Raw genomic sequence first — 72089 nt, 5'->3', positions numbered from 1 at the left:
AGTAGAGAGTAAACAAATGTCTGGATAACTGCAGGCTTGGTTCCCAACAGGACTGGTGATGGAAGTCATCAAACTGTAATCCTGTGGGAAAGTTGGCTCAGTAGTCCATCAACCAGTAGCTCATTATATTGATTAAGTGCAATATAGGAACTGCTACAATAATGATAAATAAAAAAAAACAACAAACCACAACTAAACAAGAAATTAGGAACCCCTATAGGACTTCTTTGCATTTGCTTGAATACCACCTCTGAGCATCATGCAAGTTGGCTGCTCTCTGAGGGATTTTTTCCCTTGAACAGGAGTGGTGAATAACCCCAATGTTCTCTACAGGTCTGAGCATAACTGGCCTCCTGCAGAATCCACATCTGAAAACCTGAAGCCAGACTTAGTAAGAAACACAAATGTAAAACCAAGAGTGTTTCCTTTCTCTTTACAGGGATGATCTCTGAAGGGTGTTCAAGCGGAAATGGACAACTTACTATTTTCTGCTTGCAGTAGCTTGTGGTTTCCTTACACAGTAGATTGGGTTCTGGTTACATATATAGAGCTGTCATGATGTAGATTCCATGGGAAAAGCTGCCTTTCTTTCAGTGTATTGGTAACCACTTTCAGAGTACTCATTTTCATGAGTTTCATTTGTATGATTTAGTTTGCCTCCTGATCCTAGAAAGAAGTGAATAATCTTGATCAAAGTAAAGAACCAGAATCTCTGATTCCTAGATCAGCTTTCTGTGCTTTTCTGCTGTTTTGTTTTTTTTCCCCTAAATAAGCAGTAAAATCTAAATAAAAATTTAAAATATTAGTTATGAAACATTTTGACATTAGAAAATCTGAAAAAAAAATCTTCAGGGGAAGCTCAAGACTTTATCTTTTCATTGAAATTCATAATGTAAGTTGTTTTTCCTCCCACAGTCAGATTTTTCCACAGAATTGAAATTCCTGTACTCTGTCTCTAGTAGATAGAAATGTGTAGAATAACAGCATGAATGATTGATAAGTCTGGGGTTGGAAAGGTGTTTTAAACTCAAGAAAAGTATGAGTCTGTTAAATGATTAAGATGAAAATTTCGTTTGAGTGTTTGGAAGTGTTCCACAGTGCCTTTGGAGAAGGACAAACAAGGAACAAAAGTGCAGAGCTGTTGAACAGAGGGATGGCTGTGCTCCTCGCCTTTGATACTTGGAGAGATTTCAGAACAAGGCTGATGTCACTTGAGACTGAGTTGTTTTAACATAAATTACATTTTAAGGGAAACCTCTTAATGCAGAAATGTAGTGTTTGGCTTATCTGCAGTATGTGAGTTAATATAAGTACTTTTATTTTTTTTTTAATGATTTACTTATCAGCTTATGAGAGCATCCACTTGTAAGTTAAATAGGATTTTATCTGTCCCTGCTTTTGGCCTCAATGACATCTTGTAGCAGTGAGTTCTGCAGGTTAATTTTTCTTTGTAAAGTATTTCTTTCCATCAGTGTTAAATTTTGTCACCTTTTTAGTTTCACTAAATTAATTATCATCTAATTAAAGGGCAGCTCTGCTTCAGGTTGAAACAAGGAGCAGTTGATTGAAATTTAGGTGCTGCTGTCACTGTAATTCCATGCATTCTGATGCTTGACCTCTGATCCTCTGAACTCTGGCAGCAGCACACACTCTAGCAGAGCACACAGTGGTTTTTGCTTGTTCTGTTTTTAATGTTTAGTTGCTTTACAGGGAGTTAAAGGTAACTGTAGTTAGTGGGCCCCGAAGCTGCAGAAAAATCAAATTTTTAAACCTTTTTTTCCTCTTAGATTCTCGCTTGCTTCAAACTCATGTGGCAATCTTATAACTCAGCCTCAAACCCATTTACATGATGATTCACAGGGAGAGGATGGAGAAGAAGTAAAGTCAAAACGTCAGTTTGATCTGGGGGAGGGATAGAGCACGATATCGTTGAAATGGAGACAACTATGCTGGGTCTAGATGGGTAGATATTATCTGCTATTTCAGAAAGTAAATCCATATTATTCTTTCCCTTGACTCCTCTTCTGCCCACGTATTTCTCTCATCAGAGCTGGAACTGAATAATATATAACCTGGGGAAAGATAGGTAATAAAAAATGCAATAGAGTAAGGCCACGTAGAACTTTAGAATGTTGGATCCCTGCACAATCTGGGTACTGCAAATTACGGCTCTGAACACAATCCTTGTAAACTGGGTTTGGACACTGTACATATACTGTGTGTGCTTAATATACAGTTTGGTTTTTTTTCTGCATTTGCCTCTCCCTCTTCTCTGGCTTTAGGTAATGTCCAGCACAGCAGTATGGCAGGGAAAGGAAGGAACCTCTCTGAAGCTTACCCAGCTGTACTGCAGCCTTTCCTGGGACAGAAAGGAAAGAAAGGCCTGGCTCATCCCAGCCTTCCTGCCCACGTGAGGAACGCCGTGCTTGCAGCTGCCCTTTTCCCAGAGTTCCTGAAGGAGTTGGCAGCTCTAGCCCAAGAACATTCCATTTTATGTTACAAAGTACTGGGGGATTTTGAAGATTATTATTAGTAGACTTTTTAAACGTGTTTTAAAAAAGCTTTTGGAATTTAAACAGATTTTTAATGCAAAGCTGCTTACAAAAGAAGGTTGTACTTCAATATTTCCTGAAAATACTTGATTTAGAGGGGGAAGAAGGAGGCAAAATATTATTCCAGTTAGGCCTTATAATTTCCCTCTGTGCTACATAACTTATTTGAGAGATTTCTGATGCTGCTCTGACTGCAGCTTCCTTCTTCATCCCTTCCTCTTTACACAGCCACTCTTCTTTAGTGTTACTAATTCCTGTTGAATTTCTGCAATAGACACTTGTAGGCTGGCTAAGAGAGGCAAACGTGTTAGCTTTTTCTGTTCCAGATATACACTTCTGGATAACTTGTTAGAAGACAGTTTGTTTGAAAAAACATTGCCCCGTGGGGCAAGTTCACAGTATAAAAAGACATGCACAGTCTGCGCAAAACCCCTTTATGTGAAGGACTGTGCTTCTTGGTGTCATTTTCCTCTTCCCTTCCTTTTCCCTGAAACCAGGTTCTTACTAATCCACATCTGAAGCCATCTTTTTAACTAGTGGGTCAGGTTTTTGAATTCAAGTGATCTTATGTGTATTAAACCCCCGAATAGCTGAAAGCAGGTGCTAGACCCTACACATACCATATTGCCTTATGGTGCAGACAGATCTGCAGCTATCAGCTGTTGGGCTTTGAAGTCAAATGAACTGTGTAAGTGGATGTGGATTGCAGACTGCCTGGAATTTTCCTTGCAGTTTCTCAGCATTCTTGGGTAACTACTGCATTGCTACCTACACTCTGCAAGCATGCCTTATTTAGTAAGATTTGCACAAAGTACAAAACAAAATGTTTCTATGCAAGCTGTTATAAGTATGTAGTTTATTTTTATGCTTATTTTAATAAGCTAAAGGAAGATATTCAGTATCTTTCTGTAGTGTTAAATGGACAGCAGGCTGTTTTTGTCTGTTTTTTCTTTTTTATTAAATGAAAAAGGTTTGCTTGCTCCTGAAAGGTGTTCTGTTTTACTGTTAATTTTTTTTTGCTTAAGGGAAAGTTAAACACTGTTTGTTTACTTTTAATGTAGGTGTCGACTTTTCCTAATATTGCACTTTTGGGATGGTGAGGGGAAGACCAGACTATTCACCAGCTGCAGAAAAGGAAGGAGTAATGGGGAAAGCTGTCTGCTGGTGACTAACTGCTTGAGAAAATGCTCTGCTGTGAGTAATGGGCTTCATTAGAAGAACCCAAACATGATGAATTGGTGCATCACCACTGCATTTTGTCTTATCTTAGTCACATAATTGTGCTTCCAGTGTGCTGTAGTTGGCTGCACAAAGAGTGGCTTAGTTCAAGAAAGCCTTAAACCCATATCTCCAGGATAGAAACTAACAGTGGCTCCAAAAAACGTGAAGAAACGGAAATCAGAAATAACACTTGCATACATTAGTTCTCCTGGTTATTGTAATTCCATAATGTGGGATGTTCCAGTTAATCACATCCTGATGTTGAAACACACTTTCTCAGAGATTGCAAGGAAAAAAACCACTTTTAAAACAAAAAACAAAGACACTCCAGAAGAGTCTAATTAATTACAGGTCAAATTCCTCTGGAATTTGCAGTGCAATTTAAGCTTCTAAATCCTTTAGATGGTTCAGAAAGTTCTGCCTTTAATCTACAAGCTATAGATTAAAGCATCTGCATTCATTGTGTCAGACTGCTGTAGGCTGTTCCCAGGGAAAAAAAAAATCCCAAAGTCTACCTCTAAAAAAATCACCTCAAGAACTTCTCTGGGTCCATGTTCACTTGTTTGCTTCACATTCTTCACTTCCAGGATGGCTGGGGGTCATGTTGCTCCCTAGCTGAGTCTCTCTGGTTTGCTTTCATTTCAAACAAAATAAGTTGTTTATTTTTTTAGGTGCCATTGCATCCATCCTGTAAATCACCTAGTGACCTCCACATGGCCCTCTTTCACCTCACAAGCTTTCTTGGAAGCTGAAGACAAGGCTGTGAGATTTTTTTTAAATCTTAGTTGTCCAGAATGAAGAGAGCTCTTTCTTTTTCTTTTTTTTAAACCCTGCATTGTTGTTTTAAATAGGTAATAAGATTTATTGATTTTTTTTTTCTTTTAAAATTTGTCCTAGGGCATGGTGGGTTCTTTCCCCACTTCCCCCACTATTACCAGCAATGTTGCCTTTCATGCTGTACTCACAGGCCTGGCCTCAGAGGGGTCAGTAATGTGTGCTGAAAGTGTTTTAGCATTATGGATGTAGGGTCAGTGCTTCTCACCTCTTGTGCTAGGAACTCCACATGAGCAAAAGAAAAGTGTGATCAGCTGACTTCTAGTGGTTCAGAAACAAGTGCTAAATTGCAGAAGCAATCTAATCCTTTTTCTGAAGGACTTTTAAAAAAGGAATTGTAAAGAATTATTTTACTTTTTTTTAAAATAAAGAACTCTGCAGACCAGTGCTCAAGGCAATAAGGTTACTACATGAACATTCCCTTCCCTTGTTTGTATTCTAAAATAAGAATCTTTATTTGGTGAGTAGAAGGGATTTCTTTAGAGGTTGTTAATTTTAACTGGTGTTTTCAACAAATGTACAAAGTCATGGCAGTTTTATCCCAGCAAGTCTATTAAGCTACATGGGGATTTTAAAATGTGGACTGCTCAAAAAAGCATCTGTAAATTTGAGGATGGAGAAGATTTGCCTCATAAGCTGTAGTAGAGCTTATGCTCTACATCCAGCAGGATAAAGTCAGCCTTTGAAATCTGGAGTAGTGTGGAAGACTTCTTGCTGAAAGATCAGAACTGTGTTTGTGCAGTGTCCCCTCGCAAATGGAAAATCTGTCTGTCAGCTCCCCAAAAGGAAGAGGTGGACGAGTGCAGTGACCCTGGCTCAGGGCTGTAAAAATGGAGATCATGCATGTACCTTTGCGTGTAACCCTACCACTTGGTTCCTCAGTGGGGTCAGACTTGCAGCCATGTCTTAGTTGTGATAGCAGCATAGTGTCTGGCACCCAGCACAAAAACTATTGGCAGGAATTGCCTCTTCCTGTCTTCAAAATGCAGGACCTGTGATTTACCTTGAAAATGTTGATCTTTTGAGATTAATCACATCTGCATGTGTAAGTTCTTCAGCCAAATGCTTGTTTAATAACCTTCTTCCCTCCAGTTGGATAATGTGTGATCCCATCTCTCACCAATCATACATTCTTTTCCCAAAAAACCCTGTGCCTGTGGTCCAGCCTGGACCCTGGAGGGCAACATTGTTATTCTGGAAGAGTCGGCAAGTGCTCTGTGGTCTGGTTTTCCCCACACTTATGGGGTGTGTGACTAGAGCAGTCCCTCTTTGGCACATTGGCTCAGCATCAGTCACAAAGAAGCGTCTTGGCCTTGGCAGATCTATTCCAAAGACTGCAGGTGGTGGCTCAGTGATACCAAAGTTAATTTCCAGTCTCCTGCTAGATGTTTCATACTGTGAATGTCACATTTCTAGTCATGTAGCCTTGGAGTGTGTTTTTAAGCTGTTCTTCTATAGCAAGGAATCCTACCGGCACCCTACCTAAAAAGTGAACACTGTCTTAAAACAGTTGTGGTCATTCTCTTTTACCTTTGGCCATTTTTGGATGCCACGTGGGTTAGTCTCAGCACATGTACACCTGGTTTGTATTAATTGGACTAAAGCACTCAGCAACTTTCATTCAGAACAGCATCCCCTTTGCATGTGCTTCTCTTTGGACAGCTGCAATTCATGTGCTGTACTTACTATCTTTATTATTGTATTCTAGGTATTTTTCTTAAATTTTATTTTTTCCATTTGTGCCCTAAAGAATATTACAGTATTTCAAATGAGATCAAGTTGTTAGTGTTGCAGTTCTGGGTGTGAAAGATGCACTGTCTTTTTTGTCCTGGTACCTTTGTCCTAGTAACTTCTGACCTTAGTTTGGAAGAACAGAAACGAGAACTACTGTTTTCAGCTGTATTGTGTGGGGATGAGAAAATTCCCAGTAGCAGGCATGGGCTGTCCTTCCCACCAGCACACCCAGATACATCCTTCCAAGCATCCAGTTCATAAATTACTTGTTTTCTCTTTCATTGGGGTTTCAAAGGGGTTTTTCACTTTGTAAAAGGGCTGATGAATTCAGCAGTGTCCTGCTGCAGTACCCACTTAGTGCATTTGCCTTTTAGTAAGATGGGTAAACTTCCTAGAATGGGAGAAAACACAGCAGGATTGGGGTGGACCTTGGGCATCGGCAGGGGCGCTGTGCTTTGCAATGGGAGCGGGACTGGACAGACATTAAACCTGAACAGCATTTCTGCCACCAACGCCATTCCAATTGCTCTTTGGCCTGTGCACACAATGCCCAAGTGGTCTGTTCAGTCCTGCAGAGAAAAACATTTGCAAACAAAGTTGTGGCATCCCGCAGAGTCCAAGGGTTTAAGTTCAAGAGGTTAAGTTCTGTTTACCAAGAGAAGTTCACCACTCAGTACAGAGTGTACGCACTTCCTACCCTTTTGTGAACTCTGCTTAAGCCTCACAGAAGGTTTTGTGCTTCATGAAGGGTTTTTGAGGTCCCCTAAGACACACTAAAATCTCAGGGTTGGAAAGAAAAGGATGGGAGTGGTGTGATTTGTTGCAGTTAAATTATGTCATTGTATCATCTGAATTTGTAGCCACAGCTCCTGTTTGAGGGCAGCTTGATTTAATAAGCTATTTACTGTGCTGTGTTTACTGAAATTGCTATGTCATGCCTGGAGTTTTTATGACTGCTCCTATTACATTTGTAACATTTAAATTGCATCTGTGGTTAGGAGTAGAATACTGGGATTTTCCTTTCTTTTCTTTTAACTCAGATACCTCTGGCCCTGTACAGTAATGATGCTGCTGTGTCCAGATCTGATTTAGATAATTACGGTATATTCTTCCTTACACCTTTTTAGCATTATCAGCACAGTACATGACACTTGGGCCGCTCTCGTTAATGAGCAAACCAAAGGTAAAACACTGCAGATTAGCAGGGGGCACCTGCCTCTATGTGAAATGCAGTAAGAATTTACATTTGTGTTTCTCTGATTTACCGGAGACCAGAAAGAAAAAGCTCTTGGTAAACTTGAAAAATTAGTATCACCATTTCCTATGGTACCTGTCCAAGTGGAGAGCACTGCCATGTGATGGTTTGGGCCAGAACTGCGTAAAGGGGGGTAAAAATTGCTCCTTGTGAAGGTGGTGTCAGACTTGCTTAAATAGTATTTGGGTAATATGACAGTGGTGCCAGCTGTCCGACCGCAGACAGCCACAGAGTGCAACGCTATTTCAGTGACTTTGTTGGCGGTGAAAGCCCAACTCTGACTAAATGCACTTTATTTTTTAGGGGCCTCCAGCTTTTCTAAACATGTTGTGGCCCAGCATCAATGTACTTCATTTGTTATATGCTCAGTTGGAAGCCTCTTATTTATGAATAGGAGCATTACTTGGATTCTCAAATATGTAGGTACTTAAAGTGGCATTTTGTTGCTGACTGTGCAAATCTTCTTTTTGTTCATTGATTATAATGGTTCTTGTGTGGCAGCTGGATTAAATTAAGACTGAAGTCTCTGGGCTAGAAGCCCTGATGGAACTTTTGTGCAAAGGCTGCATTTCTCAACCAAATAACTTTGGCACTTCGGCAGACTGCCTGCATACAATTACGTATTGTGGACTAAATACCTGCAAACTTACATTTCTGATGAAGCCAGTTCCACAGCAGCTGTGTTTTATTGCAGTGTAGTTTAAAAATAACTAGCTTGGATTTAGACAAAAAAGGTGGATGAGTCAAGTCCAAGACAACTAAACTGTCTCCAGTTCAGTGCTGCTGTGTCAGTTTGGCCAGAGCTCAGACAAAATGCCATCTCCACCTCAAAGGATAGGGAGTGGCTCTGGGTCTCAGTATCCCTTGCTGCAGCCTGAGGCAACAACTGGTGTCTCTTGGTGTCCAAGTGCAGCTTGGTGTAGGAAACTCTAACCAATGTCTGTCATAAAACTCCAGGGTTGTAACACTGGGGTTTGAGCTCCAGTGAGAAAGAAATCTAGCAGCCTCTCAGACCAGCCTGAATATGTGGCCTCTTAAGCTTCAGAAATGAGAAGGTAAAATATAACTTATTGATGGCTATGCCTGCTTAGTGGGTGTAAATGCTTTAGATAATTAAAGCTGTGGCTGATGCAACCATATGGCAGGAGAACTTTTGCTTTGCTTACACAAAATGGCTGTGCATGGAGGGAACAGTGAAGCTGTTGGCCTTCAAGCGCTCTTGTGAGCATCATGGTGGTACTGAGCTCAGATGCAGGCCTTTCTCCAACAGCTGCCATGACAAGGCAGTGGATGTTGCATGAAGTAATTCGCTGCCTGTGTATGTGTTGGGTTAATGTGGGGTCTGGCACAGCTGTCACCAATATTTTTCTGGGTCAAAGCCAGCAGGTGAGATGGAATCATTTGCAGGGTCATGAGCTGGACCCCACACACACAGAAAAAGGGAAGGTCACGGTCCCTCACAGTACATGCTGCAGTCAGTTGAGAAATGTGTGTAGACCCTATGGGAGATCTCATGGTTTTGGTCTGGGACTAGGATGGTCCTAGAGGGAAGGCTCAGTTCTTACTGGGACCATGCACAGCTGCGTTGCTCAGTAAACTCTGTCTTCTTTTTGCAGCTGTGTTGCCTCATGGCGCCACCTGAGCACTCCTGCAGTTTGCTTTATTCCAGTTGAAATTCAGACCGTATGGTCTGATGTGGAATGTGTGTTGGAGTACAGTCAGAAGAGAAGCAGCATTCCCGGTGGTTTTCTGTTCCCACTGCGGTCATCCCTAATCATTGATCTGGCTTGGCCATGGGGCTCTTCAAGACTGAGTTTAAATTTGCCATCACAATGGGCCGAAAAAGGTGCAGCAAATTACAAGTCATGACAACTTAGGAATTTGTATTTTATTGCATTCCTCGCACTGTTTAGCAGTAGAATTCTCTCTGTATACACTACCTGAAAGTTTGTGGCTTCTGAGGAGACAGGGATGACTTGCACTCAACAGCCAACCCAGTGCAGGTAAGCTTCTAAGCATTTGGGTTGATAAATCTTGACCTCCTGTCTGCTGTAACTTGGTTTTATGTGGCCATTGCCTGAAGCAGAATCCAATGAACTTTGGAGTATTTGTAAACAGCATTACAAGGACGATGCAGGCAACAAGGGCAAAAAGACCAGCAGTGTGCTATTCCCTCTTCTCCCTCACACAGTTTGAGAAAAGAGAGTTGATTGAAAACTCAATTGGTTTTTCTTTATGTGTAAAAAAACAAACGCTCTCCATGTTGAGCATGCACACAAGGCCATAAATCACTGGCAAGGTGCTGCTGAGGTCAGTAGTTGTGAAAGCGTGTAGGTAGAAGGGTGCTCAGAACTGAAATGAGAACATCACAGAACACTGACGCCGCACCACACAAGTGCAGTGGGAAGGGGCCGTAGTGAAATCACAGCATGAATACTCTAGCTGTAAATTTTTTAGTTAAGGTTCCTATCATATGCTTCTATTTTTAACACAGTTAAAATTAAATTCTGCAGCCAAGGCTGAGCGCTAGAAATTCTTTCTTCACTACTTACAGCATTGCCAGCATCTTTTTAGACAACTTTCTTCTCCTCTTCTGCAACCTCAGATACAGGATACTTCAGCTATATGCGATAGTAAGTATCAGCTCTCCACCCTCAGGACTGACCTCCTAAAAGACTTCCAGCAATGAGTAGATGAAATTGTTGCAACAGTGTCTGGTGTCAGCTTTTAATTTGTGAGCATTTTCCTTGGCCCTCTCTTTGTGGAAGGTTACTGCTGAAAATCTGCATGAAACTGTCCTTAATTCACCCTGCCTAATGCTGTTGCACAGATGGCATCTGCAATCATTAGAACAGAGAGCACTGGAGTAGCTAAATGAGACTTGCAGGTTGGGGTCAAAGCCTCAATCCTAATTCTTGAGTTCCTAGCCTTGATACAACCACACTTAGAACAGCCTCCTGGTCTGCAAAGTGTTCTGACATCAACACTTCACTGTCAGGCTCTGCCTTCTATCCTGCAGACCCTCCTGCCTGCCCTGTGGGGTTGTTTTGTCTTTAGCAGATACTAAATTCCTTGAGGCTGCTGCTTCTGACTTATGTGCTCCATCAACTACTGCTATGCAGATATAAACCAAAGCTGATTTGCTTTGTAGAGAGTTCACCTGTTGAATATTTAGAATTTGCCTTTAGCTCCATTTAGGGGAATGGGAAGGTGGTGGTTGTATTTAGGCTGCTCTATCAGGCCCTTGGCAGCAAAAAGGATCCCATGTTTTGGTTGTATTAGTTCAATCAAAAGGGTGTGAGGTGACTGATGAGCCTCTTAATGCAGGCTGGCATAGTGGGAGCAGTGTTAGCTGCCCCTGCTGAGCCTTCCTGTCACTAAGTCCAAGCACTGCCAGCTACCGCTGCTTTGAAGTTGGTAGCTGATATCTCCACAAATGTTAAAAGCTTCATCATCTTGATCTCAACTGACTCAAACCACTTTTTTTTTTCTATCAGAAAGAAATTTACATTTTGTGTGTGTCTGCAAAAGAGTTCTTTAAAAATTTCAGAAGTGACTGTTTCATAATATAGTGCAAAATGTATAGATTATGGCTGCTCTTTCCCTTCCCTGTGTCTCACAGGTGGGGTGAAAACAAATTGAGACTTACAGTAAATCACAGAACGGTTTGGGTTGGAAGGGACCTTAATCTAGTTCTAACTCCCCTGCCATGGGCAGGGACACATTCCACTAGACCAGGTTGCTCAAAGCCCCATCCAGCCTGGCCTTGAACACTTTCAGGGATGGGGCATCTACACCTTCTATGGGCAGCCTGTTCCAGTGCTTCACAGTAGGGACTTTTTTCCTAATATCTAACCTAAACCTGCCCTCTGTCAGCTTAAAGCCATTCCCTCTTGTCCTATCCCTACATGCCTTTGTAAAATGTCCCTCTCCAGCTTTCTTGTCAGTCCCCTTTAGGTACTGGAAGGTGCTGTACGGTCTCTCCAGAGCCTTCTCTTCTCCAGGCTGAACAGCCCCAGCTCTCTCAGGCTGTTCTCACAGGAGAGATGCTCCAGCCCTCTGATCACCTTTGTGGCCCTCCTCTGGACTGGCTCCAACAGGTCCATGTCCTTCCTATGTTGGGGACCCCAGACCTGGATGCAGTACTCCAGGTGGAGTGTCACCAAAGCAGAAGGGCAAAATCATCTCCCTTGACCTTTCCTCTTTTGATGCAGCCCAGGACATGGTTGGCTTTCTGGGCTGCAGGCGCACACTGACCAGGTCCTGTCAAGTTTGTCATCCACCAGGACCCCCAAGTCCCACTTCTTTGCACAGGACCACCTCTCAAGCCTGTCCAGGTCCCTCTGGATATCATCCCATCCCTTCCCTCCAGCCTGTCGACCACACCACACAGCTCAGTGTCAGCAGCGAACTTGCTGATGAAGGAGCACTCGATCCCACTCTCCATGTCACCAACAATGATGTTAAACAGAATCACTCCCTGTACCAACCCCGAAGCACCACTTGTCACTGATCTCCACTTGGACATGCAGCCATTGACCGCAACTCTTTGTGTGTGACCATCCAGCCAACTCCTTGTCCACCGAGTGGTCCATCCATCAAATCCATGTCTCTCCAGTTTAGACGAGGATGTCATGCAGGACAGTGTCAAGTGCTTTGCCCAAGCCTGGGTGGATGATGTACTCATATAGACTCTATTCACAGAGAACCTGGTTCATGATTTTTAAGAGGTTTTGTACCATATTAGCAAAGTATATAATTCTACAGTAAAAGAGTGGCTAAGAAGTAGCCAGTAGAGAGAATTATCAGCAGTAGCCTTGCTACATTAGTTGAGATCCTTCCTTATTTTAAATCATCTTAATTATTACTCTTCTAAATACACTTATTTTGATTTCTCTTTTTTAAGAGGCACCCACTACAGCAGTGGGAAACTCAGCACAGCAGCATACAGCTGTGCAACAACAAGCATTAACCCTGGAGGACCATCTATGGGAAACAATTGTGTTTTTCTAAACTGAGGGATTACCCTTAAATTAATATTCAAGATTTCATGCAGACACCCTTGTGCCTTCTTGTTTCTTGCTGTCATGGCAAGAGTTGAACAGAATTCCAATATTTAAAGTTTGTTGTATAATCTAAACCTTTATTGCCTGAACACCCACCTGAAAACTCACAGCACTGTAACTAAAAATGGTACTTTTTGCTCATGATGTGAAAAGTGATAGTGAAAGCCTTATTGGGAAGGTCAATTACATGAAAATAATGGGAATGGTGTGATTTGGGGAGTTTTCACAGGTTTAGTTTTTTGGTTTGGTTGATTGGTTTTTGAAGGGTCACAGTTTTTGACGGCAACCATGTTACTGCTTTTTGTTAGCTGTATGACTTCTGAATTGTAAAGGTAATTTTTGTGAATAATGCATATACGTTTTATTCATTAAATATATCAAAAACCTTCTAATTAAAGAGTTCACACTTGAACCTCGAGCCAATTTCTACAGCAACGTCCTCCTCCAGATATACATTAGTGCTGTGACTCAGGAGAGTGAACTGCCATCAACCCACTTTGAACTAGTGTTGCAAGTACCATATTTGCAAAAGGTGACTGAAGTCCCAGGGCCACACCTGCTGCTCTCCTGTGACAATGTCTGCCCTGCAGGCAGATCCTAAAGAACAATTCTGAAGAAGTAGCTCTAAGGCCTGAGGTAAATCTGATCTTTAAAAAGTACAGCTGAGCAGTCTCCAGGAGGGATTTAAGAACTTCAAACCCCGGGTACTAAATGGGATTTCTCTCCCTACTAGATGTAAATTAGACAGCCTTCCTCTAGTTGCATTTCCTGTTAATGGTTTGATCAGCTAAAGTGGGTTGGGATGGGGAAGTTAATTCCAGGTCCATTTCAGTGGGTAGTTAAAGCAAGGAACTGAAAAACAGAAGGTATAAAAAAACCCACCAGCATACCACACCCCTTAGGATTAAGCAGTAGAGCTGGCCCTGGGTCCCAGCTGAAGCCTGCTCAGTTTTGGTAAGCCAACTGCATGTTCCATTCCTTCCCCAAAGCAGTGCAGTTCCAGGTGATGGCAGAAAACCATTTGCCAGGGAAACAGCAGCCCTTGGCACCGGGCCTTTGTAATACAGGGTCACGTTCTCGCCTGCAGAGAAAAAAACTAAACTGGAACAAGTGGTCCTTTTACTGAGCTACTGCATCAGAGGAAGGCACCACTTTCTCAGGCAGATGGTGTGATTCTTGGGGCTGTCCTGTGCAGGGCCAGGAGCTGGATTCTCACGATCCTTGTGGGTCTGTGATTCTACTTGTTCCTCTCTAAGTTGTGCAGGGCTGGCAGAAGCACATCTGCTGATGCTAAACTGGGATGCGACCCTCAGAAGGGCTCAGGCACTTCCCTCAGGCACTCCTGAGAACTGAGAGCTGTAAGCAGGCAAAGCAGATGTTTGGGTACATAGCTGGGAGGAGGAGAGCAAACAATCTGACGCACAGGGATGCAGGCACTTCTATCTGTGGCACTAGCCTCAGGCACACACTTAAGCAGCTAGTGATTTCATCCCTTCCCCATCCCTCAGAAACCAGGAAGAATGATAGGAGGGAAATTTTTTTCCATTCTGTTAGGCATCGAGGATGATGTGGTCTTCTAGTCGTTTTAATCATTGTTATGAGTGTGCTCACACTAATTCACAGTGAGTTGCTAGTGTGCACCACCACATTGAGTATTTGAGATCTGTGAATTTCCCTTCTCACAAACAGGCAGCCAGAAAAGCTGAGTTTGCACCTGCTTTATTAGAAAACGAACCCATACAGCTTCAGCTTTCTGCATACTCACAGACACTCCTGGGAGCCTGCTTCCCAGGGCTGTGTGGAAATCACATTTCCAAATGCCACATCAAAGTGAGAGAGATGCAAATGGCTGTATCATCTCCTGCTTTTCTTTGGCCCATCTGCCTTTGGCTGATGCATCCAGGGAAGGCTAGGACTTCGAGCTGCTTGAAGTGTAACCAACAAGCCCGATGCTACACGAGGAGACACCAAAGTGCATTTGCAGACAGAACGAAGCACATGTTTCTGTAGTCACTTGTGTGGTTTTTCTCTTGTGGCTACTTCTAGCTTCTTCTCTAATAATTGCTTCACCAGTACAGGACTCGACCGTCCTTGTGTTTCTCTTTGTACCAGGCCAATTAACTTATTTAGAACTTTTAAATGTCCTGCCTTTATCGCCATAACCTTAAAGAAAAAGAAGCAACAATGTTACAGGAATACTGAACATCTTCCCTCATTCCCAGACAGGGTATATTTTTGTCTTTTGGACCATTGTGAGAGAACACCATTTTGGGCTAAGGTGTTATTTATAAAAACTGCCTTCAGCTTTGCAATAAGCTCCTGCTCTGCTCCCACGAGAGAACGGCAAGTCCCCAGAGAAGCAGGGCCTTACAATTAATAAAAATAGCTCCTCTTATAGAAAGAGTCAGAAAACACTTTTGGATTTTAACAGTGTCTGCAACTTGAACAGCAACTTCCTGGAAAAGAGCCAGAGAAGAAAGATGGACTTTTCTTGCTCATAGGATCTACCTTCTTACTGAATATAATATTCTAACAAGTAATTTGCATCAAATCATAGCCTATTTGATAATATTTGTCAGGTCCTTAAAGAACAGATGTAGGTGTTTTTGTAACAATGTGTTGCTTCCTTTAAGCACAGAATTCTTTGCAACGTGACAATTAATTAACTGGTCAGAAATACAACTGCCTATCAGACAGCAAGTGACTGATGCACAATCACTTGCAAAATTGCAAGGGCCATATTTAAAAGCTAAAAGGATCAGAAATGTCACCTCTGGGCATTCCTAAAGGAGAGCCTACTGCTGAAAGACAAGCATCTGGCCTTCATACTGCTTGTGTGGCAGGGAAGGCAATCTCTACATTGTTGGAGTTACTGGGTAGAACACAATAGCTGTCAACTAAACAGGATGTCATATTTGCAGATATTAAGGGAAGGGTTGTGAACATAGGAACCACCAACTGTGCCAATACCAAACTCAAATGCAAATATTGCTACTCATTACAGTATCTGAATTATTGTCAGTCTAAAATCTTCTTTGTAATGTCACACTATGGAAAGGACTCATTATTCTGGATCTGCTAGTAATTACCTATGTGGGGCAGAGCACAGTGTAATCCAGATACTGCACTGTCATAAAGTGCCCAGTGTTGGCTCGAGCAGCTGTTTTTAAATTAGTTCATTCTGAAAAAAGTTACTCTCGAAACGCATTGAAACAGGAGTGTGGTTATGGATCTGCGGCTCCTGCACTTCCCAGTTGGTTCTAACGTCCCTTCTGTCCATGCCTGTGCTTTCCTACCAGCCTGAAAATACAGCAGCACTTTTATCAGGCTCTGCAAATGAGTCAGTCTGATGGAGGTCACGCCGACCTACTGCAAGCTCATTTTCTTTATCAAAAGCTCTTGCAGAGCTGTTAGCATCCCCCAATGAGATCTGGAGTGGGTGGTATTGTTCTCAAAAGATGTTAATGTTTTTTTCCAAATGGCAAATGTAGCTAGACATTGTTTATATTAGAAGTAAGCTATTCACTTCTGCTTTTACATTTTTGCTCCAGAGAACATATAAGCACTTGTTTTCATTTTGCTTTTTATAAAGCAGATTATATAGACTCTGTCAAAATCCATTCCAACTCCTCCCCTTCATGAGCAACAAGGGCTTTTTTCCCTTTTTTCCAGCTCAGACCTTGTTAGACCGATGAGCCACACTGGCTGCTGTGTCTTTCCAAGGAGATGGGGAAGAGCCAACCTCCCCCTCCCCCCATCTTTCCTACTGCAGCATTTATGTTGCTGCCACAGCCCAGCAGAACAGCAGAGTGGGCAGCAGCTCTGGAGCCACCGCTGCTGCTGCCACGGGGTCTGGCTCCTCTCCACCCCATAGCCACTGTCAGGAAGGACAGCGAGCTAGACTTGTCTCTTTGGCAGTGCATGGGGACAGGGACATGGCGAAGAGTCAGATGCAAGTAAAATTTTTGCCTTGCCAGTTTCTGATGCATTCTCTAATTCCGTAACTAATATATGCCTTGCTGGCAGGTAACTTCAGTCTCCAGCTTCAGAACAGTTTAACAGTGTTGCCCCAATATCACACCAGATGACACAAAAATCAGAGTTTTTTGTCAGGTGGCAGGGTCAGGTTAATGGCAGTACAGCTGGAGAGGGACAGGGTCCTGTAGTTTTGCTTTCCTACATTAAAGTTTTATGGTCTTTCAGAATGACTTAGCACATTAGCCAGACTGATAATTTCTTCTGCTGATCATTTTGAGCAAGCTTCAATTTCAAAAAATCCACTTAGTAAAATAAGAAAGGAGAAGAAAAGCCTGATAATATCTTGGCAGCAGCTTTACTGCTCTGGCTCTAGAGCTCAAATGCCATCAAAAGGAAAAAAAGAGAGAGGCCATTTTAACCCCCTTTCAGTGCCACAGACTGCCACAGTGCAGAAGGTTCCTAGCACCATCATAATCACCTCATTTTCTTGTCTATCAATCACTGCCTGGCAGATCTGTTCGAGCTCTTTTTGATCCTGTAACAGTTGAAGTTTCTGTTCTTTAACAATTTCAAGAGGAGTCTTCCCTTCTCCCTTCCACAATTCCGCAAGCACCTGAAAGTCACAGTAAAGCAACAAAGGTCAGTGCCTTGACTTACCAACGTTGTTTACATGCAGTATTTCAGTTACTGATCCAAGAACCCAGATTTTAGTTAAAGCAAGAGCAGATTGTCTAAACGAGAACAAACCCAAGATTTAATCCTGTGCCTCTCTGAAAGAGCCCTTGTACTCTCCCCCTCCTTTTCTGCATCCTGTAATAAGACTAAGAATCATCACTTACTGCACGAGTACAGGTTAATGGTTCACACCTGGTGCTCTGCAGCCTCCCACAGTCCTGGGACCTGCCTGCTGCTGCCAGTGCCAGTACGTCTCCAAAGATGTTTGCTGAGCACAGCCCCATGTGCCTCGCTGCACGGAGAGGGGCCACCCCAGCAGAGACCGGCACGGACTGCAAGGCTGCTCCTCCAGCAGCACCCGTGCTCATCTCACATTATTCACATGAACTGCCTGAGAGCAGTCAGGAAATGCACCTCCATGAGCAATGGCTCTACCCGAGAATGACGATTAGCTGACTATTGTACCAAGTCCAATCGCAGGTAACTCATCCCATTACCAGTCCTCACCAGCAAGCTGTAATGAGGATACATATGACATAGCAGAAGAAAAATGGTGCCAAGCAGAATGAATGCAGCACTTCCAGCCCACCTATGCATCATCTCCAAGTACTGGACTGCTGGGCAAACCCAGGCCTGTGGAATAATCACTTGTTAATGCTAGTGTGTTTTCCTACACTGCAGCAGGGCTATTGCCCTGGAATACACTTCAGAGGAGAGAACATTTATAAAAAAACAATTTCCTTGGGTAGTCATTTTCTGTATTCCCTTTGCTCTTATTTCAGGGCTGTGGGAGGAGAGTAAGAAAACCTTTATTAAAACAGCTCCTTGAGCTCCATCCTGAGCTGAAGTGCCATTGCTGTGTCCCAATACGGAAATGGATGCCATGTCAAAATTTCAGCATTAAATATTCACTGTAGGATGAAGAAGAGGCTGGGAGGAGCATTCAAATTGCATGTTAAATAATTTGCAGGACAGCAAGAGAACTTGGGAAAAAAGAAGCATGTGGGTTGGTATCTTAACTACCCCAGCAATTTTCTTCAGCTTGACAAATTTTCTGGTACAAAAGACTTTCAGTCAAAGAATTCTGTAGCCACAACACGTATTTAAGAACTACACATTGATACAATTCCTGCAAGAGGAGATTTGTTTGCCAGCAGTACCCCAAAGCTTTTTATGGGATCTTATCACTCTTCTGGAGACCTTGTGAGAGGGTAATGATATGCTGCTGTATTGTGGAAGCTCCATCTTAATTTTTGCCTGTAAGAGAGTTAAAGGCAGATCACGATACTGAAGTTACTGATAAGCAGCCAGAGTTACAACTGCTGTAAGTAAAGCTTTCAGATGTTTATACTGAATAAATCAGTGCTGTATATGATGTCTTCTACAAGATCTTCCTTGTAGTGCGGTACTTGGAAGTTATCATGCCAGTGCTACCTGCAATACTCCTAGAAAGAAATACACTACATTCAACAGAGATTCAGCCTGTCTGAGCCTTTTGGTTTTTTTTTTTGTGGCTCTCCATTGCTACCCCAGGCAGCCCTTCTGCTTCTTCCCTGAGGGACTAGGCAGGAAGCTTTCTGTCCTCTAGGCCTCCCAATGCACCCATACTGTACATCATCCTCAGAGTGAGCCCTGTCCTCATTGCACAGCACAGCCCATAGCAAACACCCTGGAGAGTCTAAGTGCTGCACAAATCAGGAATGGACAATGAATAAGCCCTTTCAGTCTTCTGGAAAAAGGCAAATGGGATTTTTAGGATGCCGTGGGCTGCAGGAGGGGGAAATCTGCAACAAACAAAATCTACACAGCCAACCATGGCAGAGTTATCCAGGAGCAACTCATACATCAGGCTGACTTAGAGCAGGGGCAGGACAGCTCGACAGTCAGAGATCCAGCTCTGATTCCCTGTTATGCTTATGCCAGTATTTCCTGGCACTGAGAAAAGCTTGGCCATTAAAGACCTTGAAGGCACCAGATTTTCCCTGTGTGACAGCTGCATCATGTGTACTTCTCCATTTGGTAACAAGCATCTCCACTTAGCTAGTAGAGCAACAATGTTATCAAGGCCCTTGCTTGTTTACAGGTACGTACGAAAGCAGAAAGATATGTGGCCAAGACCTGTCAAAGATGCACTTTTTAAAAATGTGTCTCTCCACTTGGCAAGGAGCATGAAGCTAAAGAAAGCAGTTTAAAAAAATGATTTAAACTCATTTACACAAACTGCCTGCACCAGCACAGGAGTATCAAATTATGAAGTCTCCAGAGCCAAAATGTGAATTTCAGGTCTCATTTCCATTACTGAAATCTCAACAGTTTCTACTATTGATTCTTGCCTGAGCATGATTAGATTTTAATAATGTTCTGCAGTTTCTACCCATGCAGGCACAGTAGCATTGGTCAAGATGAATTAATCAGGACTTACGTGTCTGGCTGCCATGGGCATCATATCAAACATTTTGGAACTGGTGAATGTGCCAGCTGACTGCTGTGCCTAGGAACGCTCCAACTGGAAACCCTATCTGCAATGATTTGCTGCCAAGGGTGGGAGGAAGCAGCAGGCAGCACCACTTGAGTCAGTCCTGTGGGCATCTCTCATTTCCAGTGACGGAAGCCTTGATGTCTGGCAGTTGTCCCTCAGCCTCTCACAGAAGCGAGGGGCAGGCTGGGTCCAGTCCTCCAGATGGTATAGCCGTAATTGTCAAAGCAGATGGTTCAGTTTAGGTTTGTGTACTGTACTCATTTTCTTGCCATCTACTTTAAAGCAGGAGTGCCCAGTGGGTCTTTTGAAGTTATTCCTATGTGAGTGACATATGCAACTGCAGAAGCCAACCCGGGCTCTGCTCTGTTCCATGGCCTACTGGGGCATTGATCCCCAGTGAACTCATGACAAGGGTGTCCACATGGAGTTGCTCCAGCATGGCTCTCGGCAGCAGGGGAAAGTTTCTGCTTCCCTGGCCCAGGAACCAGCCTCTTCCCACAATGCCATAACTCAAAGGCAGGTCTGTCATGCCAGAGATGCACTTGCTGCCATCCAGGTAAATAAGGAGCGAGGCCCCATCTCAGAGACACTCCCCATTGGACTGGTTTCAGCCCTGGGTGAGCAGTACTAACACGTCCCACTGTGGGCTTCAAAATGGTGCCTCTGTGGTGGGCCACAGCTGCCCCGATCCAGGACATGCTCCCCCCACATACCTGCGCACCAGCAGACCTGGAAGCTGCTCCTGCCTTTGCACAGGCACACTAGCCTGGAACTGCTTCAGAGACCTCTGGAGTAGGACACTGCATTTGATGGCAAGTTGGGTGTGAGCTGTGTAATTACCTCCATGGTAATTATGTGAGCACACAGTGCCCTTTGCTTGGCACATGCGTCCCACCATACAGTGCTCTGTGTCTACAGTCAGTGCTCACAGCTTTTATCTGCCTGTGTTTAACTGCCTTACACAGCAGAGACCGAACACAAAACCTTTTAAAAAATTTAAGCCTTTAACAGCTTCCCGCAGCGAGCACGTATGTGTACACATGTCTGCGCGCTCACCCCATCCAACCCTTCCATCCTCTCCTGTTGGATCTGTGTCTGCCACTGCACATCATGCTCCCCCTCCCCAAGTACTGCAATTCATCTGCTGGTGTGTATATATAGCCTTTTCTGCCCTCGGGCCAACCAGCATCTCTGCCTACTGCTGAGAATTGTTATAAACATTTGTTACTCTTCTGACATCCAGGCAACCAAAATACTTTTCTAAATGTGGCAAGGTTTCTGCAGTCTGATAGCATCATCACTGGGTGATGGCAAACAGTGCTGTGATTTCTCTGTGTCCAATTTCAGAGCGCCGAGGACAACACGCACATTACAAGGAGTTGGTAATTAAACAAGAAATGCATCTCTGAAATTCTTGACATTTCATAACCTGTCAGAAGTGCTGGCACACAAATATATCACTAGGCAGAAATCTTCCACACAAGAGCATTAGTACCCTGTCCCTACCTCCACAAGGAAAAGACTTAGGACTGGAGTTCTGAAGCTTCCCTTTCAAATGGAGACACCAAACTTATGGGTGTGCCACAACCGCTCAGGCACAGAACTGCTCTGCATTCCAATGCTTTTCCTATTAATACTTTATCTCCTTTTTGAAGCTTTTACTTTTCCAATACAAAATTTCTAAACACACATGCCTGAAGCCAGGCACTTATATCCCTATTTATGATGCCTGTCTTATGCAGCTGGCTATCCACAGAAACAGACCAACAAGGAGACCAACTTAATTAAGAACTACAAGCATCTCCAAAAAAAGAAAACAAACCAGAAATTTTAAAAGTCTCCAAGAGCCATGTTTGCAACAGTTACACTTGGTTTATAACAATGCAAAAACCCCTGAACTGACTTCAATACCATTCCAAAGTTGTACTTGGATTTAATGGATATGTGTTAGATAGATGGAAACCTGCTCCATATATTTCAGGGCGTTAAAAGTTTGAAAGCAGTTAAGGCAAGTTAAATGTCTTAATTAATAGTTTCACTGAAAAACACACAAACAGGTCCCTATTGCACTTATCTAGAGTATAATAATTAGTCTGAAAAGACAATGTATTCCACATAAATGAGCTGGCAATAATTTAAGTTGAATGATTAATTATTCCTCATCATAAAAACCTCCAAAGTTTTACTATAGACAAAGCAGTCATTGTGTCCATCCAAACCAGTTCACAATTTTAGACATAAATCATCAAGAGCTGATTTTTCAGACTGTCTTAAGCAACATGATATTCTAAAAAAACCAGCTGTACCATCTTTACTTTTGTGAGAGGTTCATAACAGCACTTGCTCAAAGAGGCAAGGATAAAAGAAAGGCCAGACCTCTCCCACTTCTGACTCAGGGGTACACCAAAGAAGAACTCTTTTTGTGACTATACTCAGGTGAATTATATCCTTTTCCACCTGCTAATGCTTGAGAATCTTACTGTCCCTTAGTACGTAGTAAGTGGTACTCTCAGCTTAGCTGCAAGCCATGGATTAGCTCCCACTGACCTTTCACTCAGGTCTGACTTGAACTGTGAAATTGAGATCTAGTGTCTGCTCTGTTCAGAAGGAGGATTTATTTAATTGACTTCAGTTCACATTGTTTAAGTCTACTATTTAGCTTCTATCACCTTCTAATACTGAATATGCAACATATCTGTAAGATTATAAACACACACAAGGTATTTGCATCTATTATATTATAGATACAAAATTTATCCTTCATCACCACTAAACAATTTCCTTCTAAAGCAACCACTGTAGTGGTACACATTAATTATAAAATTGCTACACTACTGGAGTAAGCAGCCACAGATTCAGAGTACAGTAAAATCAAAAAGGTACTTACTTGCTTTGCTGCTGTAGAAGAAATTTCTTTTTTTTCTAGAAGGTTCAAAAGGTCAGCCAGGAGAAAAGAACTGACTGGGCTAGGGAGAAAGGGAGAAGTTACCTCAGAGAATAAGGTGATGTAATATATCTATGCTACTGTTGCTTGCCTAAAAATCATACAAGCTGGTATTTTTCCTCATGTTACTCTGTGTTCAAGTTTGGTTTTCGAGATAGCCTACCATGCCTTACCGTCATCATATTCTAAAGACTGAAGACTGATTACAACTCTTAACTACATGGTCCTCTTCTCTGCAACGTACTTGTTTGACTCCATTCAGGACGACAGTGCCAAGGCCTGCGCAGCACTGCCTGGTGTAACAAACTTCACAGGTAACAACTAAAGCAGCAGTGGGCAAAGGAGTGACAGGGTATTATTCATGGCACTTGAGAAAAGGATCACTTTTGTTTCACCAGTGTATGAATCACAAAGACTGACCTTTCCTTTACTGTAAGGGAATGTTGTTTCAAGTAACTGAGAAGGTTATTCAGAACCCAGCCGATCACTCTCTTTGGCTTCATTTGGGTCTGTTTCACCACATTTTCATAGAATTCTACTAATCCATCTTCATTCTGTTTAAGAAAAGTTAAATGCATCAGAGATACCAGAGTGCAAACATGATTAAAGAATCAGAGAATCACAGAATCGTTAGGGTTGGAAGGGACCTCTGGAGATCATCCAGTCCAACCCCTCTGCCAGGGCAAGGTCACCTAGAGCAGGTGACACAGGTTACAGGTTACAATTAATTATACAGTTACACTCGGCGTATAAATGCTTGATCCTAAAGTAAACTTCAGTTGTGAATTCACTGCAAAGGCACAAAACTTTGCAGTAATTTTATTAACATAACAGCAAATGAACTATCTTATGCCTAGAATAGATACACAGAGCTTATCTGTCAGCCTGTCTGCTTCAGTGGAACTTCCAACAAATGAGCGATCACTTTTCTGTTAATACCTCCCTAAAATTAGCATTTGGGGAGAACCTTTCTTGTCTTCTCCTGTGTTTTAAGTATGTATAATGCTAGAAAATACAATGCTGCCATCTCATATGCTGTCATGCTACCTTTTACCACAAACAGATTTTTCCTGAAACTGTCTACAGATACTTCACTCTTGATGTTGCAATCACTTCTATTTATTTTGGATGGAAGGAGTAAGTGTAGCTTGCATTTACCCTTCAGTGATATGGAAAGGTCATACTGTAAGAAGCAGGGTTTTATTCTACCATTTTTTTTCAAAGAAGCTATGTAAGCTTTTCCACAGCACCCTTAAATGCTCAGAAGTTATGACAGTAGGGGATTCAATTTATAGCCTTAGTGAAATCCGAGATTGTTTTTAGAAGAGCAGATACTGCACAGTCTGTTGAATGTTGTGGTGTTTGTCATCAAGCTATTGATGGATCTTTAACTGCAGCACAGAACTCATTAGGTTTACTGAAGGCTGAAGAAGTATGAAGTGGCAGCTCCCACCTTTTCAAGGAGAAATCCAAATCCAGCATGCCACTGGCCTTCTGCAGTGTGTGGCATAAACACACAGGAGGACAAGTCAGCTCTCAGAAGTTGAGAGGTAACAGTATAGACACAGCCAAGGAGCTATTCTAAGTATACAGTCATCACAGCAAAAACATTTCCCAAGCACACACTGACTGCAGCCAGATCTCGGAACAGTTCTGAGCAAAAAGAGTGCAGGGTACACACTAAACCAAAGCCTGAGTTCTCCATCCACACACATCCCATCAAACAGTCTCATATGCCCTTGTTTTTAAAGGCCATTTATTGCCATAGCAATATAGAATTTTAGACTTTGCTTCTCCAAACTTTCACAACACAAACTTTCAACAGCTCTGGATATCACATTTTTCATTGGTAATGATGTATGGCTTTTGAGAAGACTGCAAACTACTGCTCTCTGTTCTCTGAAACAGAACAAAATGTACTTAGATTAATGTCTGATGTGCTGTAAAACTGGTGTGACAAAAATCAGACCCACCCCCTTTACCTTGAGACCATGAGGAAAGAAACCAAGTTCTCAGCTTAGGAAACCACTGAGGTCTTTTGTGAACCAAGGTAAACCTATATCTATATAAGACATACAGATGTAATTCTCTTCTCCAGTGCTCTTACTAATTTAACTAGCAGTTACTCTGTAATCAAATTATGCAAAACTAAGGCTAAACAGACTAGAGGAACACATTTGGCTTAAAAAAAAAAAGTAAAGGAATTACCAAAGTACAGTAAACTTGATTAAAAACTGTGTTAAGTGGAATTACTAGAATGATGCATTGCCAAGTACTGTACTCTTTCTAATTCACCTCAGGATTCAATAGCACAAACAAACACTGATTATTTAAACAGTGGGTTCCCTTACACAGAAACACTTGTCCAATTTAGATAGGAAAAAGTTAGCACGTATAAATGCTGGTCTCCTTACACATGCTGCAGAAGGTTTTACAAACACTCCAGGCAGAGCAACTCTAGCTACAACATTATGCACAGGCAAACAATGTCAGTGGCTGCCACATGTCTGAATGCAGCTACAGAGCTCAGATGCAGCATGTCCAACGCTTCCATCATGTACAGGCTAGAGAGCGGATCCCTACAAGTGGGCACGTTCAGATTGCTGGATACCTACAGCCTGGCTGGAGTTACAGCTCTGACCCTGCTGCCAGACCTTTGAAAATTGAGGACAAACGTACCCAGCCTTTGCATTTTAATCAGATGTTTTCCAGGCAGCAAGCACAGAAAAGCCCAGAAAAACTCAAGAGAGGCAGACTTACATATGCTACCAGGTCTAGGAACCCCATACTCACTACTTGCACACACAAAACCAGACACATTTCCCAAAATTCCCCTGCATTTTGTTTTAGATTTTTTAAAGTGACTGTCATTTTCTGTAGCCAAGGAGTAGGAAAACCCAGCAGCGTTAGACTGAAATGAATAAGGCAGAATGTCAAAACATCAGAATGACTGACAGAAATGAAATATTTTCCTTATTTTCTTGTCATATTAGAAAAAATGTAGGCATAACTTGATTAGCTTCCATTTCTAGATACTGTACTATGTGAACTTAATTTTCTATTTTGGTCAACTTTCTTCATGCCAAATTCACTCCAACTACCAACACATACACACTCCTGTCCCTTGCAGTAGATCTGATCTGAAAACCACTGCAGCATACTCTAACATGCTGGATTACAGGAGTGCTAACTGCCTGATCTCTCTTAATTCTGAATACTCTATTTTAATCTTCATAGAAAGAAAACCAGAAATCTGGAAAAGCAGCACCATGTATGTGATCCAGGCCCCCTCAGTGCTCCCATTACACACCAAATATGCTGTAACTTACTCATTACAGTCTCACTGGCATGAAATCTGACATACCAGTATTTCAACCAGATGCAAATTTCTTTTTAAACATGGTTTAAAATGATCATTTCATAGCACTGAGATGTCAAAAACCCTAGTGGGTGGAGTGATTTCAGACATCTTTCAAACAGCCTGAAATAATACTTTATTTTACCAAATACCATGGGTACAATCTTTGGGGACACTGGGACTGTAATGCAAACTTAAGCTTTTAAAGATCAGTAGTGTTTCCCAAAGAACTGAAAAAGAAAACTACTTCAATGTTCACAAATAAAATGTCATTTGTTGCTTTGTTATTCCCATTTTCACCACCACAGTTCCAACAATAAACAACTGTGAGGTAATAACTGCTGCAAAAATGTGCAAGATTGTCAGGGGAAAAAAAACCAAACCAGAACATATAGCAGATAAGCAGAGCAGTTAAAGAAAGTTCAAACTTTTTCCTAAAGCTTCTTATAAAATGATTTAAATTCTAAAAATAAGCATAAGTTCACCTGCATGCCAACATGTATGAGAATGGCGTGTCATAAAACAAAATGGTCAAAACCAACTGCTACAGCAGCGCACTTCTGACTGTTTGAAGGAGTCCCAATGTAATCGTTCCACCAAAGCAACCAGCCCAAGCAGAACAGTCAATTCTATCTGAGCGAGCAGAGGAGTGGTAAATGCACAGGAAGACTTGGAATTCACATGAGAAAGAAAGTGATCATACTGTTTTTTTCTCATGCTGTACTGTGACAACTGATCTATTTTCTGTTTGGACCTCAGCATGCATTTAGAAAACAAAATGTCACATTAATACAGTAATGTCTATGCAAATATATCTTATTTTTTACTCAATAAGAAGCAAGACAAAAATATTAGAATACCATAACTGGCAAAGTTGTCAAAGATCCTTCTTGACTGATGTATTTGCCAGTTTACCAGTTTACACAGCAAAGTAGAACTTGCATGCAGAAATTGAGCACCCAAATACTATGGAGTGTACATGGCTCAAAGAATTGTATCCTTATGAATAAGAATAGCTCTGCATGAAGAAAAATCAGAAACATCATTTATTTTTGCAATTTATACAAAACTGTCAAAAATTTAGCAGTTTACACTTAAGACATTTCAGATATAAAGATATTAATAGGCTACTCCTTCCATCGTGTAATTAGGCAAAGGAGTCGTCTCAGTTTCTCAACACCACAGTATGTACAGGCAGCTACTGTGTCTGAGAACAGAGCTCAGGAAGCAAGCTCGGAAGCTAACCTGCACGCTGGAGTTTGTTGGAGGGTGTTGTTTTACTGTAACTTTGGCGCATAACACTTTCTCTAACAAGTTGGTGCAGAACAGACTTTGCATTTTAGAGCCATCCCTCCACAACAGCCATTTATTTAATGAGCACTCCTGGGCGCTCTAACCTGAACGGATGCTCATTAGATTTGTGCATCTGGCCCTATCAGCAATCTCCTGCAACTTCTGATGCAAGCTGAACGCAGCAACGCACACACCGCTTTCCGATGGATAAGGTTAACTAGTCTCCCAGTGAACAGGCAAGCAACTTTTATGGAGAGTATACGTGCTGACACTCTAATGCACAATAAAAGGAGACCCGCAATGAAGAACGTGTTCACTTCATGCATTCAAATGGATGCATTATCTTATTACAAGCTGAATCCCAAATTTCAGCTTGGAGCTCATTAATTGTCTTACACATTGCAGAAAGGAAAAAAAGATAAAAGGGAAAATGCAAAGGCAATAATGGATTTCAGAGAACAGCTGAAAGAAAGGGCAGGATGAGGCAAATATATAGGGCTGGTTGAGAGAGATGACAGAAGCCACACAGCAGAAGCCATCCATACTAGCAAACTGAAACCCACAAAAGTGGGCTGATGCCAAGTGAAAGGAGTGGGAGTACTGGGCCCAGTTGGGATGGAGTTTATTTTCTACAGAGAGCACTGCATTTTGGATTTGTGACTAATGCAGTCCTGACAACACACTGGTGTTTTGGCTACTGCTGAGCAGTACTTTCTTTTTCCACTCTGTTCCCCACAGTGAGTAGACCAAGGATGGGCACAAAGTTAGGCAGGGACACAATCTAGCCAGCTAACCCAAAATGACCAAGGTTACATTCCATGCCATGTAATGCCCTGCTCAACAAGGAAAACTGAGGGAAGGGTATACTGGGGGAGGTAATCAGTGTTATTGGCTGCAGATTGGCTGTGCATCAGTCCGTTTGTGGGACGTGGTAAGTGACTGCATTTGCATCACTTTTGGGTTTTTCCCTTACCCGTTCCCTCACTTAAGTGTCTTTATCTCAAATAATGAGCCTTCTCACTTTTGCTTTTCCTACTCTCTTCCCTCTCCCACCGGCAGGGAAAATGAGCAAGCAGTTGTGGTGCTTAGCAGCTGGCACAGGTCAACTCACCACAGAGGGGAAGAAGAAGAAATTAGAAAAAAAAGGTGCAGGACCTATCTATCCTGTCTACCCCTATTTCTATTTTAATATGTGAGAAATATGTTGACATGAAAAAATGCACACATGAACAGGAATACTGGCTGCAAAATCACATTTTACAGCTTATACAATGAAACAGAAAGGTAAGAACTACTAACACCTCTCGATACTATCACTGCAGTCTCATGACTTTGATAAGACTTATGACTCACCTGCCCACCAAACACTGAAACATCTGCAACTCACTAAAATGGCACAGCACCACAAAGGCAGTTTTCTTAACAGCTTCCTTCAGAATAAAGAACCATTTTCTTTCTGTAGAATCAGCTTCTGTACAAGTGTGTTAAATTACAGACACACAAAGAAGGGATATGAGGAAGTTATGTGCACTGCTCTCCCTCCATTTACAGTCAAAGGAAAAGAACTCCTCCAGAGGACAATTTAAAGTACTTATGGTTCTGCTCTGAATCTCACTCTGAAAAAGTCCTTTTCCTTCTGTCTCCACTAATCACAGAGGTAACCAAAGCAGGACACTCTCCTAGTTTAGCTGGCTATGTCAAGTGTCTAATCTTTGGTGAGTATACTAGCCCCCTCCCCAGAGTTATCACTGGCAAAGAGAGATGTCACAGTTTGTATTTAAGAACCTCAAAGTCCTTTAGAATAATTTTGGAGGTTATGAGATTTTGCTGTCACTTCTGTCTTTATAACGGTATTTGCCACATCTTTTTCCTTCTCATCCCCTCTTCTGAACCTACCCTTGGTAAACTGCACTGTGAGGTCAAAGTTGATGCTGTGCAACCATCTGGTGTATTTCCCAAAGAATAAATCTGGGGTTTTTTTCCCGAAATAAGCGGAACGGTAGATCAATGGGCCTGTGAAGCTGAAAGATTTAGACTTTGGATTTTGATCTGTATTCGTTACATATGGTCAATGCGCCCAGCCTTGTACCAGGCCCAAAGACGAGGAGAAGGCACTTGCAGCTAAGGGTCTGTAACCAGAAGTTGTACATTTGTTGTAGTCAGTCACGGGTGCGTCGATGAGCAGACAGTCAAGATCAATATTAAATAATAGTTATTTGACTGCACTTTGCGTGAGAAACACTTCTAGGCTCGTGGGGTCTGCTTTAATTTCTCCACCATTCTATGTATATAGCTCCTTGGTACAAAGTATGCATCAGACATACTTCCAAATAAAAACATCCACGAGGACTGACAGTTGGTTAATATGACATTTGTAAATCTTTTCAAGAACTGTGCAACTTTGAAGTTTCTAAGCTTCTTTCAGCATTTGATCAATAGACCTACCAATAAGGCAAAGCTGTGTTCAGGAAGAATCCCATACTGTTCAACAAGCTTTTCCCTCTTCACACTGGGAAGGTCAGGAAGTCTCTCATGAATCCAATCAATATTTATCACTTGCTGGTGGTTCATATTAGCTGGCAAAGATTTTGCATCGTACAGAATCAATGGAGGAAGGTTTGGCTCTGGCATGAACCTAGTAAAAATGAAAAAAACCTCCCTTATAATTATTTTCACTCAGAAGCTAAACAACAAGGAATAAAATTTATATCACAAGTTTATAGTTTCCTGAAAGTTGTATCACTCTTTCAACTAAACAAAATATTAAAAATTCATGACTTGGTATATCACTGGTAAGTAGAAAGGGACTAGGCCCTGAACTGCTGCAAAGCGTCTGTTTTCTTTCTTTGAGTATTTGCCATCAATTGTCAAAGAGTTCATAATAGAAAAGGGGTAATTAAAACTCTTCTGCACCCAAAATAATAAAAAATGCCAATAACACCACTAATAATAGATATAGAAATAAGACACTCCTTTTGGCATCCAGTATTAATCGAGGACCTGGACAAAAATGGGAGTGGACTGGCAGGGAAGAACTCAGATTGACAGCCAACTGCCAGGAGTGATCTGGGCAGGTTGTAACCTTTTCCAGACAAACTTCAAAACTCTTGATGAAACCTCATGCTGTGCTAAAAGCAAAGTCACTGTGCTCAGCAGAGTGCCATCACAGAACTAAAGGCTCCCTTAAAGAGAAGGCCAATTCAAACTACTCAGATAACTGCGATTGAAGCAGAAACTTCACACTTACATGATCAAATGAGAGGTTCAAAACCATCGGAATAAAGGGCATTGGGCACCCTCTACATTTACTATAATATTTTCTATTTTAAATCTCCCTAAACATAGATTTTAAGTTTAATGTATAATGTGCAGCAGCAAGTTACATAAAAACCCCTGAAAAACATTGTTTACAGTTTAATACTGACCATAACATTAGCAATAGTAATAAGTTTTATGGTCTTTATTTGAAATATCTTAGGCTCATCAGTTTTGCCTAGGTTTTAATGAATTTTCTTTTGCATTTATTCAAATTAGTCTTTTTAAATAAGCCCCTACCATAACAAGGAACCCACAAAATCATCACTGCTGCATTTCTACAAAAACACCATTTAAAAAGCAGATTTAAAATCAAAGTTTGTGGGATGTCTTCAAAGTCATTGCTCTGCTGTAGCAAGACCAGTGGTAGAATATACGCAGATCTAACAGGAACACAGAGATGCCAAAGCTAAGAGGCTCTGAAAGTTCTCCTGCAGAACTACAATTCCCCATGTGGGAAGTGAACTCTGGGAGTAACAGGAAGACCATCTCTGTGATGCAAAGCTAGGGAACTACTAGGAGGATGAACATCAAGATGACCCTAAGCAGGTGTGCTGCTGCCTTGCAGTGTTGCCTCAGCACGTGTTCCCAACAGCACTGCTTTCCAACAGGACTCATGCCTTGCCCCCTTGCCCTACAGCTAAATTCTTCTTAGGTGACTGCTTATGGCTTGATGGCTGCCATCTCACACTGGTGGAGGGCAAAGTACTTAGCAAGGTAACATCTTCATTATATCTACAAAGATCTTCAAAGTAGAAACCTGCTTATGAATGCTGACACCTTTCAATAGCAGTTAGGACTTTCAAGCAGCGATTGTGATCTATGATCACAGAATGTAAGCATGGAGAGACAGGGCCTGCTATCTGAAAATCATTTCCCTCAGTATTTACTTAAAGCGGGAGCAATGCTGAACTCAGAATATTCTTATGTTTTATGTCAGGCATTCTTAAGAATATACTTGTACTGTCCACAAAGTAAACCTTCAGTTTACTTCTTTGAGCTCAAGTACTCCAACTTAGTCTTTGGGAAAGGTGTAGAGGTTTTAGCAGAGATGAGACACAGTTCTAGATCTGGACTGCTCAGACTAGCACTGACTTTGATAGGTCTCTGCCCCTTCCAGTGGAACGTAAACTTCCAGTACATGCTTACTATACTGACTAACTTTACATATCCTTATTACAATGACTACACTTAAGAAATTTAATGAATTCTCAGTTCATGAAATGTTAACTTTATTTAAAAAAATACCGATAATCCTGTTTTCCTTCTTTGTCTCTCATTGGTACCGTGCACCTAAAATAAAAAGAAAACAAGTGTGGTAAGAGGTACCACAGAATTAGTTTTATGGCAAAAACACAAAACAAAAACTCTGCCTCATGAAGATCAGGAGAGCCTCTTAAAACCACTTCAAAGAATGTGTGCAAGTCATTGAAGAGGGCAGTCACTGTCACACAGACACTGCTTTAATGCAGCACACAATCTGTTGTGAAAAAGCCTCAGCTTTAAATTACTACCTGTGAGGAGACTATGCTTGTGAACATTACCTTTAGAAAACAAAAGCTGAGCAATACTGTATTACGTCTCCTGATCACGTCACTAAGTGTCTGGGGCACTCTAAAGTGGCTATTCCCCTGTTCCTCCAAAATAAAAACTCACCCAAGCTTGGAATCAAAGGCTCTTGTTTCATTCAGAATTGTTCCCCCATTTTCAAGTTCTTCAATTTGCCTCTGTATTTCATAGTCTGACAGTAACAAAAGAAAAAAGAGTAAGCTTGTTAGACTACACTAATAGCTTTTGTGCACTCCACTAATTCATTTTTCACTGCTACACAATAATGAAATAGTTTGTTGTTTTAACCTCAATGAAATCAACAGCAGCAGTTATAGGCAGAATTATCAGTCACTGTGTCTCTCTCCAGCACTGTTGCTTTCTTTGTGTGTTTTTCTCATCTTCTTTCATTTCCTTTAAACGGAAACCATTTTCTCCCAGGTTTTGCAGCCAAGCAAGTTCCTAATGACCTTGCAGTCACCCAGTTCAGTTTTCTTTTGGAGATGTAACAATCATCTTTTCTTGCTCATACCCAAGCTGCATCTGAACTTCACACACATCATGTACCATCCTCAGTGGAAAGCAATTCTCTCCGTTAGAGGATATGAAACCACTGTTACCATATTTCGGTACTAAACATGCTAGGAAGAGAGTTTACCTCTGCAAAACCTGCACACTTACATGGCTGCTATTTCCAGAGTACCCCATACTAGGATCTGTTCTGTCAGGGAGCAGCAAGAGTGGGGATGCTCCATAAAGAGGGATAAACCAGGAGTCAGGAGTGACCAGAGCCCAGGCAGTGCCCTCACGGTCTGATACAGTCCCAGTCCCAGTCTGAACAGTGTGGGCAGGGGCACGTGCTACTAACACAGGCCCACTGACAGTCTCAGTCAAGGTGAGGGGGTGAGCCGAGTCCAGGGTCCATTCAGGGAGTTCAGTCAAAAGCAGCAGGAGTTAAGTCCTGATACAGGACTGGGAACAGGACTACAAAATAGGTCCAAGGTCCTTTAGAAGACAGGACTGAAAACTGGCACACCTATGATGTGGCAGCTCAGGCAAAGTCTGAAGGCCCCAACCTAAACTTAAATGGGACTCCTGTACCCACGGGCAAGGTGCACGGAACAGACTCACAGGTGAAGCCAGTCAGGGCATTTAAAGCAAATTCCTGCATTCAGGAGCTGACACATTTCATCTCAGACCACATAAAATATCTACAATGCTCTTGTAATTAAGCAACCACCATTTACCTACTGCTTTTGCCAGAAATCGTATGCTATTGATATTCTTCACTTCAGTCCTCACTCCATAAGGCTCTCCAGGGTGATGCACAGAAACATTGGCATCCACTCTCAGCTGACCCTCTGTAAAAGGAAATTTTATCAACAGAACCGTCTGCCCAGTACACTGGAGTTAAAAACTGCATGTTATGTGCAAAGCATTAATAGCAGACTTCTCTATGTTCAGAAAGGAGCAACAACCATTTCATCATAGCTCTCTGCTTCTGATTCTACCTCAAGGCACTGCCTTGAATAATTCAAAATATTTCTGAGAATAATGCTTGCGCTTTTTTAAAAATTGTTTTAAAATCATGGTTCATAAATCCTCTCAGAAAACTGCATGGTGCAGTGCAGCACAGATCCTCTAAGCCATACAGTGAAAAGAGCTTCTGAATCACAGCTCTTAAATAAAGGGCAGAATTAGACAAGCAAAGTGGTGGATTGTGAGCTTCCATTCCTCTCAAAGCAGCAACAAAAATAACTTTTAGAACTACAATTCGATGGATATATACTATCCTGGCATGGAACACAAGAACTTAAGGTTACGTTGAACAGATTTACTAAGGTGTTCTTGGAAATTTACAGCTCAAGGACAAAATGTGAGAAGTAGTGGATTTTCTAGTAATTTTCTCCCTCCTTTAAAAAACTGCAGTCTTACCCCCCAGAATGTCCCTGGCTGCCAAAAGCTGAAACTGAATACAAAGTTTTTTATAAAAGCATCCTGCAGTTTTAGTCCAAAATGGACTAATGTCCTTAAAGATCTTTAGAGACTCAACCACAAGTAACTTGTAATTTTATCTTTCTAAGTATTGTCCCTCTAACAACATCCCTTCTGAGAAGAAAAGGCTTGCCACAGTTATCAACTGCTGTGAATAAACAAACAGCGGAGGTTGTATTACATTCTGGAATGTTAAGAAACATTATTTTTCCCACATTACACACCTGTAGCCTTTCTCTGTGGTTTTTTTTAGTTTATTTTTTTATTTCAAATACAGATAAAAAGAAACAAACACCTACTATGTAGATACAGTAGCATTATTAATGAGAGTGCAAAATAGCTCAGTTAAACCTGTGAAGACAGCTATGGCTTCAGAATCCATTCCAGTCAATAGATTTAAATTGACTAGAGAGGCCTTGGTACAATTTGTAAGAGCAGGCTGGAGGATGGCACACTAATTTCCTCTATGTTCATAGAGTCTTGCCAGACATACAAATGAAGAACAAAGGTGTTGGAATGACCCAGCATCTCTCTCAAGAGAAGTGTTGTGCATGTGCTCCCTTTTTGGGGTGAAACGAGTACTTGTTCCAAAAGAGGAACAGTCTTGTCCTGCCCTTGTTTTATTTTGAGACACAACCTGTTTCTACTTGGATGTACGCAGACAATATATTTGATTGTATATTGGATGTATTGTAGACAATAAAGTTAATCAGGCATAAGCAAAAGGAGAGCCAGGCTGCAAATGTTCTTAAAAAAAAAAAAATCTTTTTTTCCTTTAACCCCAGCTTATTTTCCTTTCACTTTGCAATGAAATAATCTTTTCATCTGTTTGTTTTTAATGAAATAAAAACTGATAAAACTGGGCACTTGTCTTCCCTGTACATGCAAGTAGAATGAAGGTGAATTATGAGGACGTAAAGCCTTTATTTGAAAAAAAGTAATTACAATGAGGGAAAACCACAGCAGAAAGACCCTAAAACCTTCACCTTGAAAAAAAATCCAAATACTTTTAAAGCCATCTATCCTGGAAGAAAAATATTTCCAATACTCCTATAAAGTCAGAAATCTCTCTGTGATAAAAGGTATCATCATGCAATTTCCAATGGCAATCTCAGGGCCAAATTCAGTAGTTATAAATCATGGTATATATTTATGCCCACAAAGGCCCTTGAAGAAGCATGGAAACTGTCTGCTTAATATTGACAACTGTGCCTCATTTGATATGAGAGACAGACACTACTGTGAGAAAAGATTCAGAGAAATAGATAATGTCTAGCAATTATTATTTCCGCCTACATTAAATTAAATTTGCATCACTAGCCAACATTTACTGGATCCCATTTATTGGGTGATACATGGGCCACTCTGACTCAGTTCTCTAGGAGACATTCACTTGTATAATGGACCGAATTTGTTGCCAGACAGTGAGGCCAACTGTCACAGGCAAAAATATAGCTTACACTGTGAACACTAATAAGCAGCTGATAATTATGTGTATGTGTGGAGGGGATGAATGCCTAAAACCATACTTTTAGACTCTCAAGCAGAAGCCTGCTGTATGCCAGCTGTAACTGTGGGCTGGTTGTAAATTTTGGTAACATTAGGACTGAGGAAAAATGGCATGACCTGCATTTTCCAATTAATAGAAACATGTGAGACAGAATCACCAAGTTAGGAGGCTGAACACAGGCTATGCTTCTGCAAAAGCAGAATTGGGGCCTTAAAGTTTCAGAAAGAGCAGGTGCCAGAAACAGGGGTTCCTACAAGAGGAAGCAGGTCTCAGAAAGATAGGTAATCTTGTCTGAAATTAACCCCAGCAGCATGTCTGTGTCATGCTGTCATTTACTCCATCTCATCCACAACTCCAGCCCAAGTTTACTTTCTACACCGATTTTATGACTAGCTGAGACCTAAAACACAACTTAGAGGATGATCCATGGTCCCACTACTTTGTCCCTTAACTTCCATAGTCTACAATTAATCCCTACTATGGATCTTCTATGCTGCAGTGTTGTGGCAATCAAGATGGAGACAGACAGGGAGAAGCACCACAAGAACCCTGGGGACATTTCTTCCTGCCTAGGTTTATTCTGTAAAATTACTGTGTGAGGAAATATAACACCTAGCACAGCAAAGCTCTGCAGACAAAGGCAGGCCTATAAGGAGACCTGAAGCATGGTAGACACTAGGACAGACTCTGAGGACTGTAAAAACAACAGCTACAAAAGGCTATGCACTATAAACAACCACAGAGCAAAATAACCAGAACCTGCAAAACTCCTGCAAATGCAGAGAATTACTGGAGACAAAGAAACATGCCCTTCCCCCTTCAGTACCTGCCATGACTGCCTGGCTGCTCCCAAGTGTTTGAAGAATGAGCTGAAGCTCTCTGACTGCTGCAGCTGCTTCCTCCCCACAGCACATATCAGCCTCCATGACAACTTCCATGAGACCAACTCCTGTCGGGGAAAGAGACAGGAGATTTTCAACAACAGCTTTTGATCTTGGCAACTGGCTAAACACATGAGAGAACTTGGGCTTTTTTCAAAACAAACAACCAACCAACCAACCATATACCCCCATGTATTATTTAGTAACTGTCACTATGGGCCTAGCTGCAGACTACTATAAAAACTTTTCCTCCTTTTTTTTTTTAAGTAACAAACCATAGACAATCCTCCATCCTTTGATCACATGCAGATCAGAAGGACCCATTTCTCTTCTTTCTCTAGAAGAACATTTAAAGCCAATTGAATTACGGATTCAAATTTATTTATCTTAAACTAATTTTGGAAATGACAGAACTGTAAACAGATGTAGTCTAAATTTTAGCTTCAGAACCTAGCTTTCAAAGAATATGAGCAGCCACAGCCCTTAACTTCAGTGGACACCTGAGCACTGTGTCTCAGTTAGCTAGGCCAGTCAGGTTGCTGCCCATGTTATGTGCTAATTTGGATCTCTTCATTTACCATTTCCGAGTTAAAAGAGAAAATCTACATTTTTTCAAAGCTAATAATTAAAAGAAATGTCTGACTCATTCAATGACAAATTCCCACAGCTGCTCCTTCTACATACAAACTTGATTGCCTGGGTCTGTGACATTTTATTCTTTTTTTTAAACAAGACATACAGTGCAAGAGCTTAAATAGCTGAGTTGCTCTATGTAAGTGACACATACAGTTTTGAGCAAACTGGAGCCAAGACATTTCCAACTTGCTATTGCCAATTGCCATCAACCAACAGCAATGGGAAAGGTCCACTGGCCATTAAAAAAAAAATCAAGTATTCGTCTGCTTCTAATGTAACAGTCATTTTGGTGAATTTTTACTTGAAAAGAGAGAGGCATAAGGCTGTTTTTATTTTTTGCTTGTTTTCTTTTAGCCATTTAACTTTGAAGACTCATCTTACACAAAAAGGAGGAAAAAAATAGAAAAATAATCCAAGCCTACCAGCCCTGTTCAAGTCCACGAGAGTCTGGCTCCTTGTGTCATCATGGAGACTTTTTCCACTGTCTTGCTCCAACTGAATTTGTTTAATCCTCACAGTTTTTGTCACCATCTGGCTCATCTTGTTGTCTACACAGAGACTGTACGACAGACTTCCGTTCACCGCAATAGGAACTCTTTGCTGAGTGATTTGATAGCCAGCCTGTCAACAATATTAGCTTTATATTCAAATGAAACATTCAGTTTTCAGAAAGCAGTGTCATGGCCAAGTGCAAATATTATTGACTAAGAACAAAACTGAAAATGCAACATCTTCCATAGTGACCTATACAAGAGGACAGAACACATGTACATGTAAATTCAGAAGTTATTTTGCTTAGATGGAAAGGAAGCAAGCTAGAAGACAGGTCTAGAATTCAACATAACTGTAAAAAGCTGTAAGTCTGAAAAAAATAAGAGCACTCCTCAATACAGGTAAGTATACACACCATACTAATGCTGAAATAATAAATAATCAACTGTACAATCTCTTGCCAAGGATGACAAACTTCTCAGATACTGCCCTGGGGCAGGAAATGGACCAGAAGAGGTTCTTCCATGCCTGTGGTTCCGTGATCATGTTAAATCTTATTTGAAGCCAGTTACTGTACTTCCATCCCCAAGCTGGGACTATCACTCATCCTCCCAACAGGCTGAATATCCGTCTCTGTTTGCTCTGAACTGCATCATTAGAGGGGATGAGAGGGAAGGGGTGGGGCCATGGAAATAAAGAAAATGAGAAAACTCAATGTCATTAATGTAGCAATTTAAAAGACAGATACTGTGACCCCACATAGGGCACAGAGCTGACAAATGCCCCCTCATACCTGGGACTCCACGCAAAGGGGAAGCTGCTGGCCAGAAAAGGGGCTGCCAGTGACAAGGTATCTGTATAACTGCAACAATGTAAAAATACAGGAGTGACTCACTGAGGTGACTCACTGAGGTGGGGTCCCCATCACTTCTTCCTCACCTGCTCATGGCACTGGTGGTGAGAATTAAAAAAACATCTGCCAGACGCAAATGAACTGGGAGGAGCATCTGCATATTTTGCAGGGATGACAAACTTACTCTGAAATGCAGAGATGGTGACAGGGCATTGGAATGGAGAACAATTGTCTGGCCCTGTGAACAGCCGAATTTATATATGCAACGAAGTGCATGACCTTCTGGTCATAATGACTATCAGAAAGATAAAATAACTGACTCTATGCAGCCTGTGCTAATCACACAGCTCTTCTCATTAAAATGATTTTTTAAAGCTTGAAATAGTAAGTGACAATAAATAACATGAATCCCATTTCCCATCAAAAGCCCCATTTTCAGGAGTTAACAATAATTTCATTGTCAAATGACCCTAAGAGCTGGATTTATTTGTTCTATACCGCTCGTTAGCCTAAACTCTGCATCTTATTAAAGGGTTCCTGACTAGACTGTTCACTATGAAACGCAGGTCTGGCAGTTTATTGTCAGCGCTTAAACTACAGAAGTCAGCCAGCAGAAAGCCAGAATTACATGTTTCAAGACAATAAAATGTCTCAGCATCTCCCTGACCAAATTTCCATGCTTATCTGACCAGAGGATCCTGTCACTCATGTCTGCAGACGATGGCAGCCCACTTGGTGCTCACACCTTCTTCCACCTCACTGTTCTCCTCTTAAGCACATGGATGTGGATTCTTTCCTGTGAGAGCATTCATCCCTTATAGTTTCTATGCAGTAGACTGATAGAAGACATCACAAGAATATAAGAGATTGTTTTCAGTTTAACAGCACAGGCACTAAAGGTAGCCTGCAAACAAATCTGTGACGGTTTTGGTGTTTCCTTATGATGTGTAGAGGAATTTTGAAAGTCATGTTTATTTCCTGCTATTCACTTTTTTCTCCTTCAGGTCTTGAAATGGGCTTTAAGATAGTTTTACAAGTTACAAAAAAAGTACTGGCAATTCAAACTGCTAAGTTTGCATTTCACATTCCAAGGAGCCCCCAACAAAGAGCTCACAAATATCAGCAAACTTATCTCAAGAAACCAAGTCAGAACTACAAGTCACAAGCTTCCAACGCAGAAGAGAACAGAACAGAAATCTCATCTTAGATCCAGGTCTCCACTGGACAACTATAATATAATTCTCCTTCAAAGGTGGGGAGAAATTGTATTTGGAAACATTTTGTGTAACTTCAAAATATTTCAAATGTCTGAACAAGAGTGGGAAAGAACGTAATTTGGTTAATAATACAGCATCCCTACACATTAATTTGGGACCTGAGAAATCTCCCACTCTGCTTCTCTGGATGTCTAAGACACCTCACCTAAAGAGAGCATCGGCTAACATGCCTGATTTTTCTCAGATAAAATCAGTTTGTTTTTTTTTAATGCAATCATCAGATCTTCACCCCAAAAACAGAGAAAGCAAAACTAGTGTCCTCCCTTTGACAGTCATAAACTGAACATTCAGTACAAATAAGTTGATAGATAAAAATAGTTTTAAATTAGAAAGGTTTAATTTCATTAAAATAGAAAAAGAGGCTCAAACACTGCTGGATCCTGTTGCCATGACTGAAGTCAGGTTCTTAAATGATATCAATATTTCAATACATCTATATAAGTGCAGCAAAACACATTTGACATCCAGTGACATCTTCTACCCAGTACGAAAGCTACCAATAAAACATATTGCAAAGACTTAATTTCTCAGTTCTTTTTGGTTTGGTTTGGTTTTTTTCATTTATTGGAACCATGGCTGAGGAAGTTTTGAAGGGAAATTAAATATTTTTAGGTCTCTAAGCATGGGCAAAAAAGGGACTACTATGTTTATACCACTGAACCTGTGTTTGTTATACATTCACTTTAAATGAAGGACTATTATCAGACTGCTTTTACCCTAACAGACAATTAGTACTAACCACCAGGAATGGACAACTTAAGGGACAAAGCAGCTCCAGCTCCCAATTCAATTACATTAAGCTACTGGAACTGTGCAGCTAAGCAAGGAGTCAGCAATCAGAGCAATCATATTCAATCAGTGAGCAGCAGGGTACAGCTGCCTATTTCATCAGGGCACAGCATCTGGGGTGAGCAGAGCACTGACTGAAAACGGAAAAAGCGTCTCTTCACTCATGCCCCACTGCCATCCATACTCCAGACTTGTCCTTTCCTACAGCCACAGAGGGACCAGCTATACTGCATACTTACAGGCAGATCTGCATAGAAGTAGTGCTTTCTGTCAAACAAGGACTTCTTGTTTATGCTGCAGTTGAGTGCCAGGCCTGTCATCACTGCTGCTTCTACACATCTCCTGTTGAGAACCTAAGGAAACATGACACATGGCTTTGCTCAGATATTCAGTATGTAACAAATGTGTCTCCCACACACTGCCTTATAAGGAGCACATATTCAATTTTGCTTGCCTTCAGTCACCATTAGATCTCTTTCCTTGTGTGGGTAGTTCTTACTCATCATTAAAGTTGTGGTAGCTATAAATCTGCAAAGCTTTAAGATGAAAAAACAAGCTGTTCAGTCATTTTGTCATACTACATAAGGAGATGTACACTGTTCTGGCTTGCTACTTTTGCAAATGTTCCAGTGCTTTTGAATCTTTGAGGGTACAAGAGACAAATCACAGTCAATGATAACTGACTTGTAACTAGCTGTCAGCTCATACTGGGAACTGGAAACACAGGGGATTTGCATTAGGGACTGCAGTGCCATTTCAGTAAAACACTTCAGAAAAACCATAACCACAGAACTACAGTGAATTCATGAGTATCTACATATACCATAGATTTTAATACTTTGCTTGACTAGGATGAAATAAAGCACACTTACATGCTTTGCTAAAACAGAATCCAAAAGACATCAATTGATCCCATGGCAAGTATACATGTTTCCAGTACCCAGGTAATCCATGGGATTAAGGTTCTTGCAGAATGCCACGTGATCTGAAGACCCACAAAGGCCTTCACGAAGAAACAAAGGAGTTAAATGTGGTTTCTCACCAGGGACCCATCACTATCAGCACTACATCCTTGTACCTCCTCAGCAGGGTCAGGATCCAGATAAGAAAGAAAATTTCACTCCAAAAAGTACTGACAAGTTACGTTGTTTTCAGATGTGCTCTCATTAATTTAACAGCTTGTTTAACTAACATCAAATAGATGAAACTGAAAAGGAAAAAAAGACTGAATTTGCTTTAGTACAACTCTGACATGCTCACACTTCCAGCATTTTGAAACAGGAACAGAACTTTATCGATCCTGTTCTGCACTGTACAGCTGCCAAGAAGTCTACTTCCAGGAGGACCATTAAAGGGGCACATTATGCAAAAGAATGTACATGACTTCATCTGATTGACCAGATCATAAATAATGTTTTATTCCATGTTTCTGACAGTATTTACTTTTCTAAATTCTTCAATCTGAATTCTGAAAACATATTATGCAGCTGTACACTTCCTATGATCCCACATCTTCAGCCGGAAAATTACTCTCTTTGCTTTATTCATTATTTAAAAAATCAAAATAATAAGAGAGAATATGGGAAACTGTTACTGTAACAGAAACTTTAAAATTGCTTATACAGAAAAGAAATTAAATATTTAAGACATTTAGAAGGGAACTTTCAGATCTTTAGTGTAGCTATATATGGCTAACTAGAATACATCATCTGTTCAGGCATATTTTATTTATTAAAAAATTTAAAAGATACATAAAGTAAATTCTAAACGAGAAAAAAAGAACAATCTCCCTTTGAAATACTGATCCATGACAAAATGAACACAATTAGTCCTGACTTGTAATCTAAAGCAAAACTGGTGACTACAAAACATTAATTTATTTTAGTAGCATAGCTGCAGCTCATTATATAGTAAGCACTCCTCTTGTCAACATTTAAATGCTTCCAGACAGTAAAGATACTTCTTTTTTTTTTTTATTAAGGAATTCTGTAATCATGCTAGTCAAAGTGATCATCGTTTAAAATATCATCATAGTTCTAAATACACAGGTAAATTTCCTCCTACTAAAGCCTTATGGCACAGTCCTGCTCAGCTTCACAAATTAGTGAGGACCATGCCAGTCAGTCCTTTAAAAACTGGTCACTGGAAACCCATTAAGGCTCCATAAGAACTGGTAAATTCAGAACACCACTGCAAAAAAGCAGTGAACTGGTATCTTGCTACAATTCCTGATGGTGCAGGGGTTATGACTGACTGCAATCAGCAAACAAGACAAATCCCAAGAGTCACAATCAGTCAGAGCTTCATAGCACGTTGTTCAAACACAGGTCGAGATTAGCTAATGATTACACTACAAATACTGCCTTTGACCACTTGCTCTTCCATTTTTGCTTCAAACAGGGTTGACTGTATCTTACTCATTGTGGTAAGGGATAACACCGTTGTGAGGTGAAGGAAATAATTCCCACATGCATACTACTCATACCAGAGAGAAGCTTTTGCACTGCTGCTGATGAACCATTTTGGTGGCTCTAGGGAAAAACAGGCACAAAAATGTGACGTATTGATTATTTTTTATGTATTTAAGCATTTAGATGACTCTAATGTGTATGTGTCCCCAGTGTACTGGCTGATACTAGCCAAATCATTGTATAAGCACCACTACTCATTCAACTTCCTGTGCTACTCCTTTATCATTCTCTGTGGTGATAGAAGGCATTGCAAAGCAGATCTTTCCCACTATGGCATACTGAAATGTCTACCATGCCAATCTGCTTCCTCTGTCCTGTGTCACTTTAAAAGGGAAAAAGCCCCAACCAGATGACTCTCTACTTCCTCAAAAATGAAAACTTATCTGTTTAATACTGCTTCATTTCTGAAGTGACTACTACTACCCATCCCAGTGATCAAGGCTGTGAGAACAAAGCAGAATTGTTTAAGCAAACTACTACTTTTCCTTCAAACAAGCCTGGCTTTTCAAATAATCTGCAGTGATAAACATCAATTCAGTATGTGAAACTTCCCATACTAATGACCTAGAATAAGTCCTCCAGCTTGTTTATGCAGTAGGCTGTTATTAAGTTGACAGCTTTGACTAGCACCAAAGATTTAAATTACTGGCTTGAACTGACAAGCTGCCTGTCTGCTATGTTAGCAAAGTGTTGGCCTTGAAAGCAGGCTGTGTACTTCCTGCAATAGCTATGGACAAAACACAAGAGTCTATAAAGGCTTCTTCAGTATTTCTGGTCCTCTAAAATGGAAGCATCCCTCCTAATATTTAAAAAAATCCTAGAGAGCTATCACAAAAAGCAATGTAAATTGTTTGTATTGGAAACTCATGAAAAACCTTACCAATGGCATCACAACAACAGCACCCTTGTAGCTACCCTATTCTGCTAGAGCACCATGGTAACTGAGCGCTAAAGCAATGAAAGAACAGTCCAACCAAGATCTCCCTCTTTCTGGTACTTGTCTGCTCTTTACATCTAGTTCACGAGTGGAAAGACTCCTTTAAAAAATTTATCATCTTTTTTAAAAGTTCCGTTTAGTCAAGACCTTGGTTTTAAATACAAGACTACTCAACAGCTATACAAAACTATACACAATGCCTTCAAATGGCATAAATTCCCACCAACAGCAATTTTCTAACAGCTCTTTCTTTAACAACATGTTTACTCCTTATATTAATACATTAAAGAAATAAGGCATCCTTTTAGGTGAAGATATACATTTCTATATTTAGTAAATTACCATTTTTACATTTTAAAGAGGGCAGGTATGCAGCTTCTTATTTTGCTAATGAGTCTTATATAGAATATATAATTGGAAGGAAAAAAAGAAGAAACATCTCGATGTCTCTCCTGGAAAAAGTTTATTTTTGTTACCTTCTACCAAAAAAAAATTATTTTTGCAATAATGTTTGCACTCAGGTAGCCTGTATTACAGAACGAAGTACTGCTTGTACTAAAACCAGTAAAATCAAAGTAATTCCCCAGAAATTTTTAAAGGTTTTGATTCTAGGTCACACATTTTAATAAAGTAGATTTAATATTAATTGGCTATTTTAAGACCTTCAGTCCTACTTACAATCATGAAAAAAATCAGCATTAATCAGATTAACTACAGGACTGTTTACCTAAAAAACACTTAATCTTAGCTCCTTTTCATTCAAAGTAACAGCTGAAAGAAGGAGGTAGTGCAATGTACTCAGACAGCTCTCTGTAGACCAGGCAGTAATCTTTAGAAACCTCATCAGATATATCTAATCGTATTTCCCAGTACTCCCATTTCATATCACTCTGATTTTTATTTGCTTCCACTAATGGATATATTCAGTCTACTATTCTTGCTGTGTTAAAAGTACCAGTTTGCTGCAATACATGGTTCTTTGAAGTGCAATCATAAGTTAAACTTCAAAATAAGCTACTCTTATATGTACTTAGTCCAAATGTAATTGTGGCTGTTCAGTCTGACACTATAGATGAGTACTTCACTGCAGCATTCTGCCTTGGCATCCTCCCACACACAGAAAAGGGACTGACTGCCTTGTAGATATGCATGTACAGAATGTACATAATATAAATGAAGACCTGACCATTTCCCAAATGAGCCATTTATTTCAATAGGTTACAATGAGACTCCATCCCTCTAAGAATACAGTAAAAAGTTAAAAAAACAAGCCAACTAAATCTTGTCATTGTAAGGTCTGCAAAGAACTCACGTTCCAAAACCTGAGACCGCAGGTGGAATTTAAAAAGGCCAACTTCAGTTTAGGGTCTTCTGCATGTCAGTCCAGCATCTACTTTACAGCATGTTTCCTGTCCCAGTATGAACACTATGTTCTTACCCCGAAGGAAAAAGGCAAGATAGTAGAGGACAAAGCACCAAACGTTTCAAACTGAGATCTTAGATTAGCAGAAAGAGATTCCAGCTTAAGAGAACAAAATGGCAACTGAGAATCTGAAACAGCAAAGAAGATGTGGGGAGGGGCATTTAATGCATTTTTTAACTTTACCTTTTTTAACTTCACCTTTCCAGTCTGGTACCAAAGCTATATGCTGTTATACAAACATTATTATTATTGCTGACCTTCTCTGATGGCAAAATTGGCTTGTGGTGATGCAGCACGCATTGATTCAAGTTATATCTCAAAACCAAGCAGTTCTGACATTAAGAAGTACCCAGCTCTCAAATACATTACTTCATGTGTACTCAAAAGAATAAGAAGGCACACTTTCTCAAAGCTGAAGAGCTAGCCTGAAAGCTTGCATCACAAGGCTTAGAACTGGAAGCACCTTCCGGTGTCAGTAATGATAAGAAAAATTCAGCAGCAGTAGGGAGAAATGCTGATCCCCAGGAGCAAGAAAAACAGGAAGATAATACCAGATACAAAGCTATTTAAATAATGACACACTTATGGGTTTCTCAACCCACAGGGAGTTGCTAAAAGAAACACAGGAGGAAAAATCCATTCAGACCACTGTGTGGGCAAAGTGCTCAATGGTCTCAATAGAATAAATCTGTTTTCTGGGGTCATAGGAAAGCAGCCAATCCAGTGGCATTGCCCCAAACCACCGATCTTTGTATGTCAGATCCCAGCAGCAGCTAAAAACAAAGATCTACCATTCAGGACCAGTTACAAGCAGGACAACCCACAGCGAAGACAGGACAATGCAATGGTGATACAATGGTTCATGATATCCATAACCAAAGACTGTGCTTATATGATGTTACCATAAAGAAGTCCAGTACCTCTCGATCATCCAAGCCCTCCCTATTGACAGCAGTCTTCTGCATCTGCCACATGGGTTTTTTTGACCTGCCATAAGAATACTCCTTCTCTTATGCCAGCTGAAATTTAAACCTTTACTAATGGTATCTGATCCAGGACACAGGATCAGTTAAACACAGGAAGATCCAGTAAAAACATTTCACTGCTGCTGGAGGAAGTGGACTGAGCAATGGCTAAACCCTAAGTTACAGAACATGATCAAATACAAAGTCAACAGGAGCCCTGAAGTGAACCTTCTCAGACCTTTTTCTTCCTACACTGAGGTCCACAAAAAAAGGCCAAAAAAGGCTTTTGAACAAGAACAACATCTGTCCTCTTCAACATAACAGAGATAATGTTTAACTTCTTAAATGGAGACAATTCAGAGCATTTAGGACTGAACAGGTTATAAACCAACCCCTGCCCTGCCCTGTTTATCCTTGCAGAGCCTTTGCTTGTAGTCTTGGTGGAAGTCAGCTCTGTGGTTTTCCAGTTGTAACAAATTCTGACCTTTGATACACATTGACTGTCATTTTCTATTATTTCTAAGTTTTGGCTATCTGCCCACTGCTCCTTCTTGCAATCTTTGTGTATCTGAAAGCCCACACTAGATACATGCTGAACTCCCAGCCTTTCCTCCAACTCCCTCATTCCTTTTTTTCTCCAACTGCTGTCTCCTGAAATATGCTTATTTGTTCCTCAGAAAGGTAGCCATCTTTCCCTGCAGGCTGACCTAGCTCTCTTAAGTGAGCACAACATACAAATGGGAGTAAACCAGAAGTGGTCTTTCACACATAGATACAAGAATTCAGTGATTCAGGAAAACAATATGCGACAAGTCTTGCAAAGAGCTATTAAGAAAGCAAACTAAAATTATTTGCTTTTAAAAAAGTTGTTCCGGAACAGCAGAATCAACAGAGAATAATCTCCTCTAAATAACATCCCTAGTTTGTTTTACATAAGCAGTGACCCCAAAACTCTCTCCTCCATGATTTCCCCATCTGCTTGTCATTTCATCAAACATCCCAGAATGAGTATCATGTGTCACAAATACCTGAAGAGCAGCAGCCCACATAAAGCGGAGATCAGTGGGGAGATTCAAGCAATAATTTCCTCTTCATATGCTTGCTAATACATTCACAAAAAACATCTACAAGCCTAAATCTTTTCGGAGGCAAATTTGGCTGAACTTGGCAGCAAAATTGCAAAATTAGTGTTTCTGTATAGAAAACAATGGTCAAAGTGGCAAAATCCACACGTGTAACTAATAAACACCACTTGCAGAAGTTTACATAATCCTCTCAAAATCACAGTCATGTTCAAGGTGGCAAGGTGATTGATAATCAGAGAGAACACGAAGAAGTTGATTTTACTTTAGGAACCAATTACAGTCTAATTGCACCAAGATAAGTTTTAAACAAAATACATAAACCTGACAGCTATGCAACATTATACTCAAGACAGCTAACCATGAAGAGAACAAAGACCCAGTCTACTATTATCTGTTATTATTGTTGGACAACGCTTCCCTAAATACCTTTCAATGAAAAAAATCTTCAAAAAAATTGTTAAGAAGAATGAAGAAGCAAGATGTCAGTTTGCAAAGTTAAGACACTAAGAAATTGGTGGAATCATGAAACTTTTGATTAAGAGAGCACTGCTTACATACACATATACACAATATACCACCTTGGATTTCCTGAAAGGGGGTCACCTGGAACTAGACTGTCTACATACTGTGAAAAAATTAAATAAAATCAAACATTTAAGGAAGCCAGAGCATGTATAGTGACTCATAACAGAAGCAACGGAAATTTGTACCAATAAATCCCCTCACAGGTCCAACTTTGAGAAATTCCCAGCCCACCGAGAAAAGCTACTGCAAAAAGCTGGTGTGCATTTCAGCAGCAATTTCCAACTGAATTCAGAAGGAGGGGACACTGATATGTCTAGTTTTCATGTAATGGTTGTGCTGTCCAAAAGTATCAAAGATGGCACAATAAATGCAGTAACAGAACTGTGTGAAAGAAAGGAAACAAGATACTGCAAACTCCTGCTCCCCACTAAGAAGTAGAAAAATACCTATGTAAAGCAAAAGGTAAAGCAATAAAAAAAAACACAAAACAAGGTAAGAGAAAATATATAGATAACAGCACTGAAGGATCTACTGAAATAAGTGACAGCAAGATGTTTTATCAGCTCAGTGCCATTTTAACTGGCAAGTTTACATTAGCCAGAGGGACCCGTTAAGGGTGAACAGGAGAGCCCACAAGAACAAGAAACTGAGAGCGCACTCAATAGTTACCAAGGTGCTAAGGAGACAAAGGACTACATGAATTGTAAACCTTGACATAAAGATTAAAACACACAGAATGAGTCTCAGAAATACTCACAAATACACAAGACACAGCAAAAAGCAAGAGAAAACGTTACAGGGGACTCTTTCAAAGCTTCAGAGAAGAGCAACAACTGTCATCAAATACTTCAAAGCACAAAAGCAGAGACATCTCCAGGAAAAATGGCCTACAGTTAAGCATGAAATAAAGTTGAGCTAAGCAACTGCAGTGACTGAGGAAATCACTTCTCAGAGTGCAGTGAAGGAGGTGAGTTCCACAGGTAAACCCGGGGCTGTGAATGATCCTATGAAAGACGAAGAAATAGAATGAGGAACAACCCACACCATAACACAGTCCTGAAAAGCACCTGAAGCCAGCCTGCCTCATCTTTCAAAGACCTCTTCTGACCAGCACAACAGCTTTGAAGTGATTAATAGCTTGAAATCAGGTAGGTAGGCTTTAATCTATCATGAACTCAGAAATTTCAGGATCTATGAACTGCAAAGGCATCCTCAGGGAGCAACAGCTTGAAAGCCTATTTCACTTCCCTAGCTTTTTTGTAAATTATGTGGGATTTCCTTTACAGAAGGCTTTCTGAAACTGCAAGTCCAGCAAGCTGGAACTGTGTGAACAACAAAAGACTCTTAATCACTGATTAAGAGTCACAATGCATCGCAAACCCAAATATTATCAGTAAAGACAGGACTGCAACAGAAAGGTACCATGAATTTCTAAGAAAATATCTCCTTTTCCCTAAATACAGTTACTGCAGTTTTATTGAAATAAACAACGAACAGTTTAAGTGAACCTAGACATAAGTAAAGTATGAATTCACTTTTCTCTTCAGGCAGTGCCACTAACTTATTTTTAGAGGAGAGCAACAACCCAGGCATCATGTGGTTTCAAAGAATAGAAGATAATTTATATAGCGGAAGCTAAACCAACATGCATACAACAATCAGAAGATTGGGCAGTTCCCCATCAAAAGGGCATGCAATTTAAACTGTAGCCATCAAAAGTCAAGCTAAGAAGCAAAGTTTTTTTCAAAACAAAGTAATATAAGAAGAGAGTAAATTCACATGCATGCCAGCAGGAATGTCAAAACAAAACTGCAAGCACATGTTGGTAAAGTAGCTGTTGCAACCTCCAGATTTAACAGGCACAGGATATCAAAAAATCTAGTTTCAAGCTGTAAAGTATAGATTCTGGTCTAAAATGCTGTTTCTGTTCCCATACGAATAGCTGACAGATCCACCAAAATCTCACACAAACCTCTGAGTGCTTTTGAAAGTAAATGCATCAGATAAATCCCATATATTGTGATGAATTGTACATGTTATTAAAGTCTGATAATCTGCCACCCGAAACATCTGGAAAAACGCTGGGTATCTGCCACTGACAAGAACAGATGGATGCAGTGTCATTATAGGAAACACCCTTTACAATCCCAAACTGGGTACTAGCCCTGTCACGTCCCTGGGCTGCCATCTCAGCAGTACAGCACCGTGAGGTGTGGAAGGCAACAGCAAAACACGCGTGCTCTCAGCTACTGCGCAGAGCTGCACTGACATTCGTCACCTTTGGAGAAGCCAGAGTTTGGAGTTTGGGTTGCCAGTGGTGCAATGCCAGAAGAACATGGGCTGATATCAAGCTGCTCTAGCACCACTCTCTTCCATGAAAAGGCATACCCGGTTGCCTGACTGTCATTATACAAGTGAGAGAAGATAAAGCAGGACCAAAATGCATCCCTCTATACTGTGTACAGAGGGAAAACTAAATGAGTTAAAAACAAGAGGATATGAAAATCTGAGTACAAGATAGCAGCAATGAGTGAGTTGTCACGCCCTTGAAGATGTCCAGTGGAACAGGAAAAAATTATATATTCAGATAAAGTCATGCATCTCATGATACTCTACAGGAGTGTTTAACACAGATCTTACTCTGCTTCTTCCAAGGTCAGAGGGTATTTATCTTTTCTTCATTAAAAAAAGAGATTGATCATTACCAGGTGTTTCTGAAAACTCGTAAAAAAGGATAAAACAGATGCTGTTCACACTGTGAAGAAAATGAAATTCAAATGCACAAGAAGGTATTAAAAAATTCAAAATACTTAAGACTGTAGGGCTAATATTCATTCAAATCTTATTAATTTAAACCTTGGTTATGTAAATCCTAGATTATTTCTTTGTACACTTGCCTACAAAGGACTGCCTACAATAGGATCATGCTTTCACTCCAGTCATGCAAGAGACATAAGTAAAACATGAAACAAAGACTAAGCACAGACAAAAAGGTTTCAGCCTTTAGCTACTAGATCTACTATCTTATTTCTGTCTGAGCTACAATTAACCTTTAGTCAGCCACCTCAGTCATGAGAATAGATAGCCACGGATTCTCTTTCTGTGAGCCCAATCTTAGTTTTAAAAACCTTTATAAAGACCCTTAGAATTTTCAAAAAGGCTGAATCAGACTGGGAGTGCAACCATCTTCATGGATCCACAGAAGAATTTTAGTTCAGTCTGCAGGTGTGATGCACTATTTGCTACCATGTATAGCATAATACTTCCTTTAAAATACGTCCTCTGAAGACACTAAGCTGAGATCACTACTGAATCCATTCACAAGGTAAAAAAACCAGGCCTCTGCACATTTCATTACATGAAATTTAATGTATGTAGTCCGATTTAGTCCCAAAGAAGGGACAGCCTTATAGTCATTTGAGTAAGATGCTGTCTGGTCTGGTGGTGAGGGGCTTCATCATCACAGGGCACAAAAAGTATGCTGAGTAGCATGGAATTTACCATTCAGTCTCACTACTTCCAAATCTACTTTTTTAATCAAAGATGTGCCACATCAGTCAGTTTCAGTTGGTCAGTCTTACTTTAGTGCCCAGCAAGATCATGGAGCCAACGGAAATGATGCTAAGGCACATGGAAAATAATGAGGTGATTGGTGACAGACAACAGGACTTCACTAAGGACAAACTGTGCCTGATAAATTTGGTGGCCTTCTACAAAAGGGTTACAGCATTGGTGGATAAGGAAAGAGAAACTGACATCATCTACCTGGACTTGTGCAAAGTATCTGACACTGTCCCACATGACATCTTGTCTCTAAACTTGAAAGACATGGATTCAGCAGATGGACCACTTAATGCAAAAGGAATTGGCTGGGTAGTCACAAAGAGTTGCAGCTAAGAGTTTGATGTCCAAGTGGAGACCAGTAAAGAGTGGTGGTTCTTCAGGGGTTGGTATTGGGACAAGTGCTGTTTAAAGTCTTTGTCAGTGACATGGACAGTGGGATCGAGTGCTCCCTCAGCAAGTTCACTGACAACTCCAAGCTGTGTGGCGTGGTCAACAGGCTGGAGAGAAGGGATGCCATCCAGAGGCTTGAGAGGTGGGGCTGTGCAAACTTCATGAAGTTCAACAAGGCCAAGTGCAAGGTCCTGCACTTGGGTCAGGACAATCCCAAGCACCAATACAGGCTGGGCAGAGAACAGATTGAGGGCTGAGAATGGATTAAGAGCAGCCAGGAGAAGAAGGACTTGGGGGTGTTGACTGATGAAGCTCAACATAAGCCAGCAATGTTCATTTGTAGCCCAGAAAGCCAACCATGTTCTGGGCTCCATCAAAAGCAGTGTGGCCAGCAGGTCAAGAGAGTTGATTCTCCCACACTACTCCACTCTTGTGAGACTCTACCTGGACCACTGTGTCAGGCTGCAGGGCCTGCAACACAACAAAGATGTGGACCTGTTGGAGCAAGTCCAGAGAAGGGCCATGAAGGTGATCAGAGGGCTGGAGCAGCTCTCCTATGAAGACAGGCTGAGAGAGGTGGGGTTGTTCAGCCTGGAGAGAGAAGGCTCCAGCGAGACCTCACAGTAGCCTTCCAGTACCTAAAGGGGGCCTACAAGAGAGCTGGAGAGGGACTTTTTACAAGGGCCTGTAATGACAGGGCATGGCTTTAAACTGACAGAGGGCAGGTTTAGATTAGATGTTGGGAAGAAATTCTTTACTGTGAGGGTGATGTTGAGGCACTGGCACAGGCTGCCCAGAGCAGCTGTGGATGCCCCACCCCTGGAATTGTTCAAGGCCACGTTGGATGGGGCTTTGAGCAACCTGGTCTAGTGGAAGGTATCCCTGTCCATGGCAGGGGAGCTGGAATTAGATGATCTTTAAGGTTTTTCCACTCAATCATGGTCCTTTCCATGATTCTGTGATTCTATAATAATTTTTTTCTGTCTCATGCCAAATAGGAGTGCACCTGCATAGCTCTTCTTGCTTATAGCTGTATCTCAGAGGCACTTTATGAGCACAGTACAGTGAAATGGTCATGACACTAACACTGTGATGGTCCTCCTAAGGCCTACTTGCAGCAGAAGCATAAAATAAGCTGTATTAACATTACAGAAAGAAAATATGAAGAGGGAAGATGGAGGAGAACTAAATACATTCCTCTAATTTCACCTCTCCTGAGTAGAGCACAGCAAAGGCTCATGCCTACACTCATTAGTGACCCAGTAATGTATAGCAACCAGAAAAGCTCCCCTGTGCTAATAGCACCATCATTTCCGGTCTCATTGTGAAGTGGCAAATGCTAGCACAACTGTCTATCAAAACCATCTTGTGGTCACACAGTAAATTTAATCCCTGTGACAATGAAAATTGTCCCTACACTTCTCAGTTTAAAACAGCAATTATTCTCTGCTAGGGACAGCACAATTACTGTATAAAAACTTCCCTCCTATTTTTTTCATTTCTCAACAAAACAGAGTCCAAAGGAAAGGCCAAATATTTACCTTCTAAGTAGTCTTGTTAGGCAGTAACCTAGTAACATTTGTTAAAATGACTTTTGTTTGTTTGTTTGTTTGTTTTACAAATACTTTGAATTTTCAAAAACGACCTTCCATCTCTCAAAATTCCTCAAAATCCAATTCTTCTTCAGATACTACTGCCATGTAAAAATTTACACATGGAAAACAAGCCCAACTGATCCCAGAACAAACACTGGTCTCTGACATTAATTCCTGCACTGCAAGTACATTGGGAAAATAAAGCTACAACTACTGACTGGATTTTGCATTACATTCCAACATGCAGGAACATGTATTTTGTAACATTCACTTTCAACTCTATGTTCACGAATACTACACTAATAAAAATATTTCTTCTCTTTGTATAGATAAAAGCTGCTGGTAGAACTTTACACAGCATCACTACTTTTATATTAACCTAACCGTCCTGGCTTTTTGCTTTTCAGGTGTAGTTATATTCTCTACCAAAGCCCCCATGTACTGGGTTTCTCACAAAGGTCATAACAAGCCTCATTTTAAAGCACTTTAATAAAGGAAAAAGACATACGCATACACACCACCCTTAATAGTAACATATACAAAAATTAAACTCTTCATAAACACTAATTTTTATTCACTCAAGAACAGCTTTTCTACTTGACTAAAGATAAGCATTAGACAATTTAAGAGGATTTCTGTGCATTAACAGAAGGTTAAGTAGATGGTTAAAACCACAATCTTGAACTCTTTTATATTTTGTGACTATCTAACCTAGCTCTGCCCCAAATGAAAGGAACTCATTTTCTGTCTTTAAGTCTAACTAGATTCTTTTAAAACCAAATGATTGCATAAGATTCCCATTATCTCTGCAAAGTTTCCAGAATTTCCACATAGTTAAGTCTGAAACTCAGCCCTGAATTGCCACTGTGACCAGACTGAAGTTCAAATTTTATCGACATCTAAACTTCACTTCCTTAGTTCTCAATACCTTTGCAAATACAGAATGAAAATATCAAATAATTTCCCTTTTTAAGGATCACATGACATATACTGAGACCCTAGAAATTCGGCCAGAAGTTAATCCTCAGTTTCAGAATATTATTTAAGGCTGTTTTACAGTGATTAAAAGCTTTCACTGAATTAAAAAAATACATATCTGCAACTGGAATTCAAACCTCCACTCTAATGCATATAATCAGTGAAATGCTTCTCCATTAAATAATTAGACCCCATTACAGTCTCTGCCTGCTTGTTGCATGTGGCAATGGTAAGTCTATTCAATATTTATTTTCACTGTATAGTAAGAGCTTATGTTATAATTTTTAACCATTAATTTTTTATTAAACTTGTTAAATTCTCAGAGAATTCTAGAGCAGTATTGTCATAGCCATCACGGTTATAATTAAGCTGTGAATTCAAACACTTATTATGTTTGCACTAATAAACCTCATTGCTAAGTGCTAGCTAGCTATTCTGACCTATTATTCCATAATGTCTCACAGAGATTACTTTTTTTTTTTTTAATAATTGCTTTGCTCTGGAAATAGCAGTGGTCTACACTTTCCTAAGTCAGAGACTTTCTACTTAGGAAGCAAAGTACCTCCATAGTGAGACATTCCAAATGGCGAATGACAGCTAGATAAACAAACATATGGCAAAGTAACATCAAATGGCCACTCAGAAATCTAAGATATTCTTCTCTCATAGGGCTTTAAGCATCTCTCTTATTTAAGGAATTTCCTGTGTGGCATACTAGCCAAATACACCCCTTCTGGCCTCAGAGAAATACTGCGATTCATTCAGCTTGTTGAAGACACTCCTAATTTTTTTCCCTTGCAGAGGATATCAAATATCTGCGGCAATAACTAGGGAGTGAGGAAATTGAAAAGAAACCGTACTAGGCATCTCAGGTTATCAAACAACCAGAAACTAGACAACTAGGTGAAAGCAGCTCCATAGTCAAATCTTGGGAAGAATAAAATATTAGAAACATATGCAAAGTTGTCTGACATTAATCCTGATACAAATTAAACTGTAGCTTAACTTACTGGTAAAGTTCCTGGTAAAGAAGCATCAAAGAAAGACACCAAAGAGTTAGGAGGTGCTGCAAACTGGACTTGGGAACCAGAGAAAAGTTTTGAGTTGGAACTGATCTGAGCATGAATTTCCAGACCCACAACTGGTACCCATGGAGCAAGACTGAAAAGGAAAGAAGAGGAGGGAAAAACAGTTTAAATATAGATAACGTTAAAACCCACAAACACCTACAAATACAAGAATTAAAAATTCCTCATTTATTAACAAAAATTAAAATGTAATTGTAAAAATATTGTAAACGATGTTGCAAATACATCTACAGTGTAATGGAAAAAGTTGTGCTGCAATACTGCAGAAATGAGACTACTTGACAATATATGGGGGGGACTATATGGCAAAGTGTCTTCATTATACGCAGAAAAGAATTTCATAAAAAGGGAAATGTAATGGTTTGAAACTTTTAACTTTTCCTTACATGAGAAATCTTAGAGAAATTAATGAGGCACACTTGCATGCTGGATGAACCCTAATTTGGTGCCTCGTGAAAATCACAAAATCATCATAAATATGAATTACTTCTCAGGTAGTTTGATAAATCTCCAACAGACAGGTGGCATAATAAATTATGTATTCTTTGCCAGCTAGTCACTTGCATGCTGGGAAAGGTGGCTCTCCAGAGCAGTGTTAGCAGTATATTAGCATAAACATTAGTAATCTGGTAATAGAGAAACCATCATTTCAACAGGAGAGCTACTACTCTCTGAGCGTATTCCACAGAATAAAGCTTCTCCATATTATCTAAAAAGTAATTGCAATTCTCACATCCATAACCTTTATATGGACAAGAGGAAAAGGTCACCTTTACAGTATGAATTGCCTGACAGTTTTTCTAAGTAATTATCTGGCCTTGTACAAATGAAGTGGCACAAATAATATTTCAGTGATGAAATCACATTTCTGTGGCAGAATACTTCAGCAGCATGAGTACCCAGATAGCTACAGGAGATAAGCAAGCTATGGAAAAACATCAAACAAATACATTAAGTACAGTGTTTCTTCCAAAGGTGAACATAATACATTGCCAGGATTTCAGTTCTCCATCTGCCCTTCAACAGCAGAGGACACCCCTACAAACACCAAACTAGTGATGCAGGTGTCACTTTAAAGTATAATAACATTATCATAAAAGATTAAGGTTTAGGTGCTTAAAGGAGCTAATACATTTTCTTTCACCAAAACACCGTATTTTCTTTGGTGTTTTCAACTATCTACAAAAATGCTTCAAGGTTTAGAGAAAAATGTGGGGTTTTTTCAAATTTTGGAGACAAATTCATTTCATTGTTTCAAGCATTCTTTAGAAATGCATCTCCATCATATCATGACATTAAAAATTACACCAGGCTTTGCTTAATCAGTGTGTTGGCTTACACTCAGAGAAAAAGGCAGGTGCTGCAGTCAGTCCTCGAGTCCTGCTAACAACACTTACAAGCAACCTGGAGCTTCCTGCCATGTTTGTTCCAGGATTATGTTTATGGGTGTCTCTAAACAATCAGCAGCACGCTTATGCCGGTGTCTGCGCAACTTTTATGAGGTGATCAGCTGTGCAGAGAGAAATCTCTGGCTCACCAAAGAACAACAGAACTTGTTCATGCCGTAACTTTCAGTTGCACCAGGAATGAAACGCACGCTATCCAAGTCGCACAATCCTCCACTGGGAGAGACAGCCTCCTCCGGACCAGCACAACCCCCGAAACCACGCTCGGGAGCGCTGGTGCAGCCCTCGCTGCTCACACTCCGCACACGCGGGTGCTCACGCACCCGAGCCGCGGGCTCTTATCGCAGCCGAACGTGCCAGAGGGCCACGGCCCCGCTGCCGCGGCAACCACCGTGTGGGCTCCGGGGAGGGGTGCGACACAAACGCGTGTTCACAAGGTGCTGCCAGCCACCTGCAAGCTGTACACGCATTACACCGCTCAGAAGAGCACCTAGCCCGGGCCCTGCCGCTGTCACCGCCGCTCCCGCGCCCCCATCCTGCGGCTCCACCCGGAGGGCGGGATGCCCTGGGGGGGGATCCACCTCCTCCCGCCCCTCTCCCGGCACCGTACCCGCTCTTCCCCGCCGGCACCGCCCCGCCTCTCGCGTTACAGGCGACAGCCCGACCCGGAGCGGGCCCGGGCACCCCCCTGCCGCGCTGCCAGCCCCTGCGCCAGGCCCCGCCGCAGGCCCGCGCCGCCATGGCCGCCATGGCCGTACTGACGGCACAGAGGCTCCCGCAGCGCCCCCTGGGAAATGCAGTCCGGGATGGCGGTGCGGAGCGGGGGGGGTGGACTACAACTCCCATCAGGCCGCTCGCCCTGGCGCCGCCAAAGATAACTGGGAATGCGGGTTGTCTGCCTCGTCTGGGAACGCCTGTCCCGGGAATGCTGAAGGAGGAGACAGGGACGGCGTTCGAGTCTCTCTTGTAGCTATTGTTTGAAATGTCTTAGGCGGCTCAGGTCCTCACAGATGCCTGTGTGTGGTTTTCCTTTGGGTTCACGCTGGTACAAAACCAGCCGCTGTTTTATAGGTGGTAGTTTGCAAAGCTTGGGCATCAAATGATAAGGTACCACATGGTTGAAGTCTTGGATCTTCTTGTGAACTGCAAGGTCCAGTCTCTGCAGGTCCTAGGGATGATACACGGCAATAAAGAACGCTGTCCAGGGCAGATGCAAACACCTTAAATGTTTACACAGCTACGTGTCACAGACAATAGAATTAATGATCCTCCATCTTAAGACACGGGCCTGTGGAGCTTAAATGGGAATGAACATAAACTATTGCTTGTGTCATCTTTGCTCTATGTCATCTACTGCCAACAGGAGTTGATCAGTCACAAACAGGTGAGTGAGGCTGATTTCCTCCAGCAGAGGACAGTGGTGCACACAAGCACTTGACAGTATCTTGCAACCCCTACACCCTCTTGTCTTCCCAAGCTCAAATTCAACATGTTCAATGGTTCAGAATCATGTAGGATTTAATTTATCCAAATGAGAAAATGTTTCATAATTGATGTTCAAGAGCACTAATTTTCCAATATATTTATATTGGAAACAAGTTAAATTAACTGGAAGTTCTTTACAGAAAGAACTGTTGAGAGATAGTTGAGAGATACCTTCAGCAGACACTGATCTATAGTTCTTTGTACAATATAACCTTGTTTTAATTAGTCACATTCCTTTTATTGGGGAATATCCCTCCCTTGTACAACAAAGTGTGACCAAGAAAAAATTTCTTTCCAGTAAAGAAGAAAGGGAGAGATCAGGTCATCTGGGACATGTGGTGGTGTCTGAAAGAACTGGAGTAACCCTTTTCCTTCTCTCCTGTTATAAATTTCACATGTGAGCTAACCTAATATAAAGCCTGTGTAGCAGTCTTTAGGCCAATGAAATAGGTAAGAGTTTTTGATAATTCTGATATGACTTAGTGAGGGCCTATGCAAGGTATTGTGATGAAAAATGCATTTTAAGCTGAAGCTTTAGTGTATGATTGTTATTTCTGCAACAAATTTACTCTCTTTACAATTGTCCTCCATGAACTCTGGATTTAATTGTTATTTGATACTTTTTAGGGACTGGCAGGTCATTTCGACCCAGCTATGAGAACAGGTTCTGAATATAGCTCTAAAGTATTTCTACTGGTGTAAAAATGGTAGGTTTCGGATTATGTGACTTTCTTTTAAGACTGTTATTCTGATGTAATAGAAGGTTTCATAAGTAGTCTCTAAGAAGTTAAAACCTTATGAATATTAAAATCATGTTACTTAAAGTCTTACTCTACCTTGATTGCACAGACTTCTGCCCTTTGCACATATTATTTAGAAGGGAGTAGACAACAGAGAGGGGTTGAAATCCACCCCAGACTATTCCTCTGGAACTTTTAGCTGTATTAGTTTTTGTCTTAGAGAGGAAGATTGGGAAGTGCCACTGTTTGTGATTTGAATTGTCTCATTGCTATTTTAATTCCTTTTCCAGAAAAAAGAAAATCCCATTAGAAAACCCTTTTCCTTTGCAGCCTTGTGCCGGTAACCCAGGAGGTAATAAATGAAAGCTCACACATCCATACACAGGAAGCTCGCCAATCACAGACAAGAAGGGCATAATTGCCTTTCCCAGCAGCTTACTTTGAGGTAGGAAAGGTTACATATTTGTTCTTTATATACCCTGGGCAGCAGCTTCAACTTTGCATTGTGTTTATAGATCATGCTGTGGCTTGGAATAGGAAAATAGCACTGCATAAAGATTTGTGCAATGATAGTTCATTACTAACTGTGTAGACTTATGTCTTAGAGAAGGTAAATCCAGGGGAGAGTTTGCTCTGAGTCAGAATGTCCTGTTACTGTAAGAATTTAACCAATACCTGAGAGGAAATTGGAATTTTCTAGAGAACAAAAACCCAACAGTATGTCATTTAATCCATAAAGATGCAGTCTCTCCCATTTATTTGAAAGAAGATCCCTCTGAGTTTTAGTTTACAGGGTCTGAGCTTTAGACTCTGCTTTCTTGCAAGTCATACTTAGCACACATACTTGGTCCTTTTGTGGACTGTGAGATCTCTTTTTGGTATAACAGGGAATGGGATATTCAGACTGGAGTGTTTGCAAAATACCTCACAGTCTGCCTGCAGTGTCTTATTTCAGCATGTGAAATAAGGAACAGGCAGGAACCTCTGTTAAGATTTTGAAGTGGAGGGTAGGACTTTTGGAAGAGTAGATCCATAGTGTACCAAATAATCAGGCATTGGCCTACAGGGAGGAGTAATGAGGAGCATTGTTAAGTTTGGAAGGAAAGTATAGTAAGGGATGTTTTCAAACTTTTAGGCCCCTAAGATCACCTCTATACCTTGAAAGCCTTTTTTTAGCTACAGGTGTAAAGAGAGAAATTTTCTTTTTTTTTTCTGCCACTTTCAACTAGTGAGGGCAATGATTTTCAGCCTGCATTGATTCAACTTGTTTAACTATTAATAATGGGGGATGGCAGATTTACAAAATGTACAAAAAAATGTACCTGATCTTGCAGATTGGAAAAGGGTATTTCTACTGACCACAGGAAAGAGTATTTAGGGAGCTAATAGAGCTGCCTTCTATGATCTGCTGACCACATGTGCATGCATGTGTGCATGCATGTGTGCAGTGATAGACTGGGTAATGTGAAGGGCCTCATGGTTCGAGGGGTCTTGTATCAAAATGTGTTAATGTACAAAATGGCATCAATTTCCTACTTGAGAAGTAGTGCCATTTTATTTTATTTTATTTAGTAAAAGTGTTTTTACTCATGAGTTGAAAATAAGGGCCCGACTTAGCTAGAAAAAAAAAACACCACAAGAAATATGTATGCAAAAGCAATTTCTATACACAGTAAAGAAAATGAAAGTTACATACTTTTACTACTGTAGAAGGTAAATTCACTATTCCTCAGAGGCTGTGTTGTTGAAGAGAACCTGTATCTCCGGCTCAACCATGAGGAAGTTGTGTATTACAGCCTTTCTGTACTTCTTTTCACCTGGTTTGTCTTGCCTGGGAGTGCTGCAGTGAGCATTGACTACACCTGTGATTTGAATCAGGTGCTGGCCATCTTGAAAACTACCACTTAGGTGCAGAGCAGCTCCTTGTGTCTCAGGACCCTCACTTGGAAGCAACATGGTTACTGGGCTTGTTGTAGCTGCGGTGCCTTACAATTCATTCTCCAAAGGCAGAGGCAGTGTTCGAGGAAGTTCTGTACCACTAAACTTGTCTAATGGTGAGTACTACCCTAATCCTATTGTGTGATAAATTAAATTCTTATTTTTTTCAGTGTGAAGTTCCACTACTATAGGCATAAGAGGATTTCCAAGTATATCACTGCCATATTGTTATTGCATCTTGATTAAGTTATTAGAAAGTCTGTGTTACGAGACTATGCTACCTTTGGTATGATTTCTAGCTGCTTAGGGATTAATTTCTTTGGGTTGGAAATCAGCATGATTTACCTCCAGGGTGATCACTCCTTGTGATTTGGGCCTGTTTTAATACACAGTGTTTTCTAAATGTTTGAGTTGTAATTCAGGAATCATATCAGGTTTTTGTTTGGATATTGTTCGGTCTATAAGGAATATGTTATAGTGGTTTTTCTTCATGCTATATTTTTGAGGCAGTGGAAACTGCATTTGGAAACAGCAGAGGCTAGACTAAAGCATCTAAATTTGAGTCCAATAAGTTTATTGTATGAATCATATGCGTGTACTGTCTGTGATGATTATGCGTAAGAAAGCGATTGATAATATTTCAGCTGATCTAAAATTTACTAATCCATTCTCTCTAATTGTATTGGCATCTGCAAAAAAGTCCTTAAAATGTCTTTCTAGTCTTTGGTTTTCGTTTTCCTCTGTATAGTAAAGAACATGAAAGGATAGAGGAAAAAGCACCTAGAAGTGAGACTAATTTATTCCTGTGTTCCATTACTTTTTGTGTTGCATTTTTGTGTATTCTGTTTCTTCTGTTTACAATTTTCAACTGAAATTTTCAAAGAGCTGCGTTATGCCTGAGGCCTGCTATTTCCTAAATTAAGAGTCATAACTCTTGTTGCAGGCTATCTTATAACTTTATATATAAATATGTCCTGGACCTAACATTTTAGCAGCGTAGTTTCACGTAACTAATACTCAAACAAAAACTTTCATATACTCATTTATAAGATTCCAGCTGACAGCCCAACCTAGGAAAAAACAGACACAAAGATCTATGCTAAATTTGTTAAAGAAGGAAAATTTTAGCTGAACAGTCAAATTGGGAATACACATGAAAGTGTTTTCCCTGACTAGAGAGGGTATTAATAATCAACAAAACCTTCAATTATTATTGACTTCTCTGTCATGAATAAAGTGAAGGAATAGGTTGAAAGAGTTGTCAAGCAACATAATGCTTGGAGTAAGCTGGTTATAATAGTGACATTAGTTTAGTCTAAAATTATTTTTTTAATCAAAACCAATCTAAAGATAGTCTCAAATATGAAATCCTGTCAAGGTGCTCCTTTTCAGAGAGGGATTTCTTTAGAACGTGAGAGTACTTGTAGGGTGAAGCCAATTTGAAGAGGTTATATTTAAAAAAAATTTTATTCCTCAGGCTTAGCACAGTGCTTCTAGGGGCTGCCTTTATTGTTCTTAACACTAAGGATTATTTTTAATTCTCTGAAGCAATAAGGATACGAACTAAAACTGTTGACCAGATGGAACTTTGTGATTTATTACTGCACTAAAAGCACAGCAGAAATGCAAATGAAGGAAAATACTGCAGATAAATGTTCAAAAGCTTTGAATAAGGTTGCAGATCCTGAAGTGAGCCCTGGCTCGCCTTCTTCCTATGCAACAACGCAGACTTCTGTTTTACTTGTTTAGGATTGATTTATAAGGAGTTGGTTATTTTCAAAACTTTTTGTATATTCCTCCCTTTCAATTATGTACACCTGTTATGTGTAAGCCAGGTGGGCTTGAACACACGTTGAAACCCTTATCCTGTTGGATACAATGTCTTTACTCTGCTACATAAATTTTTCTTTTTTAGCTTCTATGGCTGCACTGCTGTCCCCATCTTCCCACAGTGCCTGTGGCATTTGAAGCAAAATCTGAGTTATGTTCTGCTTTTTGATAAGAAGTGACAAGAATGTTTTTGGTGTTTGTTTGTTTGTTTTTTTCCCCCTCTGTACTGTATTTATGCCATACCTATATGTTTGTTAACTTTTCTTATAGTAAAATAAAAGATGTAAACATTGCTTCTTCCTGACAGTGGCAGTGCCCTTGAAATTAATCATCCATCTCACAATGCTGTTTGTTTGTGTTTTGGGTTGGTTTTGCTTTTTTGTGGGGGTTTGTTTGTTTGGATGGTTTGGTGTTGGTTTTTTTTCTTTCCTGCAGACTGACTCATGGCTTTTGAATCTTGATTATGATTTCTCCATGGACCTGGTGAAGATAGTCAGTGTGTTAGTCAGAGCCCTTAACTGAGAGCTTGTAAACGGAGACAGATCGTGACAACCCGGAGAAATGAGTGCCTTTGGGTACAAAACAGGCTAGAATACACAGAAGCAGAACAAACATATTTCCTGTTTTGTTACTTGTGTATCTAGTGTCCTAATGGAAAGGACTGCTGACAATGTTGAATCAAATATTTCATCTTGTGTTGTTTATTCTGTCCTTGGGTTTTTTTGTGGTGCCACCAGTTCATGCTTACTGGTGTGAACTTCTGCCCAGCAATAACTGCAGCCTATATGAAATAGGCTGATAACTAACCAAAGTATTTTAATTTTTCTTTAAACTGTGACCTGGGATAGCGGCCCATTGAAGAGTCTTGGAATTGTGTTTTGTACCAATTATATCACAGGGGTTTTGTCTTCCAATTTATTCTTTGGAAAAAGTATGAATAATTGTCCAGTTTTGTGGACAACAGATATTTTAAAGCTATGTGCCAGCGTATAAAATACATTGGTAGTAGAATGCCTCTTTTACTATTATTTTAAAGGTAAGGAAATTAAGTGATGGGGTTTTGTTTGTTGGGATTTTTTGGTGTTTTCTTTTGCATGGTGGGGGAAAGTTGGGGTTTGGTGAGATTTTTTTGGTTTTGTGGAGGTTTGGTTTTTTTTGTTTTGTGTGGTGGTTTTTGTTTGGGTTTGTTGTTGCTTTTTTTTTTTACATCATCTTAGATAAGATGAGATTAAATTTTTCCATTGGAGAAGAGAAATTCTCTCTATAGAAACTTTTATTAACTGGTCGATCAGTAACTGCTTTGGGACTGAAGTGCTTCAGTAACTGATTACATCATCTCAGATTAGATGAAATTCTTCCATTATGGAAGTGAAATTCTCCTGTAGAAACTTTTATTAACCAATCAGTCAGTAACTGCTTTGGGAGTGAGGTGCTTCAGCTCCAGTAAGTGATTAGTAAATTGCAGTCTGAAGCCAGAATGTAAGAGTTGTTGTGTGCTTTGCACATATTGGGGTAATGGCTCATTAGTCTTAATAAATTGGATGATCTTTGAAGTTTATATTTCCTCCTTGCCTTGTCCAGTATAGCAGCATGTGCAGGGAATTCAATTCAGTACAAGCCAGCACAACACAGTATACTTAGACTGTGTCAGGGGGCTGCTTCTAGAGGCCTTGTTCAAACAAAACTCTGTGGGGCTTCAGTAAGAGTTTGGGTTAATTCTCCAAGTCATTGCTAAAACAAACTCAATGGAGGTAGCATATGTTAGATAACTGCAGTAACAGCTTTGCCTAAGGGACTTGAGAGACCAACCCTTCTAGCTTTACCATATGCCCTTCTTCTCTTTCCTCTCTAAATGTTAGCATTTGTAGTATGGTAGCACAGTTTTGTCTCTACTCTACTAGTATTTTCTTTCTCACTATAGTGGCCTAAGTAGCGGTAATGGCATAAGAATACATTGCTGGCTTTTGTTCTAATACTTTTGATTTCTCTTCTGTCTTTTTCTGCTACTGTGTAGGTTATGGCAATGCATAAGTGATTACATAGGAAGCTTTTCTCATCAGGGTAGTACCCTTATGATGAAAAGTGATACTCTGCCAAGTCACTAGACAATTCTCTAGAAGAACTTTCCTGCTAGGCCAGGTGTGCAGTAGTGACTGTGCATTGGAAGGTTATGCGATGTACCCGACCTCAACAGCACGCTTAGGTTTACTGCTTCCTGTATTACAATTCAGTGGCACATTACTTTGAATAGATATGCAGCTGCCTTATGTGTGGATGAAAGAAATATATCTGTGTATCAAGATATTCTATTTTTCCAATTATGATCTGCTATCTCATGGTACTAGATAGGAACTGTCTAGTTCAGGAAGCATTTTATTACTGCTATGTGAATTATGCAAAGCTTGCTGTTTCTTTTAGGTCCTGAGAGGGAGAGATTTTAACTTCTTCTTGGAGTCGTCTTCCCCAAAGCATGTCTGTTGTTTTCTTACAATCTTTTGAAATATAGAATTAGACATTAATTGGAAAAAATGCTGCACTTGCTTGTGTGTCTTGCTTGTGATTATGTTTACTTGGTCTTTCCCAATCACTAAATGTCTCCCAATCTTTAGTTTTTTCATTCTAAATCCATTTTTATTGTTACACACAGAAAGCAAACATACATGTTCAGCCAGGATGATTTTACTCAAACATAAGGAGAGAAAAGAATGAGAAAATTTGTATTAAAAATATATTCAGCGTATCTCCTAACCTCTTCAGAACTGAACAAAAATGACTTTGTTGTCTCTTTGTACCAGAAGGCTTGAAAGGTTTGCAAATGCATGGTAGTAGCATAGTAAATAGGCAGCATATTGGGAATATATCTTTTAAAGGCCAGGGAATAGCTTAAATACTCTTTTAAGCTGTGGTTGATATAAAACATTTCCAATTGGATCATGTATGGAGTAATTACTTTTGACAAGTTAATTTTGCAAGTGTCCAATTAAGCTATTCATTCATAGCTTATCTCTTCACAGTGTGGCTGTATTCACTTAGATGTTCAGGCTTGAATTTCTATTATGCATTTAAATATGAATCCAAATTCATGCAATGTGAATTCATTGAAAGGCCAGCTCTTAGTGTTTAGAGTTTGAACCCCCCAATTCAGATCGCAAGAGTGGCTTAAATCAAGAGGAATGCAAAGTTGTCTTTTTCTTAAGTAGTAGTAGGTGTTTGTTAATTGCTAGGCTTCTATTTTTTCAAAGTTGTTTAAATTCATATTCTCAGTTTTTCTTTAAACTCACTTTAATTCACAATATAAAGTCAAATTTAGGGGTGTGATTTTCTCATGAAGCCACCCGACTCCCAAAGCTTGGACTTTAAATGGAATACCAAATGTTAAAAAGTACCTCAGAATTAGAAGATACAGAACTTACGAGTGTAAATATGATGAGAGTATAGAGTGTCAAATCTCTGAGATCTGGGGATGGCACTAGGTATTTTTAGTTGATAATGGAAGCTGTTCATTTATTGCTCTTGATAGAAGTGGAAATAAGCCAAGTCAGGAGCATACTGTGATTATTCAAAGGGTTCAAGGGCATCTGTAACCTACTTCAGTCAGGTGTTTGGATTTTAGGAATGAACTAATAATGTGTGTTAAAGATGGACTTTGGCCTCTAGAAGCTTTTAAAAAAAGAACTTTAAAAAATTAGTGTCTAGTGCTTATTCTCTGAGTGAGCAGAGCAGGATTAGGGAACTGCCACATGATTAATCAAGCTAGTGATTATACCAAGCTGAAAACTCAAGGGACCAAATTTACTGGGCCCTGGGCAGGTAATTTACATGATCTGCCCTGGTGTTAGTGAGGCAAATTCAACAAGATGTATGATAGTGATGGTAGATAGTGTTTTCTCTCTGTCATCTGTCCTATTTTTCACTTGCACAGAGATGTCTCTAGTGGTAATGGGACCAGGTCAGAGCATAGCTGAACCTTTATAGTTCTTTGCTGCTAAGACAGGAGTTTGTAGGTTCCCATTCTAAATCCCTCTGAGGGCGGAAAGGGAGGGACACCACCAGCACCCACCCTTTGCTGAAATTCATGTGGACATTCACACACAGACTTGAGTATCTATATGTCTCTTTCCAGTCAATACTTCAGGACTTCTGAGTTCTTTCAATTCCTTTGTCTGTTTTGAAACTTAAGCTGTAAATGGATCTTGACATTAGGTTTCACACAGGATCTAGATATCAGACTGTATCATCCCACACACATATTTAGATTAATTTCATATCTATTCTACACCTCTCACATTGACACCTGTTTGAACATGGAAAAAGCCGAGCTTTCCCTTGCTGGCTGGAAGCTGCTAACATGAGAGGAGGCCAGAAAAGCACGTGTTGGGAAAGATAATCGAAAGCTTTGAATGTTACGTGGATGTCTAGGATTGACAGGTGAGCCCAGCAGATTTCAATCACCAAGTTTCATTACTGCCATCCAAGCAGCAGTGATTCTTTTTTCCAGACTCTCTGTAGCTTGACTTTCTGAGAAGCTCTGCACTTTGGAGAAGATCCCCCTCTGTAACTTACCAAGTGGTTCAGGATGCCAAGAAACATTGTCTTCTCTAAGACTTCTGAGTCTATGTCTATCCAGCACACTGCTATATAAGTGCTGTTGACTTATGTTTCCTAAACAAGTCTTGTCTAATGCTATTTATCTACCTCCTTATTAAACCAAAAAAATCTGACCTTCAGTATTTGTCCGTTGGGCTATTTCTCTGAGATTAATTTTGTGAGGGATAGCTGAAAATCACTTTATATATTGGCTTTCATATCCCACTGTGGATTTATCTAGAGGATAATAGTAATATAAATCTTACACCCAGATTTTACAGCATTGTTTCTACTTTTTTTCAGCACAGTTACGCTAAGTCTGGGTTCAGTTTCATATTGTTTCCTCCTGAGTCGCTCCCTGTATGTGAGAAAATAACTGCAAAAACCCCAGTGTTCCAGGGTACACCTATGATGACCTCTGTTTTGGTGCAGATAATGTGATAACTGCTGACCAATAGTACAAATGCATACCAGGTTTAGTGTAATTATTATCTCAGGCAAGAAAGCTTCCCTAAGCTCCATTCCAAGGACAGCAAAGTAGCAAAGAAAGAGAACTCCTGTGGCCTGAATTTCAGAGGAAATAGCATTAACAATGCAAAAGAAATATATGGGGGGGCAGGGAGAGGTGCCTTCAAAAGAACATTAAACCTATGAGGATTTTCCAGGTAGGAAAGCATGTTCAGATAGTTCAGTCATAACCAGATTTTCTCAAAGCTAGTGTGAAGAAAGCCCAAGAGGTGGTATGGTTTTGGCTGAAGAAATAAAGCATTATTTATTGTTTCTCTGAGTGTTGGCAATGCAGGACTTCAGAAAAATGGGTTAAGCACCATTGCATTAAAATGTAATTTAAAACAAACCGATTCTCTTTTAAGTTATAATGTAAGTCAAATTGTTTCTCAGCAGTCCTCTTCACTAGTGACATGTGGACACAGCTGAATGTTTTCTTCCCGTAAGAAGCGAATTGTGGTGCAGTTGAAGCTTGGTCAATACTAGATTAAATCAAACCTTGGTATAACAGGATGGCATCATTACAGTCATATAAAATGAATGTAGTCAAGGTTGGTATCCAGTCCAGAAAGTCTGTTCTTTGGGTAGAGGATTTTATGAATGTGCTACATCTGCTCTGCTGCCCAGTAGTAAACTGGTGGATGCAGTGCCTGATGTCCTATGGCTTGGGCTGCATCCTGCTTGGACTACTGACTTGCCTCAGCAATTAGAACTGGTATAGTACAGTAATGGTGTATTGCATGTTGCATGTTTGGTTTTGGCATCAAGATTCAAAGATGTTTTAACCTTCAGTTTCAGAGTTTATCCACATGTTTCATAAATACATCATTAGTAAAATTTAGAAGTCTCACTGTTCTTCCTATCTTATGTCACTGCATTAGTATTTAATTAATCCTCATTTCATTAGTTATACATTTATTAGCATAGGCAAACACATGGGTCTGGATTCATTGTCCGTGTAATGAGTAGTAAAATGATTTAAATGCAGAAAAAAACCCTCTTTAGGGGATTAAAGGGAGGAAGTCTGATTTACATATTGGGACAATTCAGGGTTAGCCAAACCAGTGACTGGCAACCCATTCAACTAGGCTGGAATGAAAATGGAGAGAAAATACAGTCAACAGAGAAAATGTGGTTTATTGAAATGTGTGTGTGTGTGTGTGTGTGTGTGTGTGTGTGTGTGTGTGTGTGTATATAAATATATATGTATGTATATGGGCTTTTAGAGAAGGACCTTATGAGAGGGGAAGTGAGTGCCCTATCTGGTCTTCCTTTTTTATGCAAGAGGGAAGTAAATGGCCTCTTACAGTCTGAGCCAGTATGAGTATAGTCAACAAATGAGTCTCTACTGGGCAACAGAAGCATTGTCACCTTTGCTACCGGGTCTTGAGGGCATGCAGCTTTTGCTGTATCAGCTGTTTTCTCCACCTGTATGCTAGATGTAAACACCATCTTTCCTGCAGCACATGCCTCGTTCTCTGTCCGTGCTTCGGTGTATTGACACAAGGCATCACAGAATGTAGGTTTGTACTAATGTGCTGGAGGGCTGGCTGAGAGACAGTCATGATTTTGCCATCCTGTCTAGGATTCCAGTTGTGCTGCTCCTACATTTGCAGTAGAATTAAGCTATGCACTTTCTCTATGCCTTGGCATAGGCACATGACACTAATGACGCACTCATCCTTTAAATCGGTGAGACTGAGGTGTAAATTACTACCCTTAATGAATATGTTATTTGACCCTGTTCCTCACAAAAGTGGATGAAGTTTCATATGTTGGTAATAGTATCTGAGTAGAATTGTTACCTCATTTTGCAGTTAATCTCAAGAATGGAGAAAAAAATATTTTTTGATCAAACCTCCAGTCTTTTCTAATCTAGGTAATTCCTTGACCCCACAAACAGTCCCATAAGATTTCACACTCAGACTATTTACTCAAGAGGACATAAACATTAAACAAAACTATGCTTATAGTTTTAAGATTTTAACATAAAATAAGCATAAGTAGCAATCCAATTATAATATTGATTAACTTGCCATGTTTCTCATGTGTAGTTGTGTGAAACTTTGTAACATTCACCATACTGGAGCCTGTTGGAATCCTCTTGGTTGTCAGTTCTTACTGGAAGATAAATACCATAATGGAGCTAAAAGGTTAATCAATGCTGTGGTGCAACAGCTATTTTTATTAAGAGAAAGACCCCCAGAGACTTCTTGCCCATATGCAATACTTCAAATAATTATTATTTATTACTAAAGTATTGGTACCATCTGCCCCCACACTTATTAATGCTACTGTGCTACCCATTCATAAACCTTTTCATTAACTCTTGCTTCTCTACCACCTTCTTCTTCCACAAATAAGTACTAGAGTCACTAAATCATGTCTAAGGGATGAAAAAATTCTTAAACACGTTGAGGAGGGAGTTGGATTATTTGTCTGGTGTGCTGCGATTTATTTGACAAATGAACATACAGAAAGATAGGACATATAAATACTGCTGTGTTCTTGCTTTGTCACTTTTGAAATTTCTTAATTTCCTTTATTTCAGTACCTAAACACAATTAGTATGTACATGTCAGGTGCCAGACATGTGTATCTCTTTCTAGAATTTACATAGCTTTTCACATATTTTGAAAGAGAAATGAAGCACAGTACACTGCATAAGATGACAGCTTTGATGTATTGCTTCTCAGCCACAGCAATGCATAGCTTTGGTTTAGCAAGGCCTTTACCAGCCCTCGAGAAGTCTTATAGTGGATTGTACTTCCTAAGTTATTACTTTATTCTTTATATTACTTTTTTTCCCTAACAAATTCAGGTATTTTCCAGAGGTTTTTTTATCCAATAGAATTTTTTATTTCAGCTAAAACTAGGCATTGTTTCTGAGTCCTCAAGCCTGACAGTTCTGCCTGCCACAGCTTTCAGTGAGTGAATGAACACTTTCACTACTCTACACCAAAAAGTGGAGATGGGCTAAAATGGGTAAGAGGTACATGCTGCAAAACACTTTGAGTAGGAAAAAGAGTGTGCAAAGAGTCGGGAGATACTCTTGGATCATAAGAAGTCATCTGTGTCTGGGCCTGTACTCTGGTGGTGTTCCTGACAGGTGTTTGTCTAACCTAGTCTCAGGGACCACTGGCAGTAGGTTTTCAGACTTATTTCAGTCCTTCGCAATCTTCACTAATGCAAAACTCTTCCTAATATTTACCACAAATCTTTGTTTTTTCTTTGTGGTGATTAAGACTACTACTTGTTGTCCTGTCTGTAGACAATAGGCTGAACAAATAAATCCCTTCCTCTTTATAATCCAGTAAGAATCTCACTAGTATGTTTCCACTGATCTCTTAAAGCTAAATATTCCTGTGTCTTTCTTTGTATCTGATTTTTTATATCCCTAATCTCTGTTCTTCTCTGAACTCTCTCCATGCGATCCATGCTTTTCCTGAAATGTCATACCTACATGGGAATTCTAGCTTAACTGATGCATTACTTGTGCTGAATAGAGATACTTCACTTATATTTCAGCTTATATTTATGCCTACAAATGGCACATCTGCTTTTCTTATTCTATAGTACTAAAAGAAACAAGATTATTAATTAATATTTGTGATCCAATGTAACCATCAGATTCTTCCAACAAAACTGATACCTAGCAAGATGTCCTCCACTGTGTGCTTTGAGCAGTTAATTATTCCTGCACAAACCTGTGTACAAATCTGTGATACGAACACTTTCCAATTTCTATTAGAAGTTATGTAGGTTTTCTTGAAAAACTAATTGTTCTGCTAGAGAGAAGGCAGGTTCTACCAATTTCCATGTAACAAATATTTGCAATACAGAAATAACTTTAACGATGGCAGTTGAAAAAAAATTAGATAGCGAGTCAG

General features: G+C 40.4%; 2 protein-coding genes across 13 annotated transcripts in view; one reads left to right on the top strand and one right to left on the bottom strand.

The window, feature by feature from the left end:
- FAM160A1 (family with sequence similarity 160 member A1) overlaps window positions 1-3540 on the top strand; it is an 87797-nt gene extending 84257 nt beyond the window's left edge. For all 9 annotated transcript variants that reach the window (XM_027676926.1, XM_027676919.1, XM_027676923.1 and 6 more), the window contains one exon: window positions 2283-3540. In XM_027676926.1, coding sequence (XP_027532727.1) covers window positions 2283-2533 — 251 coding nt within the window. In that variant the 3' untranslated portion in view covers window positions 2534-3540. The remainder of the gene's footprint in view (window positions 1-2282) is intronic.
- A 10825-nt stretch (window positions 3541-14365) lies between these two features.
- On the bottom strand, window positions 14366-57862 carry GATB (glutamyl-tRNA amidotransferase subunit B). Of its 4 annotated transcripts, XM_027676930.1 has the most exons (13): window positions 57723-57862; window positions 55629-55779; window positions 40925-41038; window positions 37697-37895; window positions 36584-36706; window positions 33500-33613; window positions 32361-32445; window positions 31953-31997; window positions 29835-30024; window positions 23159-23292; window positions 22682-22760; window positions 17119-17253; window positions 14366-14825 (listed from the first exon to the last, which is right to left on the bottom strand). In XM_027676930.1, the coding sequence occupies exons 1-13, from the start codon at window positions 57860-57862 to the stop codon at window positions 14673-14675; spliced, it is 1662 nt and encodes a 553-aa protein (XP_027532731.1). In that variant the 3' UTR covers window positions 14366-14672. The 4 variants fall into 4 exon arrangements, with proteins under 4 accessions (XP_027532731.1, XP_027532732.1, XP_027532733.1 ...); XM_027676931.1 differs by lacking the exon at window positions 31953-31997 and having other exon boundaries at window positions 57723-57854; XM_027676932.1 differs by lacking the exon at window positions 33500-33613 and having other exon boundaries at window positions 57723-57854.
- Window positions 57863-72089: the final 14227 nt, after the last annotated feature.

Source organism: Neopelma chrysocephalum, unplaced genomic scaffold (assembly GCF_003984885.1).
Source record: "Neopelma chrysocephalum unplaced genomic scaffold, ASM398488v2 Primary Assembly neopelma1_42b, whole genome shotgun sequence".
Classification (NCBI taxonomy): Eukaryota; Metazoa; Chordata; class Aves; order Passeriformes; family Pipridae; genus Neopelma; species Neopelma chrysocephalum.
Note: the sequence above shows the minus strand (reverse complement) of the source record. Positions and strands in the feature narration are given on the sequence as shown.

What these genes read in the sequence shown, in the direction of transcription:
- GATB (XM_027676930.1), bottom strand. Translation starts at nt 57,862, where the DNA reads ATGGCGGCCATGGCGGCGCGGGCCTGCGGCGGGGCCTGGCGCAGGGGC. An exon ending in GCCTTTGATTCCAAGCTTGG is followed by an intron (nt 31,998 to 32,360) that starts GTGAGTTTTTAT and finishes TTTTTATTTTAG; the next exon opens with GTGCACGGTACCAATGAGAG. An exon ending in CTTCTACAGCAGCAAAGCAA is followed by an intron (nt 17,254 to 22,681) that starts GTAAGTACCTTT and finishes TGTGACTTTCAG; the next exon opens with GTGCTTGCGGAATTGTGGAA.